The sequence below is a fragment of the Nicotiana tabacum genome, chromosome 1, assembly GCF_000715075.1.
Source record: "Nicotiana tabacum cultivar K326 chromosome 1, ASM71507v2, whole genome shotgun sequence".
Lineage (NCBI taxonomy): Eukaryota > Viridiplantae > Streptophyta > Magnoliopsida > Solanales > Solanaceae > Nicotiana > Nicotiana tabacum.
In genome coordinates, this window is record NC_134080.1 from 126,693,436 (window position 1) to 126,765,524 (window position 72,089).

Below are 72,089 nucleotides of genomic sequence, written 5' to 3' on the forward strand. Positions count from 1 at the left end.
ACTCTTACATGCTTGCGAAGCATTGCTTAAATAATGTTTACATGACCATAACCAAGGGATGCTGCGTTGGTCATGGGTTGAATGAGATTGCTTCATTCTTAAGTCGTAACTAAATGTTTGGAGCTTAAGTCCTGAAATAGAGAAACTTTTAGTAGGAAGTCCGTTTCTTTTAACGAATCATACACAGTGGAATCTTAACTAGTTAGACAAGTGAATTTTGCACCTAATGACTTTTAGAAAAGAAAAAATGAAATACCGTACCATAACTAGTTTGGGCAAAAAAATCTAGAAACAAGATTGAACTGATTGAAGCTTCTGAAAGTAAACTAATAGGAGTATTGATAATTTCAATTGGGATATACTTTTGATCGAAGTAATTTTAAGAGAAAAAAGTTATATCAAACACTTTTTTCTTTTGAAAAATAATTGGTCACTGGTCGGAGTGTCCGCATTGGAAAGTTTGAGATTACACCTTTGGTACTTAATTCTATCAACTTTGGAGGTTATTAGTGTATAGGTCCAAATTTGACAACCACGGTAACGGATAAGCAAGACATAGGATGGGGTCGACTACAAAACAGCGACCGACGGTTGTGTGATAAAGGCCGACGATCAAAAGCGGGCAGTTAAGATAAAATAATAACAGTAACTTGAACTTAGAGAGAGACAGGAAGAATATTCCTTCGGATATTCTCTGTGTTGTATTTTTTAGGGTTTTTTGAGGATTGTCCCTTATAAATAGGAAGAGATAATGAACAATGAGAGGATCTGCCCTTTTGAGAACTAAGAAACACATTGTAAAGTCAAGAAAAAGATATACGAAGGAGTTGTCTTATTCACTTTATTCAAGCATATGTTATTCAACCTTCATCCATAAATCTCAAAGATTCCTCATTCATATCAACTGTATACCTCTTCACGTCATCAGAGGGAAGAGACACCCAATCACACAATCATTGGGTGACAGTTCCTTTACGCTATAATCATTGTCGTTTCTTGCATTTATTGCACATTTATGATATTACATTTTTCGTCTATCATAGTATACTGAACGCACTAATTAATGCTTTTAAATTCTTCCCACTATACAAGAATCTCGCTCTATTTGATCTAGAATTTATTAAGCTCAACTGAGATTTACCCCATTAATTTATTATTAATTGGTTTAGCATTTATTTACTCAAATAATTTGGCGTCGTCTGTGGGGAGATTTTAGTTGAAACTATAGTTCTTTCTAGATCATAAAAAAATACATTTCTTCCACGTTTTGCACAAACTAACGATGGCAGGAAAAGGAGATGCGAGACTGAAGGCGATAGCAGGCGTTACCACCAACATTCTGAACTCCATCAACGAAGATGACAGGGGAGATGACGAGAATGCGACACCAAACGGTACTCCTATGCGAAGCATTTCACCTCCCACTCATGAAAGCGTGACGGTTTCATGCGAAAAGGGAACCTCCACATCCACAGCCGAAGAAGCACAACCAGCAATGAAGAAACGACTAGAAGAGTGGTTGACAAGCACTCTAAGCAATATACTCGATAGACCTTCCCAAAGGGAAAGCGGCAACACCGCGCAAGCAGATATCGTAACAACTACTGGCGAGCAACCCCTTCCTCAAACAGGTAACACTTACCCCACTATAGATACAGGTAACGATGTGCTCGCAGCCGTCCTAAAGAAAATGGAAGAAATGAAAATGAAAATAAGGCGCTCCGCGACCAGATGAAAAATCATCAAAAAATGGTCGACAAGATACCAGGTGCCCCAAAGTTACTACCAAAACGAGACGTTGGTCAATTTATCGAGCAACCGTACAGCGAAAAAGCGGCTCCATATGCCATTCCCAAAACCTTCAAAATGCCACTGTACCTGAAGATATACGATGGTACTATAGATCCAGTAGATCATATCGTCCACTACGCTATAGCGGTGAAGGGAAACGATCTCTCGAAGGAGCAAGTAACATCGGTACTACTAAAAACGTTCGGTGAAACCCTAACAGAGGGAGCCCTAACCTGGTATTCACAACTACCAGCGCGGTCAATAACAACGTTCGAGGAAATGGCCGACAAGTTTGTCATTGCCCATGTAGGGGATAAGAAGGCGGAAGCCAGGGTGAATGACATATTCGCTATTAGGCAATCACCTGGCGAGAGAATCATGGACTTCCTCTCCCGATTTAACAGGGTGAGAATGAGCCTACCAAATGTATCAGAAGGGATGGCGGTAGCGGCCTTCCAGAACGAGCTGAGCAGGAACGGGTCGAGAGCAACCAGAAAATTATTAAGCAGGCTCATGAAATACCCTCCCACCACCTGGGAAGAAATCCACAATGCCTATTGTGCCGAGGTGAGAGCCGACGAGGATGATCTTAATGGTCCAATCCAATGGCTAACATTGGTTCAAGCAGAATCGAGAAGGGATCGTCATAATGATGGTCGAAGGGATCAGTCGGGCCCCCGTCTCAACCGAGAAAGACATCAACCCTACGTCAGAACAGCCGTCCTACCACCTCCTCGACATATGGAAGGGCCGCCTAGGCCGTACACTGGGTCTCAGCGAAACGAAAGAGGTATGCCTCCACTCTTATCCGCTCACAATTTTTGTGTTTCCCCTTCAGAAATAGTGTATGCACTAGAGAAGCTCGACACGAATGTGAAACGGCCAAAAAAGATGAAGTCTGACCCAAATATTAGGAAGTCAAACGCCCTCTCTGAATTTCACCAAGAACGAGGTTACAAAACCGAGGATTGCATAGGTCTGCGACAAGAGGTAGTGAGAATGTTAAACCAAGGGCACTTGAAAAAACTGATGAGCGATCGCGGACGAGCCAACTTTGCCCGCAGACGCGAACTACCCCAGGGACCTCCAAAGCCGCCCTCTCCAGCTCGCACTATCCAAATGATCATCGGTGGAGGCGACGAAGCAACGATCAACCATGTGAAGTTCACCACCATGCATAAATTTAAACGGTCGATGACCCACGAACGGTACGACGAGTTTGGAGACAGTATCATCTTCGATAAGTCAGATATCGACGATTTGACTTTCCCTCATTTCGATGCTCTTGTTATTACTTTACGTATCTTAGACACTGATGTAAGAAGAATAATGGTAGATGATGGAAGTGGCGCATGTATTATCCACCCTCGAGTCCTCGCACAAATAAGACTCGAGGACAAGATAATACTGCGTTGCATAACACTAACAGGTTTTAACAATGCAGTTGAGCGAACCTCCGGGGAGATAACGCTACCCGTTTTGGCTGGGGGTGTCACCTTGGAAACAATATTCCATGTCATGAACCAAGACACAACTTACAACGCCATCATAGGGTGGCCCTGGATACACGCCATGAGGGCCATCCCGTCGAGCCTCTACCAGGTAATCAAGTTCCCTACTCCATGGGGAATATTCAGTATTATGGGCGAGCAACGCACCGCCCAAGAATGCTATCACATCGCCCAGGACTGCACGTACACCCAATAGATGAAGGGAGCGGACGCAGAGGCATAATAATTACCACAGTTGGGGACTGGACTCAACCTACAAACAGATGTCATCAAGGACCCTGACATCGTAGAAGTAGTCGAATAAACGGTAGAAGATCTCCATCCCTTCCAACTAAACAACAACGACAGCAGTAAAAAGGCTTACATCGGGCATAAACTCTCAGAACCAGGTAAATTTCTTAAGTTTTTAATTGACAACGCCGATCTGTTTACTTTCTCCCATGCAGATATGTCGGGCATCTCAAAAGACGTGGCCACACACAAGTTGAACGTCGATCCACTTTATCCGCCAGTACGTCAAATAAGAAGGAAATTCAATACTGCAATCAACGAGGCCGTAAGGGACGAAGTGGAAAAGCTCCTCGCCAACGGTTCCATCCGAGAATCAAAATAATCCCAATGGGTCGCTAACGTAGTCATGGTAAAAAAGAAAAACGGAAAATGGCGGATATGCGTTGATTTCACAGACCTAAACAGGGCGTGCCCAAAAGACTCCTTCCCATTGTCGCACATCGACCCGCTCATCGACGCCACAGCATGACACGAGTTGCTAAGCTTCTTGGATGTCTACTCAGGCTACAACTAAATCCTCATGGAGGAAGAGGACCAAGAGAAAAATACCTTCATCACTCATCAAGGAACGTACTGCTATAAAGTCATGCCGTTTGGGTTGAAGAACGCAGGAGCAACGTACCAAAGGTTGGTCACCAAGATGTTCAAAGATCAACTCGGCAAAACAATGGAAGTCTACATCGATGACATGCTGGTTAAATCAAAAAGAAAAGAAGACGACATCGATCACCTGAAGGAATCCTTTGGTATACTAAGGCGGTACGACATGAAACTAAACCCCCAAAAATGCGCCTTCTGCATAACCTCGGGAAAATTTCTCAGTTTCTTGGTATCACAAAGAGGCATCGAGGTCAATCCAGATCAAATCAAAGCCATTGAAGGGATACCTGAGGTGTTGACCAGTAAGAAACAGGTGCAAAAATTGACTGGCCGTATAGACGCTCTGTCAAGATTCGTCTCGCGGTCATCCGACAGATGCCACAAATTCTTCAACGTGTTAAAAAAAGATAACGGGCTCCAATGGAATTTAGAATGTGTCGATGCCTTGAGAGAACTAAAGGAGTACTTGTCCTCGCCCCCACTACTCGCCAAAGCAAAGCCCGACGAGCGCCTCCTAGGTATTTGGCCATCTCAGAAGTCGCGGTAAGTGAGGTGCTGGTCCACGAGAACAAAGGTACACAATCTTCGATTTATTATATTAGCAAAACCCTGGTCGATGCCAAAACGAGGTACCCCCACCTCGAGAAGTTGGCCTTAGCACTGGTTATAGTTTCACGAAAGCTTAGACCCTATTTTTAGTGCCACCCCATATCAGTGGTGACGACCTTCCCTCTGCGGAGCAACCTACATAAACCCGAATTGTTGGGAAGACTGGCCAAGTGGGTCATCGAACTAAGTAAGCATGATATAACATATTAGCGCAAACAACGATAAAATTGCAGGTACTCGCCGACTTCGTCGCCGATTTAAGTGCCAAAATAATGCGCGAGGTTGAGCAGGAAGCTTCACATACCTCCCATGGGAAACCCAACCCCTAGGTTCTTTACACCGACGCCATGTTCAATGCGTCAAGATCGGGATTGGGACTCTTACTCGAGGTCCCAACAGGGGAAGTTATCCGTCAGTCCATACGGTGCCCCGATATGACTAACAATGAGGCCGAGTATGAGGCCGTAATTGCAGGGTTAAAGGTAGCTCTCAAGTATGGAGCACGACGAGTCATCCTCAGATGCAACTCAAAACTCGTTGTCAAACAAGTCATGGGGACTTTCCAAATCAAAGAACAAAGACTACAAAAGTACCAGGCAGAAATTCACAAACTACTGTCGGAATTCGATAAATGTCGACTCGACCAAATACCCCGAGCTCAAAACATCGAGGTAGACGGCCTCGCCAAACTAGAAGCTGCCACCAAAAATATCACTAAAGAAAACGTGGTCACCCTCCTCCACTCGTCAATAGACCAACTCGAGGTACGTTCCATAAATTTGACTTGGGACTGGCGCAACCGCATTATGACATATTTGCAGGAGGGAATAATTTTGCAAGACAAAAAAGAAGCCAAAAAGCTTCGAATGCAGGTGGCTAGGTACAACATCATAAATCACGACCTGTACAAGAGAACATTTGGGGGGCCCTTGGTGAAATGCCTAGGGCCGAGCCAGACAAGGCGCGTGCTCGAAGAAGTACACGAGGGCCACTATGGTGCCCATACAGGCAACTGATCCCTCATTAGATGCATCATTCGGGCAGGATATTACTAGCCCATTATGAAAAAGGAAGCCACAAATTATGTCAAGAGATACGAGAAGTGCCAAAAGTACGCGCCTATGATACATCAAGCGGGCGAACACCTCCACTCTGTCACCTTGCCATGGTCGTTCATCAAATAGGGAATGGACATCGTTGGACCCCTCCCAGCGGGGCGAGGTAAGAGATGTTTCATTTTAATTTTAACTGACTACTTTTCCAAATAGGTGGAAGCAGGTGCGTTCACCCAAATACGCGAACAGAAAGTCATCACATTTATATGGAGGAACGTCATATGTTGTTTCGGCATCCCCAAAGAGATCAGCTGCGATAATGGACCCCAGTTCACTGGGAAGAAGATGACCAAGTTCTTCGAAAAATGGCGCATCAAGCAAATACTCTCCATGCCATATCATCCCGCTGGCAATGATCAAGAGGAATCCTCCAACAAAACCATATTGAATATCTTAAAAAAAGCTTGAGGACGCCAAAGGGCTATGGCCAGAGTTGCTACCAGAGGTATTATGGGCCTACCGCACCATACCAAAAACAAGCATAGGCGAAATGCCATATTCATTAGACAATGAAACTGACGCTATGATACCTGTTGAAGTCGGAGAACCTAGCCTGAGATACTCCAATGAAAGAGGACCAAACAATGATGAGAACAGAAGACAGGACCTCGACGAGGCAGAGGAACGGAGAGATATGGCTTATGTAAGGATGGTAGCCCAAAAACAACAAGCAGAACGGTACTACAACAAGAAGTCCAAAATACGCCACTCAAAGTCGGAGACTATGTTCTCAAGGCCAAAACACAAGCGACCAAAGACCCAAAAGAAGGCAAACTGGGAAACAATTGGGATGGGTCGTACAAAATAACAGTGGCAACAAGCAAAGGGGCATTCCAACTAGAAACAATGGAAGAAAAACTACTACAAAATAACTGGAATGTCGCCCACCTCAAGTACTTCAACTTCTAAAAATGATGCCCCTCAAGCCGTACTCTTTTTCCCTCACCCGGGTTTTGTCCCAAATGGGTTTTTCTTAGGGAGGTTTTTAACGAGGCGACGAGGGGGATGTCTCGAAGTTCAAAGTATAATTCATCGCCCCGCCTGACGATGACCTCTTCAGGCCGAACGATGAAGGGACTAGATACATGGAAACTTCTCCAATATATGTATAAAACAGACATGTATAGTACTCTAGTAAATCAAATAAAGCAGCATTTTGTACTCCATCAAGATACTCTCCAACAAAATAAAGCAACATTTTGTACTCCATCAAGATATTCTCCAACGAAGTGAAATAAAGCCAACATCGCTTCGCTCTCTTACACTTAACATTCGACCTCGCTCGAATTACAACAGGTAACATTTCGACAACTCAAAATAACACCACTACGGCCAAAGGCCATCGCCAAAGGAAGATATTCGACCTCGCTCGAATTACTTAACATTCGACCTCGATCGAATTACTTAACATTCGACCTCGCTCGAATTAATTCACATTTGACCTTGCTTGAATTACTTAACGTTCGACCTCGCTCGAATTACTTAACATTCGACCTCGTTCGAATTACTAGCGTTCGACCTCGCTTTAATCATTTAACATTCGACCTCGCTCGAATTACTTAACATTCGACCTCCCTTGAATTACTTAATATTCTACCTCGCCCGAGTTACCAAGATCTACGATCGACTACGCCAAAACGTTATGCACAAGCGACAGAAAAACCAATGACCCCTCACAACAAATAAAAAACCATTCGAAAGTACATAACGAAAAGATAACCATTTCATTACAACTGTTGTATTACAAAAACTTTTTACAAAGGGCTCGAAAACGCCCTCACAAAAACAATAAAACAAAACAAGATAAATACAACAACCCTATGTCGCATCATCCCCCATGGCATACTCCTCGTTATACCAAGAATTGGAGGCGAGCCTGTCCGCATCATCATCGACATCGTCACCGCCGGGCATATCGGGATCATAACCGCAGGCTTCATGGGTAGCACATGCTTTAACACGAACACCTTCAAGTTCTACCTCGGAAACCTTCCCGTTAGCCTGCAGGGACTTGTAAACATCAAGCTGAGCCTCTGCATGGACCCACATCTCATACAACTCCTGCGGCACGACGGAATCAGCAGAGGTATGAGACGTGGAGGGTTGCAACTGCCGTCACACCTCTTTCACTTTTAAAGCAAAAACTTGTTCGTTTAACACAAACAACTCCGCCTCCAGATCTTGGATCCGTTCCTCCAACCTCACTACCTTGAGCGCCGACGTCTCCATCTCACTACCCCGCTCGGACCTATAAACATGAAAGGCATCTTCCAAAGCCGCTACCTCAAATACGGCAGTCACCCATCTCTTTTCAGCACGAGCTAACTCATCAACCTTAACGCTCAGTTTGCCCCTCAAACCGACGGCCTCCGCCTCTCTTCGAATAAGCTCAGAAGTCAAGGTGGCCACACGTGCCTGAAGGTCGGCATTCTCGACCATCACCCTCTTGCTCACCTCAAACTCATCCTCCTTGGCCTTAAGAGCCGCCTCAAGTTCACTACATCAGCCAATGGCCTTCACCAACTCTTTATCCTACTATTTCAGTTCTTCAACCTTCTGCGCCAACTCTTCCTCCTTCTGCTTGAGCCCCTCACGAAACAGCTAAAAATTGCTATCTTGGGTGAAGACATCGGCCAATGCACGATTTTTGGAGCGGTATTCTTTGTACTTCGAGGCCACCTTCCCAAAAATGGTCGTCCTTCGTTTATCCCTCCGATTGCACTCGATGTCCATGATAAGAGTCTGACATGCGGAGGAAAGAATGTCAGTTTAAGTAGATTACGCGTACAAAATAAATCCAAAAATAAAAAGAAGAGAGAAAATACTTACTCGCAAAGCCATGCCAGAAATATTCCGCGATAGCTCCATGCCACTCATCGCCTGAAGCGCCGCGTTCTCAGAAGCAGTGCACAAAGGTCATAATCCACAGGAATGACTATGTGTCGGTTGGGACTCTCTGTCCTCACTTACACGCACGTATGTCTCCCCGATAAGGCCCGCACATCTTCAGGATCAATGTCTGAGCCTGAACCATCATCCCCCCCAGGCACCGCTCCATCCCCTCCGGCAGCAGACGGCGCACCCCTTCAACAGATCGTACAGGTCCCCCGCCTTTACATGCTTTTTCGGCCCCAAGGGAACTCCCCGCCAAGATGGCATCCAACATAAAAACGGCCCCTGTGCCTAACCTAGGCGAAGACTCCACCCTCGAGGCAACGATTTTTCTATTTTCGACGTCGGTGGCGACAGCCTTCCCAAGCTCCACCCTCCTCCTCTTTCTCGATGGAGATTCATCTCCGTTGGAAGACTCATCAAAGAGGTTGTAGGTAGGTCGAGAAGAAATCTCGTCTTGTACAGCGACATCCCAAGGAGGGTCCCTCATTCGTAAAGTCTGAGTACGACCTCCGCGGACGGACTCAGCTATAGTAAATTGCATCCCCGCCGATGCAACGACCTGGCGAAATGCTGGGACTGGGGCTTTCTTTTTTTAAATCCGTCAGCCTATCACCACAAAAAGGTCATGTCAATAAACGACAACAAACAACTGAAGGTCGAAGCAAAGGTAACACTTACCATACGGGACCTTCGGCCCAAAGCATTTGAGGAAAGCGACCCAATCTCGAATTCCTACCATGTGAGGTAGCACGCGAGCTACCCAATCCTCAATACCGATGACGGGAAAGGGTGCACGTCTCTCAGCTGTACAGAAAAGTCACAGGTGAATTAGAATCAGAGAGAACGAAAGTAGATAGCAAGCGTATATCACCGACACGTACAGTTATGATTCCACTACTCTGGAAATCCAGCGGGGTCTGATGCCAAGTGTTTTGAAGAAAAAATGCGTGTTCCAAAACTTTCGGCTTGCCCTGTCATCTGTTCCCACCACCAATCCCATGGTCCCACGATGTCGCAGATGTATCATAGTACCCCTATGAAAGTTCAGGGAAAATAAATGCAAAAGGTGGTGAATGCTAACCTCACACCCAGCCAACTCCGCATACTTCGTCAGCACCAGAAAGATTTTATACAAGTACGGAGATAGTTGTGCCGGGCAGACTTCGTAAAACCGACAGAACTCCTCCGCCAGCGAAAGAAGAGGGAAGGTATGACCAATCACGAAAGGATACACATAAAAAGCACAATATCCCGGTCTGTGGACCTCCACGATGTCCCTCCCAGTCGGAACCATTTCGACATAAGGAGGAATATTGTACGTAGACCGAAGTTCATTTATGTGAGTTGGCCTGTTTTAGAGATCACCGGAGCGGGAGAAGGGGCAGGCTCCTTGTGGAAATCGTTCCTGGACATAGGGTTTCTAGGGGAGTATCTCTTCTACGGTAGGGAAACTGTCACCCTTCTCAGCCATAATATCCTCGCCACCGAAAGGAGGGGCCACTGACAATAGAGTAGCGTCGGAAACATCATCGTGTGCACGAGAGGTTCGGGGCATCTTGATAATAGAGGGTGTGCTAGTAAAACTTGAAAGGAGGAACGATGACTGAACAGGAAGACGAGAAGCAGAATCACAGTGGGTCGAAGGAGAATAATGTATATACAAGGAAGGAAATGGCGAAAAAAATCTGCAAAAACGAAACCCTCAACTATTTATAGGGCTAAATGGTGCGAGAATCGAAGCGGAAGACCTCCAATGGCGCTAAACCCAAAGTGACAAGCATTTAGACGCTGTCTCAGGAAGATGTGTAACGATGACGCGCGTGGGAGTGATGTCACATCTTGACAACCACATAAATCATGATTCTGCAGGACGTGTCGCTCTCTCAATCTTGGTCAACCCGACATAATTCGATAGCCAAATTCTCCCACAACGGAAACGAACAATGTCCGCTTATCGAGGACGTGCAGGGCTGCCACCTCAACAAACAGAGGGACTAACTGTATAGGTCCAAATTTTGCAACCACGGTAACGGATAAGCAAGACATAGGACGAGGTCGACCACGACACAGCGAGCGATGGTCGTTGTAATAAAGGCCGACGATCAAAAGCGGGCAGCTAAGATAAAGTAATAACGGTAACTTGAACTTAGAGAAAGACAGGAAGAATATTCCTTCGGATATTCTCTGTGTTGTACTTTTTAGGATTTTTTGGGGAATGTCCCTTATATATATGAGGAGATAATGAACAATGAGGGATCTGCCCTTTTGAGAACTAAGAAACACATTGTAAAGTCAAGAAAAAGATATACGAAGGAGTTGTCTTATTCACTTTATTCAAGCATATGTTATTCAACCTTCATCCATAAATCTCAAAGATTCCACATTCATATCAACTGTATACCTCTTCACGTCATCATAGGGAAGAGACACCCAATCAAACGATCATTGGGTGACAGTTCCTTTACGCTATAATCATTGTCGTTTCTTGCATTCATTGCACATTTATGATATTACATTTTTCGTCTATCATAGTATACTGAACGCACTAATTAATGCTTTTAAATTCTTCCCACTATACAAGAATCTCGCTCTATTTGATCTAGAATTTATTAAGTTCAACTGAGATTCACCCCATTAATTTATTATTAATTGGTTTAGCATTTATTTGCTCAAACAATTAGGTAGCTCGATAATTCATGGCAATTGGCAAGTGGGATGATAGCCGTATAACATTCCTATTGTTAGAGCTAAAGGATGTGGTTGGGGTATAACCTTGAAATCCTACATACAACATGTGAGAGTGTTGTTGATATTTCACACTTTGAAGTATAAATTTTCACTATATTACTGTTGTTGGAAGGAAGAGATCCCTTCATCCTTGACCCTATTTTCTGTACCATTGACTCTAAATCAATGGTTTTAGGTGTAGATTCTAAGAATGAAAATATTTGTGGTAAGAAGCATATCCCTTTAATAAGCCTTGTACAACATAAATCTAAATTAGTCAGACCGATGAATTCTCAATGCTATATGATTAAAAAAACACAAGCTTCTTTTTTTCAACATTTAAGGAGCCATTTGGTATTATGATACCTTTTGCCTTTTTCGGTACATTAGAAAAGAAGAAATATCTCTAACTAGACAAGCACATAACCATCGTTATAGCCTGTTTGGCCAAGTTTCTGGGAGGTTAAAAGTACTTTTTTCCATTAAAAAATTACTTTCAAAAAAATTTAAACAAGTTGGACATTACAAAAAAGTACTTTTGACCAACAACAGAAGCAGTTTTTCTGCTTTTGGGAAAAAGCAAAAAATTCTAGCTTCTTCCAAGAAGCAGAAGTAGAAGTAGAAAATTAATTTATTCAAGACAAAATTATCTTTACCATAAATTTATATTTTCCAAATTATCCCTTACTAATTTAAGTTTTTTTTTTCAATTTTGTTTATAATTGTTACCATTTTTTAAAATTAAAGATATCATATACATGATTCATATTGTAACTTTCCAAGTTCTTTATTGACTTTTCTTGTTTTTGATTTTTTCTTTGTGTAATGAATGTCTTGCAACTTTCCAAATTATCTTTTTATTTTTTCACACTAAAGCAAATTATCTACATCCTTCTTTGGATTATCAATTATCTTCCTACAAATAATCGTTTATAATTTCTTCTATTATATGATATTAGTTCCCAAAATTTTAAAATAGTTATCAAATTTAATTTGTGAAAATTACCGACAAATAGGTAATAAATTTACATTGCATCACATAATCTGTGTATTCTATATAATATTAAAAGGAGAAGAAAAAGCATCCATATTAAGCCAAGTGGCAGTCTTACAATAGGCCACTTGGCAATTTAGGACAAAGATAATAAGGTTAGGTAATAATTAGTTTCTTTTTGAATTTAAATTTTAAAATTAAATAAATTATACATTATGTATTGTTAATAATTAGTTACTCTTTTTGAATTTGAATTTAAACATACTTAACCATTTTTTAGCGAAAAAAATTATTTTTATATATTTAAAATTATTTCTATCTTACGCTCAATGCCATCTTTCAAGTTTGACACTTAGAATCATCTAGTTATAACTACCATGACTATACATAAGTTTATCTGACGACATTCTTTTACCGATAAGGAATTCAATAATTATGTTAATGAAGATATTACTGCAAAGATTGAGTGTGACGACCCGACCCGTCGTCACGTGAGTTACTGCCCTGTTTCCCCCATTTTATGCTTCTTAATATTTCGTTATCGGTATTCGGTGTGTTAGAGTTAAATCGGATTGGTTTTTGATAGGAAATGAGACACTTAGTCTCTTTAAGGAAGGCTTGTCTTGGAAACGTCAACCTGATGTTGACTATTAAGTTAGAGGGCTCAGATGTGATTTTCGGTGATTTGGTTAGCTTCGGGGGTTGATATGTGGCTTAGGAGTGTGATCGGAATTGATTTTAGAGGTCTGAAGTGGAATTAGGCTTGAATTGGCGGAGTTAGTATTTTGGCGAATTCCGGTTGGTAGGTGAGATTTTGATACGGGGGTCGGAATGGAATTCCGAGAGTTGCAGTAGCTTCGTTAGGTGATTTTGGATGTGTGTGCAAAATTTCAGATCATTCGGAGGTGTTTTGGTCGGGTTTTTGATCAAATGCGTATTTCGGAAGTTTTTAAGAAATTAGGCTTGAATCCGATGTAATTTGATGGTTTTAGTGTTGTTTGTGGTGTGTTGATGATTGGAGCAAGTTTGAAAAATGTTTTAAGATGTGTTGGTGCTTTTGGTTGAGGTCCCAGGGTCCTCGGGGTGATTTCGGATGGCTAATGGATGATTTTTGGGACTTAGGATGTTGCAGAAATCTGCAGATCAGTGCTGCAGGGTTTTGCTCTATGCGATCGCAGAAGTGGCATTGCGATCGCATAGAAGCATTTTTGAGGGGTTGTTTGGTTGTCCAATGCGAACGCATAGGGAGGCATGCGATCGCACAGTGTAAAGTTAATCCGGGATTTTCGTGGAAATTTGTTCAATGCGATCGCAGGAGCAGGTGTGCGATCGCATAGGGTAAGGTCATTGTTCTATGCGATCGCAGAGGATAGGATGCGATCGCATAGGGTTAATTCTAGAGCTGCAGATTTTTATGCTATGCGATCGCAGAGTATTGGGCCGCGATCGCATAGAAGTTTTTACTGTAGCTGGGCAGAATGTTTTAAGTCATCTTGTTCGCGTTTTTGGGTCTATTTTCACCCATGACTGCCCGTTTTTGGAGATTCTTGGAGGAAATGAGAGAGGGGTTCAAGAGGAATTGACTTGAGGTAAGAATCTTGGTCTCAATACTCGATTATATTGTGCAATTGGCCTAGAAATTCATGGAAATTAAGCCAAAAATTGATGAACTAGGGCTTGAGTTTTTGATATCCCAATTGGGATTTGATGGGTCATTTGAGCTTGGATTTGAGAGTTCTTGGTATGTATGAACTCGTGAGAAGATGAGGAATCCATTGATGTTAAATTTTCTGATTTCCGAGAAGTGGGTCCGGGGCTCGGGTTTTGCTAATTTCGAGATTCTTGATATTTTTCGATTTGTTTTCGATTGGGTATTGTTCCCTTAGCATATTGTGATGTATTCGCTCTGATTAAGGTTAGATTCAACGCGTGTGGAGACCGATTTGAGGGACAAAGGCGTCGCGAGCTAGAGATTTCACCGGTTCGAGGTGAGTAATGAATGTAAATGATGTCCTGAGGGTTTGAAACCCCGGATTTGCACATCGTAGTGCTATATTGAAGTGAGACACGTGCTTGATGATGAGCGCGAGTCGTTTACTATTGGGGATTGTAACTTGGTCCGTCCCGAGTGATGCTTCTATTGCGTATTTGACTAAAGCTTATTTGTTATCATCATTATTTGGACTGATTGTCATATTTGGGCTTCTTGCCAATTCTTTAAACCCTCCGTGAAGTTTATTTACTATTTCCTCACTGTTTGACTTACTACTTGAACTCAGTCGTACCGTTTACCACTGTCTTACAACTCAGCCACTTTTACTTGATTTTTGAAACTAAAGGATATATTAAATGATGTTTTGGGCTGAGAACTATTATTTTACTGTTGCCCGAGGAGCTTATATGATTTTTGGACTGAGTACGGCCAAGGGCCAGATGTAAGGATACTGTGGGATCGGGCTGCGCGCCGCAACAGTGTTATACTAATATTGATATGAGGCTGAGGGCCTAGATTTGATGTCACCATATGGCTTGATATTGCGCTTGGGCCGCAAGGGGCCCCTCCCGGAGTCTGCACACCCCCAGTGAGCGCCGTCGACGATAAATAAATGGAGCGGGTTGCACGCCGCAGCGGGTACTATAGGGTACCGTTCTATGTGTTGATTTCTCTTATATGTCTGTCACTTAACTGCTTATTTGTTGTAGTATTTCTACATTTCGCTTCCATTGGTTTATTACTCTCATATTACTTGTTTTTAAACTGTCGCAGTGTAGATTACTTTGTGTTTTCCGTGATTTCTTATTCTCAATCATTGTTTATGCTTATTACTTACTGGGTCGGAGTACTCACATTACTCCCTGCACCTTGCGTGCAGATCCAGGTGCATCTGAGACTGAGCGAGGATTATTTCAGTTGAGCAGCGCATATCCGGGAGCATCGAGATAGCTGCATGGCGTCCGCAGCCCTGATCTTTCCCTTCTATCCTTGTTATTAATTAGTATTCCCTAGATGGACATGTATTAGGTTGTTAAACTTGTACTAGAGGCTCGAGACTTGTGACACCAGATCTGTATGGGCTATGTAGTGGTATTATCATCTGACTTTTCCGCATATTTAACTCGTTGTCTTAAACTCTTATTGGAGTAATTTAGCAATTTAACTGTGTTAACTGATAATGATTTTCATAAGAAAACAGAAAGGGTTGTTAGTTGGTCAGGCTTGCCTAGCAGTGTGTTGGGCGCCATCACGACCGGGGTTGGGGTCGTGACATTGAGGAAGGAGATGGGCCTTCTAATATTTCTTTATAAATAAAAGGCAAGTCTTCTACTAATATGGAGGCGTTGTGTAATAAAAGTAGAGATGAAATTATTGAGAAATATTATCATGTGTGAGTGACTTACTTATTATTTCATGGTGGATTATTAATATATAGTAATTTGTAGAATAGACTTCTAATTCATACTGAATGATGTATTTTGATTATTCAAATCATTATATAACAATAAGTAATTATACTAGATAATATTATATGCTTTGGTATAGCTATATATGTAAAATTGATTTAAATCTTTAATATATTTGGTTACTTTATGTTTTAAATTTTAATTAAATAAAATAAAAAATAATAAAAATCTCTTACAATAAATATTTAAGTTTATTATTCTCTTTAAAGGAATTATAAGACATTGGTACTAAATCTTTTTTGGTAATTTGACACTCAAAAGTACTTTTTTAGAAAGATTGGCCAAATATAATTTATTTGCCAAATATTGCAAAAAGTACTTCTTAAATGAATTGACCAAACATAAACTATTTTTTTCCTTCAAAATTACTTGGAAAAAAGTACTCCTGAAAAAAAGTACTTTTCAAAATAAACAGATTTTGACAGCTTGGCCAAACGGGTAAACAAAAGTCACGAGAAATCGAATTCCTGCATAAAATAAAATAAAAATACACTACTTGGCATAAAATTTTGCTCATGTTAAACTTGATCATCATCCAATAAAACAATAGTCTTGTTATTCTTGTAGAAAGTTAAATAGAACCTCAGTGCCCTTTGTACGTAAGTAATACGTATCAAAGGTTTAGTTAAAGAAATTACTTCCAACATAAAGAGGTTTAGTTTCCTATAAATTGAAATCAGAAAGCAACATCATGAAGCAAATGGAAAAAAAGCATCCAATACTAAAGAGAGATGCTTAGACCTACGAGCCTATATCAAATCCTAGTGATCCTATAGGAACCAATATGACATAATTTATGTATATTTCCTCTTCCTACTTCCTATTATTTGCAGCTAATACTTTGGAAGCAGCAAAACTTTGTTAATCAAACTTGTGAATGTTGTGTGCATTGTGTCAATAGACAAGTAATGTTAATAGATAGACCACGTCACTTTTCTTACGCGATACAGATGTAGATAAACAATTTTAATTTCTTTTTGGGTCAATGAAAGCCAACTTGATCATATTTCCATGTCCAAGGCAGGGTAAGGTTATCCAAATTCAACATATTATTTGATCTTAGCTTATTTTGAAGTTGAGTAAGCAGGAAGGACAAGTCCATACTACAATAATCTATCTTATTATTCACGATATATAAAATATTTATATGATTATGTTATTTATTTATAAGTACTTTTCTTTTCAGTAAGCCATTAAAGAAATTTGCCAAAATCCAAGGGGGATTTAGCATAATCAGTCCTAAATCCAAAAAAAGGGGCATTATAACACCAAACACAAGGCAACAAAGTGATCACATTTGAATTCGCGCTATTACAACAAAGGCTGCAATAGACCAAAAGAGCAACAAAATATGTATACAATACAGCAGCGTCCCGACCAAGCTTGAATTTGAATCCTCAAATACTGCCATAAATAACGCCATCTGCTCTTCTCTTCCCCTCACCCCACTCCACCCCACCCCTTACCCCACTACCTCACTCCACTAATCCACGAAATTTTTTGCAATTAATTGTGTATAAAATAATGAAAATCCAACTGTTATATTCAAATTACTAGATCTGAAACTTCAGATTTGGATCTACACTGAAAAAATGGGTACGAGTAGTAGTAAGAATACTGCAACTGATTCACCGCTGCCGCCGCCGTCATCGCCGGCGGCTTCATCTTCATCTTCGTCATTTCGGAGATCTCGATCCACTCGGAGTAAAGTTTTTCAGTCCTCCTGTCTCGGATCTCGCGATTCTGACAACGACACACAGGTCTTGCTTTTTGTGTTTTCTTTCTGTGAGTTTCTGCATGCATTGATGTTGTACATTGTGGCTAAATGGTTTTACATTCTGGCTGCTTTTTTACTGTAAAAAAGGGCAGCTGGGTGCACTAAGCTCCCGCCCATAGCGGTCGAGGGAAGAAACACACACGACTCGAACCGAACCCGTGACCTCCTGATCACCGATCACATGGCGGCAACTTTACCAGTTACGCCAAGGCTTCCCTTCATTTTTTTGATGTATGCTTTGTGCATATTATGATACAGAAATCGAGTATAAACTAGTTTAGTGCTAATGTACAACAGATTTGTAGTTTACTAGCATTCTGCATCTAACGGCATGCATAGAGGTTGTTCATTGTGCTTTCTTAGTTATACTTATGGCTCTAGAATTGTTAATGCTCCGAAAAAGAATTGCATTTATATTTTTACGCTGCACAGTTAAACATGGAATTTAGTATAAACTACTAAAATTTTCGTGTAAGTTTCTTTTTAGTGGTTTAGGTTATACAATAGTCTTATGTTAAACGGTTCTTGGCCTTGGTGAGCAGAGTTACCCGGTACTTGTGCTGGTGGTAGGTAGCAAGGTACCCGATGGAACAGTTGACTTGCGCTCAAGCTGGCCAGACACCACCGTCATAAAAATAGAAATCTTATGTCAAATGGTCCTGATTGATAAAAATAGTTAGGGAATGAGTGGAGGTAGGGGTGTGGGATGGGTGGGTGCAAATGATTGTTACATAGATGACGAGGAATGTGTGCATGCTGAATCATGCAGGATTTGATGTCTTTTAATATGAATACCTATGCAATATCTTTTTTTGATTCATAAACTTGTATTCAGGCTTCGGAACATCAAACCAAAAGAAACGGGGTTACTGGTCCTTGTTTGAGTGAGTCTAAATCAGGAGGAAGAAAGACCGAATGGTATGGAAAGGTTAAAGTTAAGAAGCATGATGAAACATGTGTAGACTCCAGTATTGAGCTTGACTGGGGTGAATCGAGCTTATCTGATACTGTGGCTAGGAGAGGTGACGCTTCTTCTCGAGCTTCCTCATCTAGATCATCGAATCTTTCTGGTCGTTTCCTCCCCCGCTTCAGTTTTCGTCCTGGAAACATGAGCTTCCGGCTGAGCAGAGCAAATAGTTTAGGGTCAGCAAGGTCCCTTTTTGCATCTTCACAGAGGTTTGCTATTTCAACCGATGAGGCTGAGCTTCCACGCTCAAGTTCGCCAGGTAGATTCACCGATAGAAATGAAAGGCCACAGAGTTGTGACTTCTTTCCTAGTTGTTTCAGCAATCAGTCTCCTAGCCGATGTTCTGAGGATGTTACTTCTAATCACTTGGCATTCACTCCTTCAACTGCTAACTTTCCTGATAATTTTATGGATGAGGCACATATGGCGTCCAGAAGAGGTTTGTCCGGTGACAGAAATGATACTAGAGTAGAGTGTAGTGTTAATTTATTTTCTCCAAGAAATCATAATTATACTGATGGTTTCGAGACAAGAGTTTCTGACAGAAGAAGTGCTGCTCGTGAGCCTACTGAAAGGAATATCAGTATTAGTAGAACCCTGAGTGTTGGTAGACTTCGTGATAGGGTTGTTCGAAGATCATCATTTCCTGATGTTTGTTCCTTTCAACGGGAAACGGAAACCAGACATGCTAGTGACAATAGTCTGAGACAGAATTTAGGTGGTGAATTAAGTTTGACAGCATCCGAAAGGAATGACTTAAATCTATCAAATACTTCTGGCCTTTCATCATCTGGTACCTCTACCTCCTTGTATGGGAGCCAATATTATGCAGTTGAGAGCCCAAGAGGAAGAGAAGCAAGATATAGTGATATGCTGGAGCATAGGTCAAATTGGCTAGAGCGGCGAAGAAGAATAAGATCTCAGGTATGTGAATATCTGCCTAACTTCATTGTGCTTACATTTGGTTTATATTGCATCCCCATATAAGTGAGAGGGTAAAAGTCTATTTTTCTTCATACATGAATGCAGCACTTCTAATCGTGTGTCTCGTGTTTGGTGTAACTCGTTGGCCACTTATGAAATGGCTACTTCCAAATAATGCTTAAAAATATGTAGCCTGGAAACAGAACTGTAATCTGAATGAGCTTGAACAGCATATTATATGTAGGGTTCCTCTAATCATGTATAGTTTTGAGCCAGGACAAGATCCTCTTGACACGAACATATTATTCACTTTTTAGGTCTATGCTCTTCAACGACTGGGAAGGCGCTTTGAGAACCACTCTGGCCATGAGAGGTCTTGTGTCTTATCTGGTCAGCATCGAACGGGTCACTGTACATGTCGTATTGGTACACGAAGAGCTAACTTAGATAGTGACAGTAGTGCCAGGGCAAGCATTTCAAGAATTGTTATGTTGGCAGAAGCTTTATTTGAGGTACTGTTACCAATCCATTTTACTTTACAGACACTTACCTTTTAATCATCAGTACGAGTTGAACTTGGGTACTCATTTTAGGTTCTGGATGAGATTCATCAGCAATCGGTTGTGCTATCATCGCAGCCTTTTGTATCCTCAATTGGGTCTGTTCCAGCACCCAATGAAGTTGTTGAGTCCCTACCTGTCAAATCATACAACAAATTCCATAGGAGTTCGAATGACGAAGTTGCACAGTGAGTATTACATTTTACTCTTTGCCTGTATCTGCTTGCACCAGTTACAGTTTTGTGCTTAGGTTTTTGAAACTCTAATTCTTTCGGAGAAAGTTATTCATATATTAATATAGCACTTCCTAGAAGTAAAAGATGCATTTCCAAAAGGTTATGCCAAAATTTAGTGGAGAAATAGCTAGAAGAGTCACGAAGATTGAAAGAAAAGCCACTGAAAAAGAGTAGAACTTCCTACCAGGATGAATAATCAGTAGTCCTTTGGAAAAGGAAAAATATGACCAATGAAAATAGGCTCACTGGTCTGGCAACTCTTGCTTAACCCTCTCTCTTTCCTTCTAAACTCTTGCTTAACCCTCTTTCTTTCCTTCTAAACTACATTCAGCAGACCCCGATATGAGATCTTCTCTTCCTCTGAACGGAGGTGAATCGATGTTTCTGAAGGTTTGCTATAGAACAATGATTGAAGAATGTTGAGGAATGTTCTGAAAAATAAGTTGAAGTATCTCTTTATTTTCTGATTTTTCAATATGTGGAAGTAGTTTTCAGCTCTCAGTGTAAAGCTTGAATTATGCGATGCATTTCGACAAACCACTAGCCAGGTCACTTGGCATTAGTTGTAGTGTCGGATTATTTAGAACCATTTAACAAGGAGATCTCTGGTTCAGCTGGGATTTCTGCCATTGTAATCTTTGTTTTCTTCGTTTTTTCTCTTCTGAATTGAGAGTTTGCTTTGTCTGAAACGCAAGCACGGACATATGCGTGAATAGTGTTCTGGCATGCTATTCCAAATTATATACTCCCTCCGTTTCAGAAAGAATGAACCTATTTCCTTTTTAGTCCCTTCCAAAAGAATGGCCCCTTTCTAAATTTGAAAATAATATAACTTTAAACTTCCCGTTTTACTCTTAATGAGATGATTTATAGCGACACAAATATCTATGGATTGTTTTAGATCACAAGTTTCAAAAGTCTTTTATTCTTTCTTAAACTCTGTACCTAGTCAAATAGGTTCATTCTTTTTTGAACCAAGGGCGCAAGTCATGTTATGGTATCTCTAACACTGGAACATGCGTCTTTGTATATTTGATGTTGCCAACACAGACCCCGAGCGAATGCAGTGATTCTTGACAAAAAGAAACAAGAAAAAATTTAAGATGCTGGGAAACCTCTTAACTCCAAAGCATTTGCAACGAAGCACAAACAATCTTGAGGGTCTTCTTTACTAATCTTTTGCTGTCACTTCTTCTTTCTTTAATTTTTCCTATTCTAAATAGAAGTCATAAAGAGTTCTAGGTGGACGTAGTGGTTTTCTTTCATGCTTGATTTGCTGTTATCACTCTTCATGCAGGTCTTATGTTAGCATAGGATTTATGTTTAGACCTTGAAATAATCTGTTTGGTTACTAACACCATGGTGTAAGTTAACCAATCATAACTTGTTATGTCTGGAAATAAATAAAGTATGATTGCATGCTTTATATTAAAGCTCCTTTACTGGTTCTGTGTATTATCGAAGTCAAAATTCAGAATACATAAATATTTCCTTTTCTTTTGTTCATTCTTAGTCAAAATTTAATTTGTTATGCGGTCTTTTTAACTTGAATATTGCGGCCGTCTTTCTTATGTGAACTATTTGGCTTACTTTGACAGATGTTACATTTGTCTGGTTGAGTACGAGGAGGGAGATATTTTACGAACACTGCCTTGCCATCATGAATTTCACAGGACTTGTGTTGACAAATGGCTCAAAGAAATTCACAGGTATATTTTTCTCTTTTGCTTTGTGCTGGTATATTTCGAAGTCAATTACAGAAGCTCCTCAACTATATGTATCTTCCAATTTTCCTCGAGATGAGAGTTATGGAACTTCAATTTAGCCTTAAAATATAGGTTAAAGTTGTTTCCTCGTATCATGAGACTCACTTAGAGATGAACAAGAATACTTGCATATGATCTAATGAGATGGAATCTCTTTAAGACTTATTTCTTGTTAGTACCCTTCTGCCTCAGTTTTTCCATTGCCTTTGCAACCATACTCATAAGCAGAAGCAGCATGGAAATTAGGGTTAGCATCCAAGGGTGTGTACTGGTGGTTCGATGAAGTGGTTACTTTGGAGAGAAAGGTTCATCCGAGATAAGCTGGCCCAAACACCACCAATTTTTGTTTATTTTATTAAAAACATCAGAATTTATTAGAGACATTCTTAAGGTTTCTCTTGAAACACTCACTCATTTAGGTTGATATTATGTTTCCAATCAAGATGTTCTTTAAAGAAGTTCGTTAAACCCAATAGCAACCTAAGAAGGGGTAGATATTGGTAATTGTACACACCCAGTAAAATCTCTAAGTAAGATATTCCCAATTAAAAGAAACTGTGTAAGACAGGATAAATGCAACCAAAACATATCCAAATTCTTAGACCTACACCAGAGTCCAATTTGAAGATAATGATAAAATATCTTCAATGTGTCAATGTTTCCACTTTAGTGATAGAATCTTCAAATCATGCAATATAACAATTTAGGACATATTGTAACAACAACAACGACAACAACATGCTCGGTGAATTCCCACAAGTGGGGTCTGGGGAGGGTGAGATGTATGTAACCTTACCTCTACCCCGGAAGGGCAGAGAGACTGTTTTCGATAGACCCTCGGCTATAGAAAGGATGAAAAGAAGTAATGGCAACAAGTAGTAAAAGCAACATATAAAACAAAATCAAAGCAAAGGCAGCAACTAAATGGTAGGTAATAATAGCAATCTAAGAGTAGAAAGATATCAAACTAGCACTAATGCTACAGAATAGAGGAAGACAAAGGGAAACGCTCGCCTACCTACTAACCTTCAACCCTATACTCTCCTATCAAGGGTCATGTCCTCAGTAAGTTCCAGGTGCGCCATATCCCGCTTAATTACCTCTCCCCAAGACTCCTTAGGCCTACCTCTACCCCTCCTTATACCCACCAAGGCTAATCTCTCACACCTCCTAATTGGGGTTTCTGTGCTTCTCCGCTTAACATGCCGGAACTATCTCAACCTCGCCTCCCGCATCTTATCTTCCGCAGGGGCCACTCCCACCTTATTCTGAATAACTTCATTCCTAATCTTATCTAACATGGTATGCCCGCACGTCTATCTCAACATCCTCATTTCAGCTACTTTCATCTTTTGGACATGAGAGTTCTTGACCGGACAATGTTCTGCCCCATACAACATAGTCAGTCTAATTACTGCTTTGTAGAACTTACCTTTAAGTTTCAGTGGCACATTCTCAGGACATATTGTAACGATCTGTCAAATATGTAGAGTATATACAGTGTTTCAAAACAAGGTAATTAACAAGAACTATAATATTAAGAGAATAGTAGTATTTAAGAAAATTAGAGAAAGTAAAATATATTCGCATAAGTGGATGTCCACTTTTATCCGCTAAACTAGTAGATTATTCCTTCATCCCATCATTGTCATTCGTGACACTCGACATTACTGGAAAGAGTTATTTATCATGAGTCCTTGATGCTGAAATTTACCTAGGAGCTAAAGATCCTTGTAGTACTATTATACAAGGTAACGAAGCAATCACGATAAAGTGAAGGCTAAGATTTTCCTTCATTACCTCTACCCCTCCTTTAACTGTGAAAAATTCATTTGAATAGTAGAATAATTTAAAGGAATGGTATGACCTTTGCCTTTCTAACTCCACAAGGTAAGGGTAAGGTCTGCGTACGCTCTACCCTCCCCAAACCCCACTTGTGGGATTTCACTGGGTATCTTGTTGTTGTTGGTATAACCATCTAAAAGTGATAGTATTACTAAAAGCTTGTCGTGAGTTCTATCATTTTCAAATTAGTTTTCAATTATAATTATGTGGAGATAACATCACAGATGATGTCTCGTTGGAGAAAACCTTTTATATTGTTCATGCTTCAAATGCACTGCTATATATCTATGTCGTAAAAAGGGTTTTAAGAAATACTATAAGTTAATCACATGCCTACTTGTAGCTGTGAAGAATAATACTCAGTAATGAAAAATCATTAAACTCGTTCCGCTGGATCTGCTCCATCCTTTGAAGTGAATGTAGAGAAGAGACAAGATAATTATTGTGGTTGTGGCTATAGACGTGGATGTGGATCTGCTTTGAGGATCAGAACTAAAAAGTTGATCAAGTATTGCTACATTTACTTCTGGGAATGAAGCTAATTCAGTGGGACAACCTTCATGATATTCATCAATAGAGTATTATTCTACTTAGGCACAAGTAGGCATGTGATTAACTCAAAGTGTTCCTTAAAATCATTTTGACAATTTCGATATTGTAACATTGCATTAGAAGCATGAAAAATAGAAAGTTCTTCCAAAAAGTCCTTATTTATGATATTATCTCCACATAATTTTAATTGAAAAATTATTTTGGAAACAATAGAATTATACTTACGGTTGTAAATTCCTGCCGCAAAGTGCATCTACCCATAACGAGCTTTTAGTAATACTATCGATTTCGAGTGATTATTATCGTTTCTTCAAATTATTCTATAATTCAAGTGGATCTATCATGGTTAAAAAAAAGTGGACATCCACTTGTGTGTATGTGTTTACACACCAGAGAACTAGTAATCTTTATTATTCAGTTTTATCCCTTCATGAAGATGAAGATGGTAGAAAATCACAACACTCATTTTATGTTGATTTGATACTTCATTATTTTAAAACCTTAAATGGGGCATAATTGTCATTTTCATAATAAGTTTTCAATTATAATAATTGTGAAGATGATATCACAGATGATGTCTCGGTGGAGAAAACCTTTTCTATTTTTCATCATTTGTGGTATCATCGTCATATAATTTAAACTGAAAGCTTATTTTGGTAACATTATTATTATACTTACTTTACCCTTCATGGATATGATGACGAGGAAAATCACAACCTACACTTTTCCTAGGTAGATACTTCATTACTTTGGATAATAGTATTCCAAAGACCTTGAGCATCAAGATGAATTTCAACGTCAAGGATTTATGGTAAATAATTTTTATAGTAATATCGAGTAGGATCCATGGTAAATAATTCTTTCGAGTAATGTCGAGTGCCACAAATGACAATGAAGGAATAAATCCGCTAGTTTAGTGGATAAAATTGACATAAACTGATGTGGATATATTTACAACAAAAGAACCATTGTCTCCAATAAAAAAAAAAAAGTGGACCCTTATGTATATGTATTTACAGCACAGAGAACTACTAATCTTTATTATTCAGGCGATTGAAATGAATGAACAACTTGTGTAAGAGGTATTGAAGTCCTGATAAAACATAATCTTCAGTATTCAAGCGATTGAATCATTGAACAACTGGTTTAAGATTGTAGAAGTGACAATCAGATGTTAAGAGCGAATAAAAGCTTTTTAAAGGGACCTTCTCTTACATTAGTTGACCCTGAAGTCTTCTTTGCTTTTTGGAGATTTAAAATGTCCCTCTTATAAGTCTTTCAGACATCGATAAAAGGGTTAATAAGCTAAGCAATGTCTAGAGGGAATAATGACATTTTTCGTCATCTAGTGAGATCTGGTTTTGGTATGAGGACTGTATCAATCAGGATTAAATAAATGACATCCATCTTGGTCACTACTCGAAGAAAACTAAAAAAGAACAAATTGAAGAATCAATGGTACTGTTATGAAAAGTGAGTAAGCGTGTCTATGAGGGAATAGATGAGGTGGGGCATAAGTGGTTACAGAATTGGTGAAAAGAATTAGATTAGGATAATATTACTCAGCCAAAGAAAATTAGATTAGGACAGGGTGTAGTTCCTGAAGTCCCTCCAGAGTGTCATTGTACCCTGTTATGCGTGGTAACTAGATTTTGATTAAGAGCTCAAAGAAATAAGATTGATTATAATTTTGTTTTGCGATAATTATCCTTTTCTTTGACGAAAAATATCTTCCACTAAATGAAAACTAAAGTTAGAACTTTCGTTAGTACTTCTAGAGTTCAATTATGTTGCATAACCGTAGTTCATTTTGATGTAGAGTGTGCCCATTATGTCGAGGTGATATCTGCCAATCCGACTCATTCCAAGGAAACGTTTGATATTGCTTGCCTGGATATCGTCTCTTGTATTACTGATCTCCTTGATAGTGTTGCAAGAAGAAGAGTTGGCGCGAGGAGTACCTTCACATATCTCTGACTTTCTCCGATACACTTCAGTATGGTTTGAGAGTGTGTCCTGTTTCAATGCAGTTGTCCATCTCTTATTGTTGTAAAATATTCATTTGCGATAGAAACTTATACTTTCTCAGCAAAGATGGATCAACTACTGTATGATCTGAGGAGAGATTTCAAATGGGTGCTTTGAAGAAACAAGCTGCAGATCGATTTACCGCTGTGAGAAGACTTGTATTTTTCAATCAATATGATGGTGGTTTCTATGAGAAACCAAATCCATGATATTCGCCAGAAGTATCTTTTTGATTATTAGTCTGTCTTTCTTTTCATTGATAAATAGATAATGGAAGCCACGAAGGTCAATTGCTCCATTAAGAACAGTCATTTAAAAAAAAACAATTATTCAATTGAATAGGAGGAAAAAGTGGGAAGGGAGACGATGAGAGTTGAACCCAAATCTATTGTGAAAGATTTTCACCCATATTACTATACTATAAGTCTTGTTATTATAGATAGTTTTAGTTACCAGTAAGGAAGAAGGACGAAGTAGAGATTGTTATTTTGAAATAAGAATTTAAAGTTTGAATATTGAGTGAGATTGAGAATTATTCTATTGAAATGAGAAACCGTGATAAGATTAAGAAAAGGAAAAGAAAAAAAATACTGTGACGAATAGCATTTTTGTGACAAACCCCCGGTCCAGCTCCAGCACATGACAATCATATTAATTAAGAAGTATCTCTTGGGGGATGTCTACTCTCTGTTGAAAGTCTACAATTAACAAGACCTAATTAATGTTAGAAATTAAGTATAAAAGACAGAGGAGTAAAATTTATTTAGGGACCAAGGGAGTTCTTAAATATTGCAGAATCTGTCAAATTTCGTTGTTGCCTATGAGTATTATTGGCCTTGAACTAGAAAGTGTGAGGGTGTATAACTCTCTAAAGAAAGTGATTTGCAACCAAGTCTTGACATCTACCTTTCTCTCTTCCTATCTCCCAACTTTTCCTATCATAATGTAGTGATTTCGATGATAAAACAATTATACATTAATCGGAAAAGGGTCAAAACTGCCCCTAGACTATTGGAGTTGGTACAATAATGCCCTCCATCCACCTATTTTAAAAAAATTGCCCTCACCGTTATCTTTTCGGCTCAAGAACGCCCTTACGACTAACAACCATGTTAGATAAAAAAAATTTAATTAATTTTCACGTGTCATAACGGAAAAAAGGTCAAAACTGTCCTTAGACTATTGGAGTTCGTACAATAATACCCCCCATCTCAAAAAATCTCTCCCCCCCCCCCCTCTCTTGCGTGTGTGCGTTTATATTCTTCTTGTTCTTCTCATCCTTTTTTTGACCTTGCACTCTATTTGAATAATCACTACAAACAGCATTAAAATTTTATTTTCAGACAACCAAAATTTCGAGTCACCAATAGTTTACGTCATACAAATTTCACCGGAATATATGAACACTAACAGAGTGTCAATGGTAATGATCATTGAGAATTTGCAATATTTTTTGTTGTATATTTCCGGACAACTCCACATCCAATTTTGATCATGGGCTCTTACTACACTTTATTGGTTCATACAATAAGCTCAATCAAGTATTTATTACAGTCACATTCACCAATAAGTCGTATTCTCTCATATTCTCAGGCATATGATCTCAAATATTTCTCTTGATTTAACCGTCTCTTTAAAATTAGCTTTGTTGATATAACCTGAAGAGCATCCTCGTACAATAGCTTAATATATGGACATGATCGGATGTTCAGACTATGATGAGCCAATGAAGAAGAAAAAGGTTGAGGTCCGAGCAGAGATCAAATAAAACATTGGTATAATCAAAATTGGATGCGGAGTTGTCAGGAAATATACAACAAAAAATATTGCAAATGATCAATACCATTGACACTCTGTTAGTGTTCATATATTCAGGTGAAAGTTGTATGACGTAAAGTATTGGTGATTAATAATTCCGGTTGTCTGAAAATAAAACTTTAATGATGTTTGTAGTGATTATTCAAATAGAGTGCAAGGTCAAAAAAAGGATGAGAAGAACAAGAAGAATATGAACGCACACACGCTAGAGGGGGGAGGGTGGAGGGGGTGGGGGAGAGATTTTTTGAGATGAGGGGTATTATTGTACCAACTCCAATAGTCTAGGGGCAGTTTTGACCTTTTTTTCGTTATGACACGTGGAAATTAATTAAATTTTTTTTATCTAACATGGCCGTTAGTCATAAGGGCATTCTTGAGCCGAAAAGATAACGGTGAGGGCAATATTTTCAAAATAGGTGGACGGGGGGCATTATTGTACCAACTCCAATAGTCTAGGAGCAGTTTTGACCCTTTTCCGTACATTAATTAAAGATAACTTTTAAACCTTACTCTAGGAAACCCAAATAAACTGGGAAAAGAACTTCAGTTTTCAAAGAGCAAAGGTAATCCTGCATATTTTGGTAAGTTGTTGTACAGTATGTTTATATTTAGGTAAGTTGTTGTATAGTATGTTTATCTTTTGGTAAGTTGTTGTATAGTATGTTAGTAATATTTTGGTAAGTTGTTTTATAGTATGTTTGTCTATTGAAATTGTTTGTAATCCCATATAGTTATAAAACATCTTGCCCTTTATATAATAGTGTAATACATGTGGAACTCATCAAGCAAGCATTTCATTAAAATCTTATCTAGCTATACAGTGAGGGAAGATGGAAATGAAAGTTGAAATTACTCACAAAGGTACAATCAGACCATCTACTCCAACACCTCTAAGCCAAATAGATTACAAGCTTTCCCTTATAGATCAATTAACCCCAGGTCCTTATGTTCCTATTGTCCTCTTCTATGACTCAACCACCAAATTCTCCCATGATCACCTCAAAAAGTCCCTCTCAAAAACCTTGAATTATATGTACCCTCTAGCTGGAAGAATAAAGGATGATTTCACAATCGAATGCAACGATAAAGGAGTGGTTTTTCTTGAAGCAAATGTAAGCAACATTACCTTGTCCAACATTGTCAATGACCCAAAAATTGGAACTCTGTCTCAACTGCTTCCATGCCATCCTCATACAAGATCTAAAGAACCAAGTGATCAAGTTTTGCTAGCAATTCAAGTGACAAAGTTCCTTGTGGAGGAATTTCCATTGGTGTTTGTGTTTGGCATCTAATTGCTGATGCATCTACACTTGTCACTCTTGTCAAAACTTGGGCAAAAATGAATCAACAAAATGGTCAAGAGAGTAATGCCATTGGCAATGGCTACATCGTCGATGTTACTGGGATCTTTCCTCCAAGAGATCTTAGTAATAATCCCTTGTTAACCATGGTTCCAATCCCAGAAGAGTTGCCTTTCAAAGTATCAATGAAGAGATTCATATTTGATAACTCAAAGCTAGCTGCATTAATACAGAGTTGCGAACGTTGTCCGACTTGTTTTGAGGCTTTGTCAGCTTTCCTATGGTCGGCAATTATATCAACATGGAAAGACAAAAAAAGTGAAATCAAAGTTTGCATACTAATGACATCAATCAATCTAAGGAAGAGAATGATACCTAATTTACCAACAAACAGCATGGGGAATCTTATTTATCCAACAATGGCCAAATGGGAAGTTGAAGAAGGAGTCATTGATTACAAAAGTTGGTGGAAAGAGTTCAAGAGTCAATAAGGATGGTGGAAGATAGTTATATAAGAAAGATCCATGAGAAAAATGGATACATAGATTACATGAACTCAATACTTGAGTTGTGTATAACTAGAGGAAATGAAGTAGGAATTGCTGGTTGTATTAGTTGGTGTAAGCTTCCATTTCATGAAGCTGATTTTGGATGGGGTAAACCTATTTGGATAACTAATCCTATAAAGTTTCCATGTGGTTTCAATCTTTTAGATAGTGCTGATGGCAAGGGAATTGAAGTATGGATGGGGTTGCCAGAAGAGGAGATGCTGTTGCTGGAGAAGAATAAAGATTCTTATCATATGTTTCTTTAAGTCAAGATGTTTGAATTCATATTAGAATTTGCTTAAGGTTTGGATGGTCGTATTAGATTTAAGACAACTGTCCAGAAAAGAAGAACTAATAAATTTATTTGCTTTTTATTTTGGAATATTTGCTCTCTATGATTTTTATTTGTTTGGAATCAATCCCTAAACACTTTAATAACAATTTATGTCAATCATTTGGCTATTTTAGTACTACTCAATATTTAATTTACAGATAAAAATAAAATTTTAAAAGTTATTAAAATAAAAAAGTGAAAACTGAGGTGAATATATTTGTTGTAAAGGAACAACAAATAAAAGCAGACAAGACCTAGCTATACTACTCCCTCCTGGACGATTGTTTATGTCTTCGATTTGCTTTAAACATGATTATCAAGGAAAACGTTGAGAAGAGTGCAATTTATTTGGAAGGAAGTTGGTCCCAAAGTTGAGATAGAGTTGAAATTTTAAACCAAGTAACATTTCAAATATTAAGAATAATACTAGAAAGAAACCGTCTACGTCTAGTAAAGTTTCGGCCCCTATGGTAATACTGTAGTAATATTTTTAGGGTCATTTATCTCTCCAAATAAGACGATCATTGTTTAGAATCAAACATGTCAAAATCTAGAGATATTATTCAGTTCGAACAATCGATGTAAAAGAATTAAACCTTTTAGTTCCCAAGACCCTTTCAAACATGTCAAAGTTTAATTGCAAGCAAGGAGATCCACAACATCTAAATCTGTCATCCCACCAATGTTTTAAAGGCAAAGTTTGTCTTTTCAGACAAAGCAACCTCTAGACAACGTCAGAGGTTAATATACTTGGAAGTCCAAAACATTCCCAGCAATAACACCGAATGCAGAAAACAAAGCTCTTTAGTAATACCTCAAAGGCCAGTTTTCTTTTCTCTCTAACTGTGTCATCAAATTACTAATGCGAGAATTTCTGATTCTTGACTGTAAATATTCAAAGGCACCCTACACAACTGCTTTCAAATTAAATTTTATTTGAAAGCTCCTCTTAATCAGAAGGTTTGCCACAAAATCTGGCTCTCTGAAACCTCACCCTAACATTTCGTAATTCACCCAAAGTTTTGAAAGAAAACTGTAGAATCACATTCAAGGCACCCAAGCACAAAAACTTCAAAACTAAATAGGGCTAATAAATTCAACATAGATGAGCTCCCTGGGGAGAAACCAAAAATATTGTTGTATATTCTAACAATTCTAAGCAGTCTCAAATGAAGGCAGAAAATCTGACGCTGTTTTTTACTCCAATACACGGAAATGGTCTAAAAAGATGAGATGAAATAACTCCTAACAAAGCAAAATTGCCAAGTGCCTTAGTTCATCCTCCTAATAAGTTCATTGATATAGTTCTCGCGATTACCAGCATCACCTCCTTCAACATAGTGATTCCTTTTCTTCTTGAGTCCACCCAAAGGTGCCTTAAGCTGGAATGGCCATAGGAAGTTGTTGGCCTCCTTGAAATGGGGTCCTACGGTCAAGATCTCATGGACTAGGTCTTCCATGCAGATAATTCCATGTTTACCCAACACCTGTCCTCAGGTATACAAGCACAAATAGATGTTACCAAAACACGAAAAGACGTCCAATTATAAAAACGTGAAGCGCTTTCAGAAACTGACCTGCTCAATGACAGAGTTGTCAGTTAAAGCAATTCTCTGCTTGTCAACTTTCCCGAAACCTCTCTTGTAGATCAATTCTCTAACACTTTTCAGGTTAGGATAACTGAAATAGGAAAAACAATGCACATAAATAACAGATACATCAGCCAAAAAGCTGCAGGAAGAGGCAAAGCTCTCAAGTTATAGCCTACCCATAGGTAACATAAGGTTCAACCCTGTGAAGCATGTTCACGGTAGCTTTGTTGACTTTCAAAAAGACACCGTTAAAGATCTGCCATCAACATGAGAATAGGAGAATTACAAAATTAGAATGATGGAAAAGTAACAATAAGAATGCTAATACATTAAACTCAAGATATCAAATAAAATCTAAATGGATCTGCCTCACCAAAATCAAGATAAAAAGAAAGTGCAAAGTCATTCTCAAGGACAATGAAAGTCATGAAGTGCAACAAAAAAAATCTGAATGAGTCACAAAATTGTTTGGATGAAGATCAAACAGTTCGAGCAACTACAGCAACAAAACCTATGTGTACTGTTCCAAGTGAAATCTTATTTGCGGTAACTTTCATGTTAAACAAAGATTCTGTTCTAGATTTTTGAAAAAGTTAAGTCATGACACAATAATAAAGAAGAGCATTTCTGCGGTATATTTCAAGTAAAAAAAGAGAAACTAACAAATGAAATCAAAGTAATATAGGTCAAAAGTTAATCTAGTTTTAACTTATTGCTCTTAAACTACCTAGAGTGTTCTAATAGTAACTCAATATCCTAGCACTTCTCTAGCAATACCATCAAACAAGTAGTTAGTTACCTGTCTCAACCGTAGAAGCTGCAAAATCTTTTTGGTCTGTGGGGCCATAGCGTTAATCCTATAAAAATTGAATATAATGAGTACCACTATGATACCAATGTTCTCAAAGAGCATCAGTAAGAGCTCTTACCCACGGATCCTAATGATGAACAACAGCTTTGCCTCAGGGTCAACATAGAAACCACCCTTCAATCTAGCCTCGCGCTTCAAACGAATCAACTCCTTATCCTATAAACAGCAATTTACAGCCAGTTACTAGGCTGGACACTGAAAACAAGAACATGGACCAAGGTTAATTGATCTAGAACAACCTGCTGCTCATACTCCTTAGCATACTGCTTAGCCCTGTTGTAGATCAATTTCCGGTTCTCGGCACTCTTCTTCTTTGCAGCTTCGAGCTCTTGCATTTTTGCAAGGGCCCATTCCTGACTCCTTTTTTGCTTCTTCAGCACTGACTCTGGAACTGGAACAGCTCCCTTAACTTCCTCGCCCATCTCTGTCATATAACAATGTCAAATGACATGATTCATCAAAGCACTGAAACTATGTTCATATCGAGAAGAATCATCAAATTGGATAACACCCAAGAACAACAACAACGCCTCAGTCCTAAACAAGTTAGGGTCAGCCTAACTGTCCATGTGGATAGCAACCCGCAAGCACAAAAAAAAAACTAGATAACCAAACGGATTAAATAGACTAGTATATATGCCCCCATGGCCGATCTTGCGACCACATATCATACATTTCGTTTGTTTTTAATTGCCCCTATATTTCACTGTTCCCTATCTCACCTAGCAATCCCAGTGCATTATAGGTTCTCTAAAAAAAATCTCTCTATCTTTTAAGAAACTAGTGCTCAGCTTAAACCCAACAAAAGAAACCAAATTCACACACCAATGATATTTTAATTATTAACACTGTAGTAGAACGAGTAAAGTAATTAAACATCACATAATTAGCACAAGTATATAACTTGCTTAAGCTGAATCATGAACACTTAATATTGAGATAAAACAATCATTCACCAGTAATTTGCCATCTTTTTCACAATTCGCACGAACAAAAGAGATCACACACACACGCACACAAAAAAAAAACATATAGATTTTCAACAAAAAATAAAACCACAGAAAAGCTAGCTATATAAATTGAAAGTAACACTTGAAAAAAAAAGAGGTAAAAGCAAGAGCAGGAAAAATGCAAATGAAATCTGAAAATGGTACATAGAAGCAATGTATTTCTGTACCTTGAAATTGTAGAAGTAAGAAGAGAGTAGGACTCTTTGATGAGGGAAACTGAGCTTTTTTGTGCTCACGGCGGGTGAAATGGCGACTCGGTGTGTGTTAGGGTTTTTGTAAAGTTTAGTGACCTATGCTGATGTGGATCTGGGCTGGTTAGCTGAAACGGCTACAGGCCTTGACGCTAGTTGACGTTTGAGCCCAAACTTTAAAAGCCCATTGAAAAAGGTATTAGAATTACAAAGTAAAAGGTTGAGTTAATAAGAAATTATTTTCCCAAGGAAAAAAGAGATATTTAACTTACATATTTCTCTTTTCTTTAAACGAGTGTCTTCTCAAAAATCTCTTTTTTGGGATGATACCTAGGAAAATTATGCAGTATAACCGCTCCCAAAAATAATAATGGATAAAATGTATATTTTTTGATATTAATATATAATAAACATATAATGTACATAGATTTTATTATTTATATAATAGATCTAATTATTTTGGCCGACCGGTCAAATGTGTAACTTGGACTAATTATTTTATATTTCAAGATTGAAGTAATTTTATTAATTGGGCACCATATAAAAACTTTTAAGTAATTAAACGTTATTCAACTAGACAAAATAATAAGCATTATCTTTTCTCACTGCAGTTTGCCACAGAGTTAACGTCGGTCGACATATTCAGTTTTAGCTTTATAGCTTTATATAATAAACTATTCCTTCAATAAATAAATCTATGTTAAAAATTATATAACATTTAAGATTTTAGTTAACATTTAAAATTTTGAATTCACCATAATTTTTATGGGATATGATTTAAGGATCAATGTTTGCACTAAACCTTTTTAGATATACGAGTCTAGTTTATCTACTGTGTAGATACTACTATTTAAAAAATCGTAATATACGATATTGACTAACTTTTACCCTTCATAAGTGTTGTCATGATGGATAAAATTATAATTACAACTAATAATATATTTTAATAGAAGTAATATTAGAATATTAAGTACTTATGTAAGGTAGAGCTTCTTTCTTTATTGATTTAGCTTTAGGATCGACAATCATCATTTTCATGATTTTACATTTTTTTTCTTAACATTTATTATAAATTCAAACACTATTTGTAAAATGAGTTATTTATGTGAATATTTTATATAAAAAAATGTATTCCTTGAGACGAGGTACACGCGCTATGTGCGTCGTAGTTTAAGACTAGTTTTTAGTTTTTAATTATTAACTAAGATGATGTGCAAAACATATGGTATTTAACTATGGTTAAGTGTTAATAGTTGAAAAATATTAGCAGAATACATTGGTAAGATTTTGTTGGTTAACACAAAAGCATAAGGTTAATTAGTATAATCTTCTTTTAGCTAATATTTTATCGAAATAATTAGCAAAGAAAGAATACGTATTTGTTCCTCTTGAATTACAAAGGAGTCCTCACAATAGCCGATCTGGTCCCAATGAGAATATATTTTTGCTTTATCCTTGCCAATTAATCATGTTTTTAATTCGCATTCCAGCATAAAGCACCGTTGTTACTAAGAGAGAGCAACCTCCTTTCCTTTTTCTCTTTTGCAATTCACATATTCTAACATTAAGTTATACCTGACATACTACCTTCACATAAACTCTTATAAATCATAGTTAATTAATACACATACTCACCTCACCTTTTATTTATGATTTAATTGTGATAAATTAATATGATTTTTTAGAAACATCCGAGTGTAAGTTTTCACCTTCAATTTCTATATTTGATTAGCACCTTAAATTTTATCAATTAATACATCAAAACCAAACCGTTAATATTCATGACTATTTATTTTTAAGTTGCTATTATAGAGTGAATTGTTTCTTTTCTTTTTCTCATACCTTTTATTATTAGCAACAATTAATTCCGCCACAATAATATAAGATTTTCAGTATACTTTTACGTTCGTGAACACTAAAAAATAATTATTTTTTTATTTTATTTTTTTACTCTAATTTTTTGATTGTCAGAACTTAAAGATAAAAAACTTCCATATATACAGTTGAATAATAATATATAAGATTAAATATTTATACAAAAAGAATATGATAAAGAATGTGAAACTATAATATATAATAATGTGAAACTAGGTAACTCTACACACCAAAGGACATACAGACTGACATGTTATCCGAACACGGAGTGAACCTAAGCTACATGCAAGCATGGAGAGCAAAGGAAAAGGCTTTACAGTTTTTGAGAGGGAATCCGGCTGACTCCTACAGCAAATTACTCAAATATTTTTATATTCTTAAGGAGACTTATCCTGGTTCGGTTGTTAAATTGAAAAAGACAACAGATGAATGTTTCTTATACGCATTTGTTGCTCTTTGTACATCAATAAGTGGTTGGCAACATTGTAGGCCAGTAGTAATGGTTGATGGGACATTCTTAAAGTCAGCTTACATGGGGATTATGCTGACAGCAAGCACCATGGATGCAGCAGGTAAAAAGTGTAAAAATTTTGTAAAAATTTTGTAGGCAGTCTATAAAATGTAGATATATTGTAGTAATTTGTAGTTATTTTGTAGCTATTACAGGTAATGTAGATAAAATGAATATATTATGAATATATATTGTAGTTGTTATGTATTTATATTTTTATATAAATTTTTAAAGCTGCCAATTAATATTTTATGAATTAATAATGTAGGAACAATATTGCCCTTGGTATATGTTGTGGTTGATTCTGAAAACGACGCATCTTGGAAGTGGTTCTTTGAGCAATTCAAGTAGGCATATGGTGAAAGACCTTCAATGCGTGTTGTTTCAGATAGGAATGAAAGTATAATGAAGGCAACATCAATTGTCTATCCGGGCATCCCACAATACTCTTGCATGTGACATATTTGGACAAATATAAGGTCAAAATTCAAGAAGGGTCATCTACAATTGCATGAATTGTACTTTGCTACAGCACGGTCATACACTCTGGATGAATTTAATGAAAGGATGTTGAAGATTGAAGAGGTAGACCCACGTGTGAAATCTTACCTATATGATATTGGTTATCATAGATGGTCAAGAGTACATGCAACAGTGAATAGAACGTGGACAATGACATTAAATATTGCAGAGTCATTGAACGCAGTAACAAAAGATGCAAAAGAGCTGTCGATATTTGACCTTTTAGAGTATATGCGGACACTGCTAGAACGTTGGACCAATGAAAAGTTATTGAAGGCGAAGGGTACTTTCACATTTCTTGGGGCCAAATTCAACAAAGAATTAGATGACAACAGAACATTATCTCAGAAGCTTAGGGCAAGATCTGTTTATTTGGTGCAGAAAAAATGAATCACTTAATATGCAGTATTTTCAGATTGTATATAAATTGTAGTCAAATTGTAGATAATTGTAGATTGTATATAAGGTGTAGAATATTTGTAAATGATTTGTATATAAGTTGTAGATAATAAATTTTTATGATTGAGATAATATTTTTTCTGTTTGTTCTGCAATTATAGGTGAGGGCTTCAACAGATCATATATATATTGTGTTAGATGGTGTGGAGCGGTACATTGTGTGTCTAGAAAACAAGAAATGTAGTTGTGGCCAATTCCAACTTGAAGAACTTCCATGTGCGCATGCTTTGGCAGCATTAAGGCACAGGAATGAAACATATGAAAACTATTGCTCTCCGTATTACACAAGGGAGAGCCTTCTGCGTACGTATGAAATGCCAGTAAATCCTCTTCCTGATGAAAGCAAATGAAATGTGCCACAACATATTTTGGATGAGGTAGTAAAACCACTGACGGGAGATAAAAGACAGCCAGGGAGACCTCAAAAGGAAAGATATAAAACCTATGATGAAATAAAGTCAAAGAAGTACAAGGTGTCATGTGGAAATTGTGGAGGTGAAGGGCATAACAAAAGATCTTGCAAGAATGCGCCCAAGAAAAAATGAATATCATGTAGTTAGAATAGTTATTCAAAATAACTGTTAGTGAGTTAAAGTTAGCAGATTTTTTGTGTAATAGTTTAAGTTTTTAAATATCATTATGAAGTAGACTAAAATTTGTTTATGTTTGTTTAATATGCTACATTTGTTTTTAAAGATCATGCATCTAAATTTGTCTTTGATAGAGTGTAATTAAATTTAAATAGTTATTATCTACAATACAACTGATATTAAAAAAAATAACTTTAATGTAAAGTGTTTCCAGATTGTAGGTAAAATATAAGTTAACTGTATTTAAATTGTAGTCTTAGTAATAATTTGTAGATGATTTGTAGATAAATTGTGGGTAATATATTTCTATGATTGGAGTAATTATTTATTCTGTTTGTTGTGTAATTTAACTTCATCTGACAGTTATATACAGGTATTACCTAGAACTTGAAGGTATTTCATAAAAATTATGAACATATACAACTACAAAATTATATACAATTACTACATTGAGTGTTGCCAAAATGTAGATATTGTGGAGATTATTTGTAGGCAAATTGTATTCTAAGATGAAAGATAAAATTACAAAACAAAAAGGTATGCTGCAATAAAAAAAATTGTTCATAAAGTAGTGTATTCTCCTTCAACTACAAATTGGCATCAACTAAACTAGGAAAACAGGACATTATTTCTTCTTTCTCTGGACTTTAGTCTTCTCATTCAATGCAAGAGCACCCTTCCTCCTTGATAGCCTGCCTGTAACCTCACCTTCACTGATTGACCCATCTTATTGCTTCTTTGTAGCATAGTCCCATAGGAGAGCTCCATAGAGTCTACGGTGTTGGTCGATATCCGAAAGGTTTTCTGAAGGGATTGACAAATCTCCAATGCAAACATACTCCGTAAAAGCAGCCACAAATACACCACAATCGCTGCATAGGACAAAAAATTTTAATTATTTAACAAATGATTATAAAAAAAATAATTAAACATCCAGAAAGAGAGAATGATTTTTTTACAGTGATCCTTTCTTTTGCTGTGGAATCTCTGCAACCATCCACTGTATGTTGAGAGGGTCTGTAACTGGTTTCTCAATGTATGCCTTTGTGGTTTTGAAGTCAATGTTTTTACGCTTCCCGTAGAAACCAGTGCAAGACAAATACAGAGGGATAATGATTGAAAACTTATCAACACATGATTCAACAACATTATGATGGTGTGAAGACACCATGGAATCATACACATAAAGTTGCATGTCCACTATGTCGAAAACGATCAACAACCAATGGAAATTCTCTACAATGTTCACGGGCATGATGACATAGTCAACTTCATCCCAGGCAACATTAGCAAGGAGTCTATACCTAAGAATATATTCTGCAACATCATCATCGGGTTTAATAACCGAATATTTTTTTTCTGGCGGAGAACTTATGAACTTGTCATAGATTTGTACAATCTTTGACTTGAACAAGCAATCAGTTGTTGTAAACCTAGTGTTGTTGGGGTTGGGGCCATATTTGCCTCTTTTTCTCAGGTAATACATAATAACATCAATGTGCTGTAAAATAAAATGAAATCTACTGTTAGCTACAATGTAACTATAATTATCAACAAAGCAGCTACACCTTAAAATACAAAGTTAGAATTCAAATAATCTAACAAAAGACCTCAATAATATCTACATGCAAACTAAAGTTAATATTATAAGTCTTCAACTGGATCTACAATTTTACTACAAATTAACTACAACCATAAAATATAGATATACCAATTCTGTCCAAATTAATAAATATACAATTTTTACATACAATTCATCATCAAATATGATACATAAGGTTCAACCTAAATACAATCACACTATAATAAATAAGAGCAGCATTTATAAGAAATGTCTACATTATATCTACAATTTATAATAAAGGGCATGGTCACATATATTTCATATCTACAATATAACTACAAAACAGAAGTGAAAATATATCTTGTGAATTTATTCTTTGATACTTACCGAGTCATTGAGGACTCCCCCCGGATGAGCAAGGGAATAAAACCAGTCCTTCTTATCCACCTTTTCAACTCCAAGGTCTAACCAAGGATTGATTTGGTTATCCTTTATGGAAAATAGAGCCTTCTTCCTGTAACAACAAATAAATGCCCAATCAAAAAAATTCACAGAATGAATTACATTTTTTAACTTTAAAATGCTGAAATGAAAGTGTCAAATTAAGCATTCATACCTCTTAGATACTTTGTCAGTACGATAGTATAACCACTTGTTGAACTTATCTAACATATCAGAATCTACATTTTCACCTATAAGAGTTGTGAATGGGTGTTTGAGGTAGAAAATTTAGGTCCAATAGAGCTGCTGCCTCCAGAATTATATAGCGGTATGAAAGGTGATCGTGCATGTTTCCCCGGTTGCCTGGTTCTCCCCGGATGAATAGGGGTTTCTTCATCTGGTATGAGCTCGCCATACTTAACCAATTGTGTTAAGTTGTCTGGCAACTCAAAGTCATCCAATGTCACACGCTTCTTATCAATGCCTGAACCTTTAGAAACAACTTCATCCACATGATGTACATCTTCACCTTCATTTAGCTGTTTCTCAATGACTTGTTCTGTCTGAGCTGCTACAGTCACTCCGTGAATTGGGAACTGTGCATTGATATCTTCAATATCTGTTACAAAAAACAATACTTACTTAACAGGGAATGTAAAATTGTATAAAGAACAATTATTTATTCTGAATGACAGTATGATATTATACCTGCTTGTTCTACCTCAGTTGCTTCTTTAAATTCTCCATATAAGTCAACATGTACTGGAACATGTTCTGGACAAACTGCAACTTCAATTTATAAAAATAAAATAGGTAAAAAATACTAGATAATGCTGCCTTGAAAGTTGCAAATACATGTAGGAAGTTGTAGATAAATTGTGAATAATAAAACTCAGTTCTATAAAGTTTTATAATAAGTGTATATATTTGTATGTATTTTGTAGATACCTGTTTTGCTTGTGCTTGCATGCATTTGATCACCAAGATTGAACGGAAATTGTTGGTGGTTCACTCCTTGTTTTTGGTCATTGTTTTTGGTTGAACTACCAGCAAACTAAAGATTTTATGTTAGTTTGATTATATTTTTTAAAATGTTATAATTTGTTTTGGCATATAAATATATATCAACTCTTATATTTGCCTCATCCACGTCATATCTCCTGTTTATCAAATTCAAAACCATCTTTATAGAATCATCTATAAACACTCGAAGGTCATGGAGTTCCTTAAATACATCCTTCCTAAAATCCTCTAACTTTCCATCAACCTAAAAGTTAAAAATATAGATAGTTGGTAATTTTATTCAAATAAATTACAATTTAGTGTAATTATGTACGAGGCAGTATTGTTTATACAATTGCCTCCAAATTGATACAGTTATACTACAATTTAACAACAATGTTATCTAATGTAGATAAATTGTAGCAAATATGTAAATATATTGTAGTTAATAATTTTACCTGTTTAATTCCCTTTTCTAGCTTCCTAAGCTTCATAGCCACAGATTCCTTGTCCTCTTGACAGTCTGTATGTTTGGGTTCCAATGTTGGAGAATCAGCATTTGGAACCTCTGATGATTGTGCACCTTGTTCATCTTCATACTCAATCTTGTTTGGCAGAGTAAGCACTCCAATCTCTTCTCCAGATTCAGTCATGTTTGTGAACTGAATCATGAAAAAAAACAGTTAGTTCCACTAAGACAAAAAAATGTAGTCTAAATGTAGATATTATGAAGGTAAATGTAGGAAGATACAAAAAAGAAAAAAAAAATATCTTAATCCATTCAGGCTTGATCATCTTCTCTTCAAAGGCAGTTAACCAAATCTGCCCCTTAGTAGCTGACCATCTTAATATGCGAAGTATTGAGTCAGAACACCTCGTAGCAAGCTCCATGCTGACGGTCGAGCAACACTCATAAAGCCACACTTGCAAGGCTAATGAGCATCCCCGTATGAGATAAGAATGTACACGGGGATTTAGACGATGCCTAACAGATTCCATAACCTGATTGAACGATTTAATACCCCATGGGTATGACTCAAAATTACCAGACTCTACCAAATAGAACCTAAAATGGTCTATAAAAGACACATGATCTTTGTCAGAAGGGCAAACAAAAAATTCCAAAAGATAAAGAATGCACAACTTGACTGCATCCTCATCGTTTACCCAAGATCTATTTGTTACTATGTTTTTCAAATACCACTTTTCTACTCTTTTTTTGTTAGGAAAATAGCTATTCATTAACTTGCTAATATAACTAGAAGTATATCCATAATCTGCAAACTTATTCACATAATTTAAACCGGTAATTAAACCAAACTCTCTCAAGGCAAAATTCAATTTTCCCCCTTCAAGTGGACTGAAAAAAATGATTCATTAGACTTAGACAGTTCATACTTCATCAGAAGATGAATAGCTTGATTTTGCATGCAAATGGAGAGGAAAGACAGTAAGTAACCAAAACAAGTGTTTTTAAAAAGCTTTAAAGCATTTGGAGACAATAACTCTTTTATCTGGCTAGGAATGCTAGGATCACACAAAGTGTGGAATCTAAGCACACCATAATCCACATTATGTGGGGCAAAATAATATCCATTCTGCACAAAATGATAAATTATTTCACATTAGTAAACTGCATAGAAATTAAGCATTAATATAAATAATATCTACATATAACTACATAATCACTACACTTATTGCTAAAAAAAATCAGGGAGAAAAAATACATACAAATCTGCTTCAAAAAAATACAGCCAAACCACACATATAACTACAAAAACATACAAGACATCTACACATATAAACATTATCTACAAAAATGCAGGAAGCAAAAAGTAGCTACAACTCTGTTTCAAAATTTAAAAGCTAAGGACAATATAACTACAACACGACTACAAAATAACTACAATTATATCCGTGTTTTAAACCACAACTACAAAAAATCTAGAAAATTAAGACAACTAATCTACAATTTACCAAAACACTTAAAACAGAGATTTTTACATCCAAAACAAAACTAAAAAAATGGAAACGAAAATACTAAATGTTTACCTTCACCAAATTTTTTTTTGAACCAATTTTGGGAGCTCTTTGGACTGTTTCTTCATTTTTTGTTTTGTGGAAGCAGGAGGCAACTTGGGTTTTTTAACTGTTGGAATTTTAGGGACATCTTCAACAAAGTCGTCATCTACACATACCTCTTTCCCCTTTCTTTTGAGTTATTTGCCGCATGGTGTAGCACTTCCTCCAACATCTACATCGTGCATTTTCTTTGTTCACATTTCGGTCGGATTTGTCTAGGAGATGAACTGTGAGTAGTAGGTTCCATTGCATGTGTAGATTTTACTTGTTTTTGTGGTGATTTTGGTGTTAAAACACCCAAATCGAAGAGGGGATATCACCTACTGTAGATTTTTTATGTATTTTTTTTTGGGAGATTTGATGTTCTTCATGGTTTAATTTCAATATTTGGTGAAATTAAATTGAGAAAAATGAAAGAACGTGGGTAGCTTTTGTTCTGTATAGAAGAAAACTGAAGAAAACGTGGGGGAGTGAAGGGTAAAGGTAAAACGTGTGTGTGTGTGTGTATGTGTGTGTGTGGGGGGGGGGGGTTAGGGTAAAGGTAAAACGTGGGGAGGGGGGTTGAGCTGAAAGGAAAGAGAAACGTGGGAATATACGTCCTATAATTATGCCTAAATTAAATGCCCCATCAATTATATCCCTATTTTAAATTATGGCATATAAATGATAATTTAGTATACTAAATGTAATTATCTCTAACCTTAAACATGGAGGGTAATAAGGTTTGATATGTGGCACAGGAAGATAAAAATTTCTTTTGTAAAGTTTAGTGACCTATGCTGATGTGGATCTGGGCTGGTTAGCTGAAACGGCTACAGGCCTTGACGTTAGTTGACGTTTGAGCCCAAACTTTAAAAGCCCATTGAAAAAGGTATTAGGTTGAGTTAATAAGAAATTATTTTCCCAAGGAAAAAAGAGATATTTAACTTACATATTTCTCTTTTCTTTAAACGAGTGTCTTCTCAAAAATCTCTTTTTTGGGATGATACCTAGGAAAATTATGCAGTATAACCGCTCCCAAAAATAATAATGGATAAAATGTATATTTTTTGATATTAATATATAATAAACATATAATGTACATAGATTTTATTATTTATATAATAGATCTAATTATTTTGGCCGACCGGTCAAATGTGTAACTTGGACTAATTATTTTATATTTCAAGATTGAAGTAATTTTATTAGTTAGGCACCATATAAAAACTTTTAAGTAATTAAACGTTATTCAACTAGACAAAATAATAAGCATTATCTTTTCTCACTGCAATTTGCCACAGAGTTAACGTCGGTCGACATATTCAGTTTTAGCTTTATAGCTTTATATAATAAACTATTCCTTCAATAAATAAATCTATGTTAAAAATTATATAACATTTAAGATTTTAGTTAACATTTAAAATTTTGAATTCACCATAATTTTTATGGGATATGATTTAAGGATCAATGTTTGCACTAAACCTTTTTAGATATATGAGTCTAGTTTATCTACTGTGTAGATACTACTACTTAAAAAATCGTAATATACGATATTGACTAACTTTTACCCTTCGTAAGTGTTGTCATGATGGATAAAATTATAATTACAACTAATAATATATTTTAATAGAAGTAATATTAGAATATTAAGTACTTATGTAAGGTAGAGCTTCTTTCTTTATTGATTTAGCTTTAGAATCGACAATCATCATTTTCATGATTTTACATTTTTTTCTTAACATTTATTATAAATTCAAACACTATTTGTAAAATAAGTTATTTATGTGAATATTTTATATAAAAAAAGTGTATTCCTTGAGACGAGGTACACACGCTATGTGCGTCGTAGTTTAAGACTAGTTTTTAGTTTTTAATTATTAACTAAGATGATGTGCAAAACATATGGTATTTAACTATGGTTAAGTGTTAATAGTTGAAAAATATTAGCAGAATACATTGGTAAGATTTTGTTGGTTAACACAAAAGCATAAGGTTAATTAGTATAATCTTCTTTTAGCTAATATTTTATCGAAATAATTAGCAAAGAAAGAATACGTATTTGTTCCTCTTGAATTACAAAGGAGTCCTCACAATAGCCGATCTGGTCCCAATGAGAATATATTTTTGCTTTATCCTTGCCAATTAATCATGTTTTTAATTCGCATTCCAGCATAAAGCACCGTTGTTACTAAGAGAGAGCAACCTCCTTTCCTTTTTCTCTTTTGCAATTCACATATTCTAACATTAAGTTATACCTGACATACTACCTTCACATAAACTCTTATAAATCATAGTTAATTAATACACATACTCACCTCACCTTTTATTTATGATTTAATTGTGATAAATTAATATGATTTTTTAGAAACATCCGAGTGTAAGTTTTCACCTTCAATTTCTATATTTGATTAGCACCTTAAATTTTATCAATTAATACATCAAAACCAAACCGTTAATATTCATGACTATTTATTTTTAAGTTGCTATTATCGAGTGAATTGTTTCTTTTCTTTTTCTCATACCTTTTATTATTAGCAACAAATTAATTCCGCCACAATAATATAAGATTTTCAGTATACTTTTACGTTCGTGAACACTAAAAAATAATTCTTTTATTATTTTATTTTTTTACTCTAATTTTTCGATTGTCAGAACTTAAAGATAAAAAAACCTCATATATACAGTTGAATAATAATATATAAGATTAAATATTTATACAAAAAGAATATGATAAATCTTAGGGGACATTTAGCATTTGATTTTGAGAAATTGATTTTACTTTTGATTTGTGGAGAATAACTGATTAATGCATGGATAGTTGGATTTAGTATTTGAAACTCTTTAATGGGCAGCATTTAAAAACATGTTGCTGGTTAGCTAAGCCAAGCCACAAAGAATACAGATATAGAGTAGTTACGACACTTAATCAGAATGTTGATTAGATATTAACAATAAATATAGTGTGAAAGAATTATAAAAGATAATCGATCTCATTCATCCAAGATTTATGTATCAATAATAACTTAACTAATTAACCTGCAAAGCTTTCTCCATTATATTGTGAATTTATTGTTTGTATTATGTTCGGGTCCATATAAGAAGAGGCAAATTCTCATATGTCAACTCATCCTTGCATACAGTGAGTACGTACATTAATAATATTTCTAACAAGTTAAAATGGAGAGCTACTTGCTACTAATTGTATTGATTTTGACGGCTATTATCCGAAGAATTAACTGTAAAGTTTACCATTTTATGGAGTACGTACTACAATGGCCATCAACATTCTACGAGATGCAACTACTATCAAGAAAAACTCCTTGCAAATCTGGTATTCCGAAAAAATTCTTCATCCATGGTCTTTGGTCATGCAACATGAGAGCAAGAAGCTTGACATGTCCATGTCTCTCACCTAATCTCCAAGATCAGAAAACAGAGAATGTAGTAAGTGCTTGAAATTAGGACGATTTCTTTTTCTTTTTTCTCCTTTTTTGTTCATTTATTTTTGCTCAAATCACATTATTATTATTATTATTATTATTATTATTACCGTAATTTAATTTCACACTCAATTTTAGTACCGGTTAATTCATGTTAATTAGAAATTAGCCATATATTTGTAATATATTACCTTGGATATCGTTGTAAAAAATTTGTTTACTAATATAAAGATTTGAATATTTTAATTTAAAACTTTAAAATATTCTACTATTAAAAAGAAGACAATCTTTCTCTTTTGGTTAAGATTTCACATTTTTTCTTTTTAATCTATAGACTTCATTGTTATGGCCGGCCAGACCCACTTGCTTTAGGCCCCAAGAATTTAAGGGCCCCAAAGTTATTATTTCTCTATGTATAGTACATACTTTATATAATCATTTCTTATTGTTGATGAAATTTATTTCTTTTGTTTTCATATTAGTGTTAATAACTTAATTTTTTTCTCTAATTAATATAACCAAAATAGTTTTCAATCAATCTTATTTTACGTTTTTACTGACTCATTTTTCTCTATTCATTAGTTAGTCACGTAATTATATCTATTAATCTACTCGTACCAATTTATATGAAGGTGTTTGACTGGACATGGAGTTTATGAAATAAAGGAGAGCTTTTGAAACTTGTGATCTAAAACAAAATATAGAAACTTGTGTGGCTAGAAATCATCTCATCAAGTAAAAAAAAAAAATTTAAAGTTGAATTATTACCAAATATAGAAAGGACTGACAAAAAAAAGGGTGTTACATAAGTTAGGGACGGAGGAAGTATGTTTTCTAGGTTCTCTCTTGTGACAAGTTCTCATTTTTTTCATTTCAGATACTCACTTATCTAATTTTCCAAATAATAATGCTCATTATATAGGCCTCTTGTTAAGGCTTTGCTTTAGGCCTCGAATGCTATTGAGATGACCCTGATTATTATCTAAGCGAAAAAATGATAAAATATATTATTAAGAAGTTTTGGGACCTCAAAATTAGGGGGCTAATTAAAGGCTTTACTAGACTGGTAAGTTACCACATTCTCTACCTTTTGCTTCACTTGGCCAAAGACCATGGATGAAGGAACTGTTTCTTAACACCAAAGATTTCAGTGACATCTCACAAAATGTAGGGAACCTTGCAGTTAGTATATATTGAGAACTACTTGGTGTTTATTTTACATTCTGCATAAAAAAATATGTTGTCAAGGAGACAAGGACCCATACATTTTGTGAGATGTCATTGACATCAGGAAATACTGCAAAGCTGGTATTAAAGAACGATTCTTCATTCATGGCTTGTGGCTATGTGATGCAAAAGTAAAAGCCTGACATGTTGATGTCTGCACCTAAATATGAAAACTAAATAGTAAAGAATGTGCGAATGCTGTTATTTTTTGTACGTGCTATATATTGTTATTCTTCAAGAATTTGCCTCAAGTAACTCTAGCTAAATTACAAACTCTAGCTAAACTATCTCATACAGGTCCATCTAGGTTTCTAAAATTACAATAAGGCATTCAAGAACTTCTGCAACATAAGATTCCTTCTTCTGTTAAGCTCGATAAATATGATCAATATTCACTAATTTTTAGAAATATTCATATATATTTCAGAAAACTTTATTTTATAATTCTAATATATTATTAAATAAATATTTATGTTAATATTTAATCATGATATGGGAACACACATAACAGCATACACTAAAACTAGTACTCATTCAGAAGGAAAAGGTAGAACAAATAGAATTGGACAATAATACCTCTCCTAAACCAAGAAGAATACTAAATGAGGAATTTAATGATGAAAAAAATAATAATTCGAATAATAAGGTACTCCATCAGATGGTAGTAATTAAAGCAAATAATTAGTGATGTCTAAAAGAAGAATCGGTAACTCACTCCATCTAAACCTCTGCCTACTAGCAAAAAAAAGACGTATAGATCGATCTATCCTTCTCTCTCTTTCTCTGTCTCTCTCTGTACCCGAAAGGCCGAAACTACTATGGCCACTAGCGGTAATGGTGATCGTCCTTTCCATGAGAATTTAGCGGTGGATATTCTACTCAGGTTGCCAGTGGAGTTCTTGTTGCGATTCAAATGCGTCTGCAAGAACTGGTACGAGATAATGTTACGATCTGGATTTCCCACCATCGGAATCGTGATGACGCCTAATTTTTAGAATGCTAGGTAAGCCAACATATAAGGGTCTAACATGCTAATCACTATTCAAAATAGTAAATAACAACAGTTTAAACCAAACCAAAGTAAGAAGTGCTGAAATTTATAATAAACTAAACACTATTACACGACTACCCAAAATCTGGTGTCACAATCCACGAACTTCTAAGAGTCACTACAAATACTGGTTTTAAAGAAAATACAGTTGTTCTCGGAATTAAAAAAATAGGGAATCTACGATAACTAGAAGGGGACTCCAGGGTCTGCGAACGCCGGTAGATCTACCTTGGGTCTCCTGTGGATTGAAGGCAGCAACCCAACTCTAATCAGCAAGGTACGGTACCGAAATCTGCACAGAAAGTGCAGAGTGCAGTATCAGTACAACCGACCCCATGTACTGGTAAGTGCCGAGCCTAATCTCGACGAAGTAGTGACGAGGCTATGACAAGACACGTATGTAAACCACCTGTACAAGTATATACCAATACGAAGTAAAAATAATACAACAAATAACAATTTATGACGGGAATGGGGAGAAACATGTTGGGGGAAATATCAAATTCTGTAACAGTACAGTAAAGAAACATAGTAAATAACATGCTTTGCACCAACTAAAGTAATAACATAGCAGACAAGTGCACAACATCACCTTTCGTGCTTTTACTCTCGTCCTTACCATAAAATCAATAACAGAAACGACTCGACATCACCATTTGTGCATTAACTCCCTCATAACATGGAACGACATCACCCTTCGTGCATTATCAATATCAGAATATGATACGGCATCACCCTTCGTGCATTATCACTCACAGAATTATGGCACGACATCACTCTTTGTGCATTATCACTTACTCACAATACATTGCACGGCATCACCATTCGTGCTTTACACTCTTCCTCACCCAAACAAACAGAACAAACAACCCAGCAAGGGAATCATCAATAACCAACTCATTTCAACATTTAACTTCAAAATATAAATCCCAACTTGAGTCAATACTCAACCAATATCCAATACCAGGGAAAACATGATAAGATTTGTTTAATATGAAGAGTAACCAGTTTAAGCATGAACAGTACGAATAAAGAATACAATAGTCATAAGTATAAGACTCACTCGCATGCTTTGACCCGACAACAACGTATAGATACTCGTAACCTCACCTATACGTCGTACTCAACAACTAAACACATAGCAAATAAGTCAACAATACCTAATCCCTCAAGCTAAGGTTAGCCACAACACTTACCTCAATTCCACGGCCGAACTCAAGCCTCAATTATCGTTTTTCCTCTAGATTCCACCTCCAATCCACTCCTATCTAATCATAATTAACTTAATAATATCAATTATCGCTAAAAAGAAATCAATTCCAATGCACAATTACAAGTTTCCAAATATTTTTTTCCAAAAAATCAAAAACCGATCCAGGACCCGCTTGGTCAAAACTCGAGGTTCAGACCAAAATCCATTCACTCCTTCACCCCCGAGCCCAAATATGTAATTAGTTTCGAAATCCGACCCCAAATCGAGGTTTAAATTCCAATTATACAAAAAGCCTTAATACCCAAACCCTCAATTTCTACCATGAAAACCCTAGATTTTAGGTTGAAAATTGATGAAATGCAATGGGTAATTAGAAGAAAGTAGTTTTGAATCATTTACCAACACTTTGGGGAAGAATTTGTCTCTTGAAAATTTTCTCTAATCCTTCTTGTTTTTGTAAATATGAGATAATGGTCAATTCCCATTTTTGATTTTGTTTTTAAAACACTGGACAGGTCTTGTTCGCGTTCGCGAGAGACCTGTCGCGTTCGCGATGCACTGCGGCCAAAATGGCTTTCGCGTTCGCGATGGTCTGTCCCCCCTGACCGTCTTCGCGAAGAACAGCTCAAAGATTCCCCAACCCATCTCCATTTTACTCTACGCTTTCGCGTGAAGCCGGTCGCGTTCGCGAAGAGCAGAGTGCTCCCGGTTCGCGACCATGGCTTTGCGTTCACGATGAACAATCCCTTCCCCAGCCCAGGTTGTACTTCGCGTTATCAGCATACCAGAAGCAACAAACACAACAGATTTTCTAAGTGTAAATCACCCTGTAGTCTATCTGAAACTTACTCGAGCCCTCGGGGCTCCAAACCAAATATACACACAAGTCTAAAAATAACATACGGACTTGATCGCGCGATCAAATCGCCAAAATAACACCTAGAACTACGAATTTAGCATCAAATTGGATGAATTTTTTTCAAGAAAGTTCAAAAGTTCTATTTCATCAACCAAAGGTCAGAATCACGTCAAATCAGTCCTGATTCTCATCAAATTACACAAATAAGATATAAATATTATAACGGACCTGTACCGAACTTCGAAACCATAATACGGACCCTGTATCAACAAAATCAATTATTAAACAAATTCTTAAAACCTTTATATTTCCAGTTTAACAATTTTCATCAAAAATTCATTTCTCGGGCTAGGGACCTCGAAATTCGATTCCGGGCATACGCCCAGGTCCCATATTTTACTATGGACCCTCCGGGATCGTCAAAATACAGGTCCGGGTTTGTTTACTCAAAATATTAACTGAAATCAACTAAAATCAACTTTTAAAGGCAAAACTTAATATTTTCTCAAAATTCATATAAAGGCTTTCCAGAAACGCGTTCGGACTGCGCACGCAAGTCGAGAAGAAAGAAAATGAGGTTTTTGAAGACCTCAGAACCCCGAATTAGGCTCTAAAGCACAAGATGACCTTTCGGGTCATCACAGATAATTAAGAGCCATAGCTTTATCAGAGAACACATGAATTGGAACAACAAGAGCAAATCCCCTCAAATCCTGATTTATGATCATAGTGGCCCAGATGATTCCTCTCCAATCACTTTTATTTCGATTTTAGATGCTGATGTACTTGAAAATCCACCCGATTATCTCCAGGGCTTCAGAGGTATGACATACCTTTTAGATTCTGTGGATGGCTTATTTTTGTTGGAACGAGAAATTGATGGCAGCATATTCAACATCTCCTTGTCATTGTGGAATCCCGCCCTTCCATAAAGCAAGTAAAGCAACCCTTTAGGCCCCTTATTTATGTGGGCCTCATTTTTTGTTACGCCTAATTGGCTATGTATAAGTTTAAAAAAAGGTTCTGTGAAGTGACAAAGTTTGATTTCTTTCTTTAACAAGTATAGAGAAGAAGGATTTGCAACTGCTATGGTTTCTGCCAAGAAAATTACACTTGAAAGGAATATCTAACCCAAATTTCGTAAGAAATGTGTGATATATAGGAAGTAACAATTTGATGAGAATGTTGATAAAAAAATCTCAAAATCTTTCGAAGAGTCATTTGGAGTTGATTACTTTATACATAGTAGACAAAGCTATTTTTTCACTTCAAAATAGATTTGAACAATTCGAAGCATATGAAACTATTTTTGATTTTCTATTTAGCGGTAAAAATTAAGATCACTACATGATGGGAATTTGAGAAAATAATGCCTTAATCTTGAGTGTTCCTTAAAGCATAATAATCAATTCGATATTGATGGTTTAGATTTATTTTCAGAATTAAAAGTATTAAGAAAAATAGTGCAATTAGAAGATAGCGGTTTAATTGATACACTCGGTCAAATAAAAAGATTTGATTCTTTTTCCAATGCCAATATTGCTTATGGAATAATGTTAATAACTCTTGATACCGTCGCTTCAGCGGAAAGAAGTTTTCAAAATTAAAATTGATAAAATCATACCTAAGATCATCAATGTCTCAAGAAAAGTTAAATAGATTAGGTATATACAATTAAGAAAGACTTATTAGGAGTTATTGATTATAAGAAAATTATTGATAACTTCGTATCTAAGAAACGCTAGAAAAATAGACTTCAAATAAATAAATAATTTGTTTTTTAAGAAGTTAAGGCCCCTCAAGAAGTTTGGCTTTAGGCCACAAAACTTGTTGGGCCGCCCCTGTCATTGTGGAATCCTGCCACCAGGGAGGTGAGGCCCCTTCCTGCAGCCAACTTCGAGGTTCAACCATCTTTCAGACTAATCAATTGTCAGTTTGGGTTCGGATTAGACCCCATGACTAATGACTACAAGGTTGTTTGGTTTCGGTCCTTCTGTGATGACATCAGATATCATACTATCACTCGACAATATGCAACAGTCTATTCTTGTTCTAGGGATTCGTGGAGAATCCTTGAACCTGCAAATCTCATACATGAACCGCTAGTACTGCTTATTTAAATGGAACTTATTATTGGCTGCTATATGGCGGGCGTTGTACTTCTGATGATTGTAGTGGTTTTTCATTTGGCTTTGGCAATGAGGTGTTTGTAGAGATCGGAAGGCCAGATGTTGGGCGCGCTTTCAATCATTGCAATGTGCAACTGGTATTGCTTGATGACTTCATTGCCCTCATGACCGTTATTGAAGGATTTATTTATGATATATATGAGTAATGATCCAACCAGGTGTTTGGAACAAATAATTTACCTTTCAATGCACTTCAAATATAAGGTCTTGGTATTCTAGCGCTCTCATTTTTGTAAATAAACGTTCCTGCCTATTCTCCTATGATGTTAGGACTCAGACGGCGATGAATATCATATTTCGTCATCCATGCCTAAGGAGAGTTATTTGAAAAACCACTGTGAGCACGTGATTTTTGCCCTACGAGAACTACTCCCAAAAAATTCAAAATAAAATAGTTTTGTGTTGTTTGTGATTTATTTGTATTTTTGTCCGTGCGTGTTTATTTCTACTTTAATTAAGAAAGATACAAAAATAGGTGTTGCATATGCATTTAGGATTTAATTTTACAATTAGGAATTAATGAAAATCACAAAAATGTGTATTTTTTGCATTTTTAGCATTTAATGTCCGATTATGTGATTGTGTTTTAATTAGTGCTTGATTTTAGATTTTACTTATTATTAAGAGTCAATTAGTATTTTTTAGCTAATTTTGGTTTTTGATTTAATCTAGGATTTTGTTTGTAAAATAGGAATTAAAAAGAAAAATAAAAGAAAAGGAAGAAATGAAGAATAAAGAATAAATTCGGAACTGGGCTAACTTTTTAAAATCAAAATCATGCCAAAACAGATGCCCAGACCGGTCCAAATCTCACAGACGTTCGAACGACTTCGTTTTAACGGAAATCAATCACATCCGTTGATCCTGCATGATCCAACGGCTCAAAAGCCGTCTCCCTTACCCATTCCCTGGCCCGACCCGTTACCTGGTTCAAACCGACCCCCTACTTAAACCAAACGACGCCGTATTGGTTAATCTCCTTGATCCTAGCCGTTGATCTTAATTGATCTAACGACCGGGATTAAATTCCCCACATGGTATATATTCCTAAATCCTACCCCGCCTCCTAGAACAAACCCCCCTCGCCCCATCGGCTCTCTCAGACCTCTCAGAGACGACCCCTCAAAACCCTAGAGCCGCCACCCCGCCCCTTCGCCGTAAACCCGGCGACATCAGCTCCGATGGCCATGAAAATAACACCCATTGACCACCATCCCCTCCCCTCCACAAATCCATACTCGACTTGCTTCGAATCATCCCTGAGATTCTCGAATCTTCAATCGAAGAATCATCCTAAAACCTCACCTCCTCCGATGACAACCAAATTCACACCCCTGAACCTTCTAACCACCCTCAACACAAATCCCTACCCCTTTAACCTCGAATCATCCCGGTTCGTTTTGAATATTCAGTCGAAGATTCGAGTAAAACCCTAAAACTACCCAACCAGCCCCAAGTTCACACTCTAGCTCCACCTGACCTCTTTCGTTCCCAAATAACCCCTACCGTGGCTCGAATCTTACTAGAACTGGTCGGATTTTAAATCGATTGAAGACCCCTAGGAGGATCAAACCTGGAGCCGGTCCGAGTGAAGGGGAAATTTGAGGTTCCTAATCGACTTTAATCGAGTGTTTTCAGTCGAGAACACTCGATTGAGGTCCGTTTGGACCTCAAAAATTCGAGTCGAAGTGAAAGGGGAACTGTTTGGAGTTTCAGCCTGTAATTTTGAGGTATTTGTCTTCTTTTTCTTTTCCATTTTTGTTGTTTATCCATTTGAGCCTCGTTGTATTTCATCATCCTTTTAATTTATTTCTCTCCTCTTTCGGACCTTTTTTTTCGGTCCAGTTTTCTTCTGATTGATTAACATACGTTATAAATAGTTTCGTCGATTAATCCGTTCATGTTTGTAGTTTAGTAGTTCTCGTCAATTTGTTTTGGTTTGGTAATTGGTGTTGACTCGTTAATTTTAGTCACTTGTTGAAGTTAGTCAGTTTGTCGATTTGTTTTTAAACATTTCCGATTTTCGCAATCGTTAAAATTAAGTTTGTCCGGTCGCTAAAATTAAGGATAAGTTCATCACAATGTTTGAATCGCTTAGTCATTCGTCACATTGTTTTGAATTTCTTGGTCAGTTGAACTGCTTCGTCACAACTGTTGTTTTGGTTGTCACCTGAACCTACTGTGTCATGCCCTGTAAGGGTGTTCTGAGTTATTAAAAGCCTTGGCCTTTATTTTTTTGCTATTTGATTCAAGCCTAAGCAATTGATGAATCGAATCCTACTGTTTAGGGTCTAAAATGAATCTGACATTGGTTTGAATTCAGTGTTGGTATGATAATGTCAACTAGATAGTAGTGAGTCATAAGGTTGCATTCAGAATTTAGGAGAATTGGTTATAGCTGCAATTTCAGGGACTCTAGGAGGGTATTTTGGGATTTAAAAGATTTGAGAATGGCCTAAATTTAGTGGTCTGACAGTAGGGTACTAAAGTATCAATAAACTAATGAATTGTTTAGTAATAGTGGGGAACAAGGCTTAATGGCATGGGAAGTTGATTAAATAAGTTAAGTCACCCATAACCTTGGATTAAAAAAGAGAAAAACATGTAGTAGTGGCTGTCAGGGAATATCATGGGCAGAAACACTCTCTTAATTAGCTGAATGCTCCTAAGAGTTAAAGGGTTAAGAAAGTTTGGCTATAAAGGAGAGGAGCTGGACACAATTTAAAAAAAAAGAACATTCTGGAAATCTTAAGGGTGTTGAACATTCTGAAAAACTGGAAGAGAGTTTTAAAAGTTAGTCTAGTTCAACTAGTGCTATCCCATTGAAACTAAAAAGAGCTTCAACTTTAACTGTGGAGTTGTATTTTCGAGTTTTTCTTGATTACTGAATTCTAGGGGTGTTGCTGCTTGTGTTTTGATTGATATTTGGTTGCTATCAAGCTGTTTTGGGGTCAGTTACTGGGTGTTTGTGTTGCTGTTGGTATTGCTGGGAATTTTAACTGGTTTCCTGAGTCGCTGCTGGTTATCTTTTGTTGCATTGCTGTTGCAACTGATGTTTGCTACTGCTGCTGCTGACCTTCCTCTCTTCTTCTTCCCCATTGTATTCCTTCCAGGTACACATTTGTACACTCTTGGCTTGAAGCGAAATGATGTGTTGACCAGGCTTTGTTTTTGTTGAATTCCTCCTGTTTAGATTTGTTCTCGAATAGAGTTTTTAGATTTGTTCTCGAATAGAGTTTTCCTTTCTTTGTCTAAATATGTAGTTGACTGATTAATGAGTCATAAAGTTGCATATGTATAATGTTTAGTTTTCTGTAATAAGACTGGTTCGTGTAAATGTACCTAATTGGACTGTATCTAGACCATGTGAGCTACCGTTTTTCCAAGTTTTTTTTGGATTCAAATGAATTGAAGGTATCATCATATAGGTTCAAAGATAACGAAATGGTTACTTGAATAATGTTAGCCTAACGTCAATTTTCAAATACTGAGGTATTTTCGACAGTTGTAAAAAGAGTTCAAAAATGGCTTGGTATTACATTTGGTTCTTCTAATAACCCATTCATCTAATAATGTTAGTTTAAATTAATCAAAGAATAGTTAGTTTGTTTTGATATTACTGTGTGTCAATCTCGTGTTCAATTCATAATCTCAACTTTAGTATTATTAACTAATAGAACAAGGAACGATACAATCTCCCTTTGAGCAAGCTCGGTTGCAATTTTCCGTTTGCATTTGTCTTAATCTAATAACTAATAAGAGGCACGAGCTTATAAACATGTAACTAATTAGGACTTCTTCTCTTTTATTTTAGAGATGAACTTAATAGAAAAATGTAGTCACTTTAGGATTGTCCTTTTAAAATAAACGAAATGAGCCTCGCCTAGTAAAACGCATAGATTGCGGGGCCCTCACAAATGTATGTATTAATTACTTAGAACTCGGGATCGACCGCTTAGCGAACTTCACGGCCTTTTTCCCAAAATAACCACGTGTTAATCTCTTTAGGCGCGTACTTTAAATAACATTACCTTCTCAAATTCGAGTGCGCACATTTATGTGACCCAAATCCAAATCTCAATGGAGTCGAAATGTGTCGACAACCACGGGTATATTGATGTGACGTGGTTTGAGATACGTCTTCACAACGTTGCAATTCTCTGTTAAAATAATAATGATAATAATAAAAACGGTAAAGAGTTAAAACTTGCATATAAGCTCATAATTGTTAAAGTCAGATAAATAAGTCGAATGTGATAGTTGAGCGACCGTGCTAGAACCACGGAACTCGGGAATGCCTAACACCTTCTCCTGGGTTAACAGAATTCCTTGTCTGGATTTCTGGTTCGCGGACTGTAATACAGAGTTAATCATTTCCTCGATTCGGGATTCAACCGGTGACTTGGGACACCATAAATCTCCCAAGTGGTGACTCCGAATTAAATAATAAATCCCATTTCGATTGTCCTTTAATTGGAAAAACTCCCTTTACGCCCCTTTGCGGGGTGTAGGTAAAAAGGAGGTGTGACTGCTCTGGCGACTCTGCTGGGGATGAAACCCAGAATCTCTGGTTCAGGTTTCAAGAATTCGAGCCTGGAATAATTGTTATTATTTGGCTTCATTTATTATTTGATCTTATTACATGTTTTGGCCTAAATGTGCAAAATGTTGCTTTTATCGCTTTGATATTATCTGAAATGTATATAAACTGCTACGAAACCCTTCTCTTCTTACCTCCGGGGATGTGCTTACTGGTTGAGACTCCCTATTCTGTTAGTGTCATACCCTAAAATAAGAAAGAGGCCGGACAAGTTACAAAGCCGGACGATCTCGTGGGTCCCCGGTACGTAGCCCACTCCTCGACTCGAGTTGTCCGCTCGGGTACACAGTCTAGAACAAATACTCAGGTTACGAACCTAGAATAACTCAGCTTCATGCCGAATCCCTAGTAGGAACGTTTGTTTGCATCATGTGCATTTGACTTTGGAGGCTCAACACAGGGGTTGGGTCTGTCTAGGGCAGGTGTACCAAAACGACAAAAGACCATCCTGATGCATCCAACTTGCTACCTATGCATTTGTTTGCTTCAGACTTGCATGCTGACCGGCTTTTGAATACTTTGAGGAAAGAGAGATAGATGTAGTTAATCTCCTGTTTTGAAAAAAATCAATGTCCAAATAGCGTCGAAACCCTGTCGAATTTTTGAGAAAATGAAAAAAAAGGGTTTTGTTTATGAAAAATGGTTTTATTTGCCATTGAAAAGAGTCTTGTTTTCAAAAGAAGTTTGTTTTATCTACCCGAACTACGCCGGTTTGATTCTCACAGGGTGCGGGATACGTAGGCAACCCTCATCGGGTCCAACCTCCCCTTTACAAAAATGTCAAAATTTTAATTTTCGTCATAAATAAGTCGGGTGACGCCGTTTATGTCAAAATAGCCGAATGTTCCCAAAAGGGAAGCCGGAAGGCTGACTTTGCATAAACGGCCACTTGTAGTCATTTTTTGGATTTTTGACCGGTTGACTCACCCAGCCTCAAAATCTTCGTTCCCGAAGTGCTGAAAGGCCGTGTTCGGAACCAGATCTTTCTTTTAATCTGTGAAAAATTAAAAATAGCCAATTGGTTGAGTCAAATAAATTTTATTTTTTGCTTAATCACCTTAATAAATGTGCAGGATGAGCACGATGCAAAATGAACCTTTTTTCAATAATAACTAAAATCCCTTTCAAGTTGCGGCTATGGTGGGATGATTTAGGTGGTGAAGGGCAAGATCAGGTCAAGAAATATCTAAAAGGTCTTACGGGTTTATTGGAAATCCAGCCTCGGGGGGATATCATAAGAGCTTTGGTCACTTACTGGGACCCGGCGCACAATGTCTTCCACTTCTCCGATTTTGAACTCACCCCGACTTTGGAGGAAATAGTCGGGTACATCGGAAATGCTGAAGTTCCGTTGAGGCAAAAATACCTGGTTGCTCCAAGAGCTGTCACTGTGCATCGTTTCTTAGATTCATTAAAGATACCCAGGACGGTCCATAACCCAGATTTGGCCGCAGTTTTTTGTAATCCGCACTTCATATACGACAGATACGGTCATGTCGGAGGATTCAACAACCCGGGTAACAAGTTATGCAGCAAAAGTAACCGTCAGAAATGGGACGAGCATAGACGAGTGGCTTTTATGATAACCTTTTTGGGCCTTTTGGTATTTCCAAGGAAAGACGGAAACATTGATCTGAAAATAGCCGGGGTCGTCAGTACCTTGCTCACTCAAGATGAAAGCACTCTTGTGCCTATGATAGTATCTGATATCTTCCGAGCTCTCACAGCCTGCAAAGCCAGAGGAAACTTTTTCGAGGGGTGTAACTTGTTGCTACAAATATGGATGACTGAGCATCTCTGCCACCGTTCCCAGCTCTTGAGTTATGGTTCCTCGAAGAAAACTTGCATAGAAGAATTCTACACAAGAATCAAGGGGGTCAGTCTACCCGAGGGAGTTACGGCGTGGACATCATTCTTTCGGACCCTCACCGCCAACCAAATACAGTGGACACTAGGATGGTTGCCCGTTGACGAGGTCATCCATATGCCGACATCTAGGACCCACTTTCTATTGACGGGGCTCAAGAGCATTCAGCCTTACGCGCCATATAGTATTTTGAGACAACTCGGGAGATGCCAAACAGTGCCACAGGAGGAAGATCTTAGTGCTCAAGTAATTGAGATTAGCCATGACGGACAGTTCCCTGAAGCAAGAGTCCGTCAGATCTGGAGTGAATACCAATATTTAAAAGTAGATACTTGCGTGCAGGATCAGGCCAAAGGCGAAGTGGCGCCAGGATACCTTGCTTGGTACATGAGAGAACTTGAGCACGAAAGGCCGGCTAAAGACCCCATCTCCAGGAATTTGTCAAGGCGTCGCAAGAACAATGGGATTGGTTGGCTAAAGAGCACGAGTACAGGGTTACAATAGGCAAGTTGGAGAAACAAGTTATAGATTTGAAATTTGAGAAAGATTTGCATATCGCTGCAGATAAGGGAGAAAAGAGAAAACTAGCTCAAGAAAACGAGGTCCTCAAAGCTCAAATCCAGGAAATGAAAATAGCTACCAGAAACCCGAAGAGAAGCTGGGCTGATGAAAGGCTCATAAACGGTCTAAAGAAGAAAGTCCTCGGTATCAAGAAGACCTGGAAAAATCTAAAGCTGGTCTAGCGAGAATCCAGGTGAAATGGATAAAGAAGGCAGAAGAGCGAGCACGGTCTATGCAACAAATGAAGAGGGACTACGAAAGGAACATCGCTATATTGAGAGAAACAATATCCATTCTCAAAGAGCGGATCTTCAGACAAGCCCGAGATGCTAGAGCAGATAGGAAGTGCTACTATGATCTAATGGCCCGAATGGAGAATCAGATGAATGAGTTTCAGGATCAACTCCTTTACAACGCTCAAATACTGGGGACACGGAATCAACAAATAGAGCGATTGCTTATGGAAAGGGACAAAATCAAGGGAAGAATCAACGATATCGGGCACTACATCACCATAAAGTGCCTAGCTTGTGAGGATATATCCCGTACCACCTTCTTTGCTTCAATAATGATTTATGTCCACCAGATCATGGAAGATTTGAAAGATCTGCAAAGGGGCCTTGCACCAAAGCCCGCGGCGAGGCCGAATGACGCCCCGCGGGCGCCAAAATTCAAAACTCTAAAACATTCATAGTTTGAGTCTGTATTTTCCTTGTCTTTAGAGTCTGTTGTCTATCGGAGTTTGTATTTCCCTTTTTGGCATAAAGTCTGTAGTCTGTATCAAGTCTATCAATTTCCTTTCAAAAATGTTTTGCCTTGTAATATAACGTTTTGCTAGTAAAGGTTGAAAAATCCAAAAATGGTGTCTTTATTTTCCGCACTTGTGGCAGAACTACGCGCGGTCTGATTCATGCGGGGACATGATACGTAGGCAATCCACATAATATTCGACCACCACTAAAAAGAAAAAGAGAAAAGGAAAAGTGAATAAAAGAAAGGAAAAGAAAGAAATAAAAAGAGAGATAAAGAAAGTTTCAGAAACACTTAAACGAGGCACAAACAAAGTAAGCCGGAATGACGGATGCGGTCGAAGCAAAGACATGTTAGAAATGGTTAAACTGCCTAGGAACATTGCATCCACCAACGTGAAATTGCAATATGTGTTAAACTCTAACGCTAACAAGTTTGTTGTTTCTCCAGAGATTTCGAACCAGTTAGTTTGTTAGAACGTTCTGGCAGATTACCATTACCAAACAAGATCCAAAGGGCCCATACTAAAAAGCATGACTAGTTCAGACCAAAGTGTCGAGGATGAAAGGACGGAGAATCAAATGCTGAAGGAGGAAATGGATAAGATGAGACAGGAGATGAAAGAAATGCAGCTGGCCTTAGCTAGGGTACAAAAAGTGCCTGACCCTCCCGTTACTCCCACTCTCCCACCAGGACACACGCCGGAATACGCTCCCCCCTAGCCCTTCGACAAGCTTCCCCAGTCACCAATACTGAAATGCCTATGATCCCCAAGCTTCACAACCCAATCAGAACCCTCCTCTACCAAATGTTCCTATTTTCGTGGCACCCCTTCCAGCCACACTGCAAAGATCATCCAGCGAGCCGTTGTTTCAGGCTCACGATAACCAATATTACCCCCCTAAACCAACCTTCAAAGCACCCGAGCCTCATACTTATAATACTTACTTTGAAATCTCGGTAGAGACTGAAAAGCCGGCTAAGAGCCCAGAGTAAGACGAAGTGATTCGAAAGTTTAAAAGCCTGGAACAGTCTTTTAGGAATATCCATGGGTTAGGCAACCAAGTCAGTGTGGCCTACAAAGATCTGTGCCCATTCCCTGACATTCAATTGCCGGCAGGGTTCAAGATGCCAAAGTTTGATCTATATGAGGGGCACGGTAATCCAATGTCACATCTGCGAGGTTTTTGTAGTAAGATGAGAGGGGCCGGGGGAAAAGACGAGCTGTTGATAGCTCATTTTGGTCAAAGTCTAAGCGGGTCTGCACTGGAATGGTACACAAGACAGGATCCTAGCAGGTGGTACACCTGGGACGATCTGGCACAAGCCTTTGCAGGCCACTTCCAGTACAACCTTGAGATCGTCCCTGACCGTCTCACATTGCTGAAACTTGAGAAAAAGCCCGGGGAAAGCTTCCGAGAATTTGGGTTCCGCTGGAGAGAGCAGGCGGCAAGAGTTGATCCTCCGATGAGAGAGGGGGAAATGGTGGACTACTTTCTGCAGACTCTGGAGCCAACTTACTTCGGTCACCTGGTGACGTCAGTTGGCAAATCTTTCAACGAAGTAGTAAAAATGGGCGATATGATTGAAGAGGGACTTAAGTCCAACAAAATCCTGAGCTATTCGGCGATTAAAGCAACCACTCAGGCCATCCAGAGCGGCACGGGAGGTGCGCTCGGAAAGAAGAAAAGGGAAGATGTCGCAACAGTCGAGGCAGGTACTTGGTCCAGATCCAGAGGTCCCCCTCACTACCAACCTAGACCCCATCACTCAAATTACCCACACATTTCATACGGCCCTCCACAGCCCTACTACCTACCACAAGAGCCACATTTCTCTGTCCATCACGCCCAAACTTATACCCAGCCTCCGGCTCGCCCGCAATGGCGTGCGCTGGCTCCCCAGAATACATATCCACCTCCACAAAACACATATCCACCTCCACAAAACACATATCCACCACCAAGGGCCTACAGGAATCCTTCGGGACCAGGTTTCCGTGGGAATCAGACTTTCAGGAATGAAAGGGTGCAGAGGCAGAGAACATTCACTCCGCTGGGAGAAACCTATACTACTCTGTTCCACAAATTGAGGCAGTTAGGCCTATTGAGTCCTGTGGAGCCCAAATTGCCAAATCCCCTTCCCAAAAATCTGGACCACTCGGTAAGCTGTGAATATTGTTCGGGGGCTCCCGGGCATGATACTGAGAAGTGTTGGAAGTTGAAGACTGTCGTACAAGATCTTATTGACACAAATAGGATCGAGGTCCAGGAGCCAGAGGCACCTAACATCAATCAAAACCCGTTGCCGGCACACCATGAAGCCCACATGATCGAACTAGTGCACGAAGGAGGGAAGCTCAAGAAGCCCTCACAAACGGTAATGATGATCCGTGCCAGTCCGAAAGAAAAGTCAATAAGTGGAAAAGCGGTAGTACAGTCGAAAAGGTAGAAGGCAAGCCCGTGGTGGTGATGGGGAAGAGTTCGTCTGATGTTGCCAAGAATCCAGAGCCGGTCAAAGTAACGGTGCAAGGGATATCAAGCAAGCCAGTAGCCATGAAGGGGGCATGCATAGGACCAGTTGTTATCAGGCCAGTAATGCAGTTGCCGATAATCAGCGAGAAAGCTATGCCATGGAGCTACAGTCAAGTAATAGTAATACATAAGGGGAAGGAAGTTGTGGAGGAAATATGTGAGGCACAGGGGTTAACTCGTTCGGGAAGGTGTTTTGCTCCCGCAGAGTTAAGAAGGGCCAATCCAGTAGCGACAAAGAATCCAGTTACCGAGGAAGAGGCGGAAGAATTTTTTAAAAAAAATGAAGGCGCAAGATTACTCCATTGTGGAGCAGTTGAGGAAGACCCCAGCACAGATCTCATTATTATCGTTGTTGATCCATTCAGACGAGCACCGCCGGGTATTGATGAAAATTTTGAACGAAGCCCATGTTCCGGATAAGATGTCTGTGAACCATCTGGAGAAAATAGCAAACAAGATTTTCGAGGTCAACAGGGTCACTTTTTCAGACGACGAGTTGCCCGTGGATGGTACAGAACATAATAGAGCCCTTTATTTGACCGTGAAGTGCGAAGACTCGGTAGTCACTCGAGTACTGATTGATAATGGGTCTAGTGCCAATATCTGTCCTTTGACCATATTGAACAAACTGAAGGTCGATGGTGACAGGATTCACAAGAACAACATCTATGTTCGAGGATTTGATGGTGGTGGTACAGACACAGTGGGTGACATCATACTTGAATTAACAATTGGTCCAGTCGAGTTCACCATGGAGTTTCAAGTGTTAGACATGGCAGTGTCATATAATCTTTTGTTGGGGCGACCCTGGATCCATGCCGCCAAAGCAGTGCCTTCTACATTACATCAGATGGTCAAATTCGAGTGGGATAGGCAAGAGATCGTAGTACATGGGGAATACAATGCAAGCGCCATAAGTGATGCCATCGTACCCTTCATAGAGACTGATGATGATAAGGGACCGTGGGTTTACCAGGTTTTCGATACGGTTTTAGTGGACAAAGTTCCCGAAGGTGAAAGCATACCACTTCCCAAAATAGCAGCTGCAACTGTCATGGTAGCCTCGGAGATGTTGAAGAACGGGTTTGTGCTAGGCAAAGGTTTAGGGGTTGATCTTTAGGGTATTGTTCAACCAGTTTCTTTGCCCAAAAATCTGGATACCTTTGGGTTGGGCTTCAAGCCTACAACGACGGATGTGAGATGGGCCCGCAAGTTGAAGAAAAGAGTCGTGGTCCTTCCCAAGCCAATCCCACGCCTATCCAGATCATTTGTCAGAGAAGCTATCAGAAAGTTGTCGGTCCTGAAAGTTCTCGGACCACTGATTGGGCCAGATGGAGATTTGAATGAGGGCTTTGAAAGGCTGTTCGCCGATGTCAACATGATAGAAGCTGGAGAAGGGTCCAGTAGGTTAGATCTACAGTTTGTGGGGCCTAGGGCAAATATCAACAATTGGATGGCTACTCCCCTTCCTACCCGGAGGGAGTCTTGGTAGTGGACTCTGATTTTTCTTTCTTGTTTTTTTTTGGATTATTCCAGGGTTGTAATCTAGTTTTGTTTTGTATTCAGCAAAGTGTGAAACTCTGTTATCCCGTATTTTAATAAAGTGCAAGCTTTTCTCTTCTTATTTTGTTTTAATTTTGTTTTTTTCTTTTCTCTTTCTGAACAGTTCTCTTTATATTGGTTCTAATGACATGACATGCACAACGGATCTTCAACCTAGTCTAAAAAATCAATTTGATTCCGAACTAATTGTACGAGAGGTCGATTATGATGATGAATCGGAATACGATGAGGATGAAGCCTTCGAAGAGATAAATAGAGAGTTAAGCCAATTTGAAGAGAAATCCAAGCCCAACTTAAATGACACAGAAGCCATTAATTTAGGGGATGCAGATGATATCAGGGAAACTAAAATAAGCATCCACATTGCACCAAATATCAGGGAAGAACTAATCAAAGCACTTATTGAGTTCAAAGACGTTTTGCATTGTCGTATGATGACATGCTGGGGTTAAGCACGGATTTAGTGGTTCACAAATTGCCCATTAACCCGACATGCCCTCCCGTCAAGCAGAAATTGAGGAAGTTCAAAACAGACATAAGTGTGAAGATTAAAGAGGAAGTAACCAAGCAGCTGCAAGCAAAGGTTATTCGGGTCACTCGATATCCTGATTGGTTGGCTAATGTGGTGCTAGTGCCGAAAAAAGATGGGAAGATCAGGGTGTGTGTTGATTACCGTAATTTGAATAGGGCAAGCCCCAAGGACAACTTTCCATTACCCAACATCCATATCTTGATCGATAATTGTGCCGGACGTGAGATCAGGTCTTTTGTGGATTGCTATGCTGGGTATCATCAGATTCTGATGGATGAAGAAGATGCGGAAAAGACGGCTTTCATTACGCCGTGGGGGACTTATTGCTACCGGGTAATGCCATTTGGTTTGAAGAATGCTGGGGCAACGTACATGAGAGCAATGACTACTGTGTTTCATGACATGATACACAAAGAGATTGAGGTATACGTGGACGATGTGATCATAAAATCCAAGCATCAGGAAGACCACGTAGCAGACCTAAGGAAGTTTTTCCTAAGACTTCAAAGGTAAGATATTAAACTCAACCCGGCCAAATGTGCATTTGGTGTTCCATCTGGAAAGTTGTTGGGATTTATCGTCAGTCGGCGATGCATTGAGTTGGACCCGTCAAAGATCAAATCCATCCAAGATTTGCCACCGCCGAAGAACAAGACAGAAGTAATGAGTCTGTTGGGAAGGTTGAATTATATCAGCAGGTTTATTGCTCAACTCACAGCAACTTGTGAACCCATTTTTCGGCTACTGAAGAAAGATGTTGCGGTAGAATGGACGGCAGAATGTCAGGAAGCATTTGACCAAATCAAAGGATATTTATCAAATCCACCTGTGTTGGTTCCACCTAAGCCGGGAAGACTGTTAATTCTTTATCTAACGGTCCTGGAGAATTCGTTTGGTTGCATACTGGGGCAACACGACATTACAAGAAGGAAGGAGCAAGCCATCTATTATCTCAACAAGAAGTTTACAGGCTATGAGGTTAAGTACACTCAACTCGAGAAGACATGTTGCGCCCTAACTTGGGTGGCCCAGAAATTGAAGCATTATCTGTCATCATATACTACTTATCTCATTTCACGCTTGGATCTACTGAAGTATATTTTCCAGAAGCCTATTCCCACAGGGAGATTGGCGAAATGGCAGATATTACTCACAGAATTCGACATCGTCTATGTGACGAGGATGACCATGAAGGCCCAAGCATTGGCTGATCACTTGGCTAAGAATCCTATTGATGAAGAATACGAGCCCTTGAGGACGTATTTTCCTGATGAAGAAGTGATGTATATAGATGAGTTGGAAATAACCAAGGAACCAGGATGGAAGCTTTTTTTTGATGGAGCCGTAAATGCGAAGGGAGTTGGAATTGGAGCGGTACTTATTTCTGAAACAAGACATCATTATCCTGTTATGGCTCAACTGCGTTTCTATTGTACCAACAACATGGCTGAGTATGATGCATGCATTTTGGGTCTACGGCTAGCTGCAGACATGGATGTCCAGGACGTCTTGGTCTTGGGAGACTCGGACCTCTTGGTGCATCAGATTCAGGGTGAATGGGAAACAAGGGATTTGAAGCTCATACCATATCGACAATGTTTGCACGATCTGAGCAAGCGATTTCGATCAGTGGAGTTCAGACACAGCCCAAGAGTTCACAATGAGATTGCCGATGCTTTGGCCACCTTAGCATCAATGTTGCACCACCCAGACAAAATTCATGTTGACCCGTTGCATATTCAGGTTCGTGATCAACATGCTTATTGCAACATGTTAGCGGAAGAACTGGATGACGAACCATGGTTCTATGATGTTAAGGAATACCTCAGGATGGGGATATACCCGGAGCAGGCCACCGGAGATCAAAAGAGAGCCATTCGGCGACTGACAAATGGATTTTTCCTCAGTGGAGGAGTGTTGTACAAAAGAACACCAGATTTGGGATTGCTGAGATGTATAGATGCTAGTCAAGCCACGACAGTTATGACAGAGGTACATGCTAGAGTTTGTGGGCCACATATGAGCGGATATGTATTGGCAAAGAAGATTCTTCGAGCAGGGTACTATTGGCTCACTATGGAGCGTGATTGTATCAGTTTCGTGCGGAAATGCCATCAGTGTCAGATACACGGAGATCTAATTCATTCTCCGCTGACAGAATTGCATATAATGTCAGCACCATGGCCATTTGTTGCCTGGGGCATGGATGTCATTGGACCTATTGAGCCGGCAGCTACCAACGGTCATAGGTTCATTCTGGTGACCATCGATTATTTCACTAAGTGGGTTGAAGCTAAAACTTTCAAGTCGGTAACCAAGAAGGCAGTGGTAGATTTTGTTCATTCCCATATCATTTGTAGATTTGGGATCCCAAAAGTGATCATCACGGACAATGGTGCTAATATTAACAGCGGTTTGATGAAAGAAGTATGTCAACAGTTCAAGATTACACACCGTAATTCCACACCATATCGTCCCAAGGCGAATGGAGCGGTCGAGGCGGCCAACAAGAACATAAAGAAGATACTGAGGAAGATGGTAGAAAGGTCCAGACAATGGCATGAGAAGTTACCATTGGCATTGTTGGGTTATCGCATTACTGTTCGTACTTCAGTAGGTGCAACTCCTTATTTGTTGGTATACGGAACTGAAGTAGTGATACCGGCAGAAGTTGAAATTCCATCCTTTCGGATTGTCGCTGAGGCTGAGATTGATGATGACGAGTGGGTCAAAACCCGTTGGGAGCAGTTGAACTTGATTGATGAAAAGATATTGGCAGCTATGTGTCATGGCCAATTATATCAAAAGAGAATGGCAAGAGCATACAACAAAAAGGTGCGTCCCCGGAAGTTTGAAGTGGGCCAGCAAGTGCTGAAACGCATCCTCCCACATCAGGCTAAGGCAAAGGGCAAGTTCGCCCCGAATTGGCAAGGGCCATTCATTGTAACCAGAGTGTTGTCCAATGACGCTTTATGTTAACAAATATCGAAGGGAAATGCGTCGACATGGCTATCAATTCTGACGCAGTTAAGAGATATTATGTATGATTTCTTTTAATTGTAATTGTTGTTTGTTTGCATTTGGCATGGTATCGGAGAATGAAATGACGGAGGCAATTTGTTCTTCCATCCAAACACTTCAACCTTTGCTTCCCCTTTTGAGCCTTATTTATTCTTTCATACCCCTCTTTTGGAATCAGTAATGAAAATGAAAGAAAAAGAGAAGAGAAAAATAATGATAATAAAGACAAAAGAAAAGTCACAAGAAAAACAAAGGAATTAGGAACTACGTTTGACCTGATTCCTCAAAAAGGATACGTAGGCACCTCATGGCTCGGTCATAGTGTAACAAAAATAAAAATCCCCAAGCAAGAAACTGGGGTAGAAGTTGTGTTTGTAATTTTGGGAAGGAAGTTTGATTCCAAGAGTTGTAATGTTTTACCCATCAAAATTATTTTGAACCTTTTGATACCCATTTTCTTTTAGCCATACACAAAAACCCATATTGATGTCCAAAAAAGACCTCCCGGTCAGTATCCGAGAAGTGCCAAGTCATGCAAATGGAAGTCGGGAATAACACTCTGATCCCCAGCAGAGAAGAGGATCATAAGCTGGAAATGAATTGATAGCCGAAAGAATCCCCAGCAGAGAGAGTCATATCGGTAACACTCCAATCCCCAACTGAAAAAATAAAATAAAATGAGAGAGTCTTATCGGTGAAAACCTTCACAGGCACCATAAGGCGACGGAAGTTGAGAGAAATAAAATGAGAGAGTCTTATCGGTGTAAACCTTCACAGGCACCATAAGGCGATGGGAGTTGAGGGAAATGAGAGAGTCTTATTAGTGAAAACCCCTCGAAGGGCACTATGAGGAGACAAGGGGTCAAAAGAGGCAAACAAGATAAGATTGACGGAAAGGATCCGTCGAGGCATCAAGCAGTGCAAAAATGTTGAGTCGACAAAAGAATTGGGCGCTTACATATCCCCAACAAAGTAAGGCCATCAGAAAGATTGATTGATATAAATAGACTGGGTTGGTTAATCCAAAATGCACGACGTGATCATTGGGATTGGTTGTACCATTTAGATAAGTTCTTTTCCTTTTTTTTTCTTTTTTTTGTCTTCTCCCAACATTTTTCAGAAAACTATTCTTCTCTTATTTTCTTGAATTCATCATTTTTTATTTTTAAAGACTTTATCTCCCCAGCAGTTTGTTTTTGAAAAGGATTTTCAGAGCTTATTACCAGTTGCCAAGATGGTGCAAAAACACAATGTGGATAGGACGGGCCAAAGATAATGCAATGGAATGAGAAAGACGTTCGTTGCAAGACCAAATGATGGATTGGTCTAGGATTTCGGGGAGAGTATGGAGAAAAGTGGGAAGCAACAATTGGTGAATAAAGAATCGCCAAGAAACAAGAGCATCCCTGGCAGATTATCGACCAAGTTCCAAGAGGGTCGGACAACACGGAGCAGGGAAAGAAGAGGGGGAAAACCATCCCCAGCAGGAATATGATCGCCAGTAGGAATATCATCCCCAACAAATAATCTCATCCCCAGCAAGCTTTGGTAATGTAATGGAACACAAAGCCGGGAAAGGAGAAAGAGAAAACCATCCCCAGCAGGAGTGGCATGACCATTCACCACGTTTTAAACTAACAAATTTTTTTCTTTGATTTGAAGCAGGGACAGGAAATGTTATAGATGATGAAAAGACATCATGATACAAGAAAGATTGTCAAACTGGGGCAGAAAATTTTCTTTCATTTTGAAAATTTTCTGGAAGTCCGGTACCCACTTAGGGAAGAAGCAAGATAACACAAGTTTGGGGAAAAATGGTATCCCCAGCAGTTTTCGGAAGAAGGCCAAACAAGTTTTAAAGGAAGCAATTTCGGAAGGAAGATAACACAAGTCTTAAGGGAAGTAGTTCCAGTGGAAGGAAAGCACCAGCTTTAAGGGAAGTAGTCTTTGAAGGAGGAAAATAACATATTTTCGAATAAAACACCAGTGTTATCCCCAATAGTTTTCAGAGGAATGAAACACCGGTTTTGAGGGAAGCAATTCTGAAAGAAGATAATTTCAAGTTAGAAGGAAAATGGTTCAGGAGGCAGGAAGGAGCAACATCAATAAAACGCATTTCTTAGAAGTCATTGAAGGCAGGAGCCCGCCTGGAGAATGGAGGTGCTATATCTTTAAGAAGTAGTTGAAGTCAGGAGCCCGCCTAGAGAATGGAGGTATTATGTTTTGGGAAGTAGTGAAGTCAGGAGCCCGCCTGGAGAATGGAGGTATTACATTTTGAGTTGTAGCTGAAGTCAGGAGCTCACCTGGAGAATGGAGGTTGTTGTCATTTAAAGTTGAAGTTGAAGTCAGGAGCCCGCCTGGAGAATGGAGGTTGTTGTCATTTCAAGTTGAAGTTGAAGTCAGGAACCCGCTTGGAGAATGGAGGTGTTATATTTTTGAGTTGTAGTCGAAGTCAGGAGCCCGCCTGAAAAATGGAGGTGTTATATTTTTTAAGTTGTAGTCGAAGTCAGGAGCCCGCCTGGAGAATGGAGGTGTTATGTTTTTAAGAAGTTGTTGAAGTCAGGAGCCCGCCTGGAGAATGGAGGTGTTATGTTTTTAAGAAATTGTTGAGGTCAGGAACCCGCCTGGAGAATGGAGGTGTTATATTTTTGAGTTGTAGTCGAAGTCAGGAGCCCGCCTGAAAAATGGAGGTGTTATATTTTTTGAGTTGTAGTCGAAGTCAGGAGCCCGCCTGGAGAATAGAGGTGTTATATTTTTAGGAAGTTGTTAAAGTCAGGAGCCCGCCTGGAGAATGGAGGTGTTATATTTTTAAGAAGTTGTTGAAGTCAGGAGCCCGCCTGGAGAATGAAGGTGTTATGTTTTTAAGAAATTGTTGAGGTCAGGAGCCCGCCCGGAGAATGAAAGTGTTATATTCTGGAGAAATAGTTGTTGTTGAAGTCAGGAGCCCGCCTAGAGAATGGAGGCCGCATTATCTTTAAATTGTTGTTGAAGTCAGGAGCCCGCCTGGAGAATAGAGGCCGTATTATCTTTTAAAGTCAAGTTGGAGTCAGGAGCCCGCCTGTAGAACAGAGGAGTACATTTCAAAACGAAGTCAGGAGTCCGCCTGTAGAACAGAGGAATAAATTTCAAGTTTGAAGTCAGGAGCCCGCCTGTAGCACAGAGGACTACACTCAATTTCAAGTCAAGAGTCAGTAAAGCGGAGGGTTACAACAAAATATCCCCAACATAAATTCCGCTGCAGAAATCAGAAGGAAGGCTACAAGAGCAAGTTTGAAGATAGATAAGATGTTGTAATCCCTAGTTTAGTCTAGCTTCTTGTCTTCTTTTAGCACGGTGTAATAA

General features: G+C 38.1%; 5 protein-coding genes across 7 annotated transcripts; 4 read left to right on the top strand and 1 right to left on the bottom strand.

The window, feature by feature from the left end:
- Positions 1-1,749: 1,749 nt before the first annotated feature.
- On the top strand, positions 1,750-3,915 carry LOC107789242 (uncharacterized). Its single transcript, XM_016611016.2, has 3 exons — positions 1,750-2,581; positions 2,630-3,145; positions 3,749-3,915. The coding sequence occupies exons 1-3, from the start codon at positions 1,750-1,752 to the stop codon at positions 3,913-3,915; spliced, it is 1,515 nt and encodes a 504-aa protein (XP_016466502.2).
- A 13,366-nt stretch (positions 3,916-17,281) lies between these two features.
- Positions 17,282-27,144, top strand: LOC107789244 (uncharacterized). Of its 3 annotated transcripts, none has more exons than XM_016611019.2 (6): positions 17,282-17,755; positions 18,608-19,663; positions 19,981-20,175; positions 20,278-20,411; positions 22,058-22,168; positions 26,442-27,144. In XM_016611019.2, exons 1-6 carry the CDS (start codon positions 17,588-17,590, stop codon positions 26,500-26,502), a joined length of 1,725 nt encoding a protein of 574 aa, XP_016466505.1. In that variant the 5' UTR covers positions 17,282-17,587; the 3' UTR covers positions 26,503-27,144. The 3 variants fall into 3 exon arrangements, with proteins under 3 accessions (XP_016466505.1, XP_016466504.1, XP_075109472.1); XM_016611018.2 differs by having other exon boundaries at positions 17,284-17,755; positions 20,257-20,411; XM_075253371.1 differs by lacking the exon at positions 17,282-17,755 and adding an exon at positions 17,844-17,971 and having other exon boundaries at positions 20,257-20,411.
- A 2,154-nt stretch (positions 27,145-29,298) lies between these two features.
- Positions 29,299-29,760, top strand: LOC142163916 (limonoid 21-O-acetyltransferse-like). The gene has a single exon (XM_075221070.1). The coding sequence runs from the start codon at positions 29,299-29,301 to the stop codon at positions 29,758-29,760; it is 462 nt and encodes a 153-aa protein (XP_075077171.1).
- Positions 29,761-31,721: 1,961 nt separating this feature from the next.
- Positions 31,722-34,429, bottom strand: LOC107789245 (large ribosomal subunit protein uL30y). Its single transcript, XM_016611020.2, has 7 exons — positions 34,292-34,429; positions 33,354-33,538; positions 33,173-33,270; positions 33,043-33,100; positions 32,420-32,499; positions 32,229-32,331; positions 31,722-32,138 (listed from the first exon to the last, which is right to left on the bottom strand). Exons 2-7 carry the CDS (start codon positions 33,534-33,536, stop codon positions 31,923-31,925), a joined length of 738 nt encoding a protein of 245 aa, XP_016466506.1. The 5' UTR covers positions 33,537-33,538; positions 34,292-34,429; the 3' UTR covers positions 31,722-31,922.
- Positions 34,430-36,473: 2,044 nt separating this feature from the next.
- Positions 36,474-38,032, top strand: LOC142163918 (uncharacterized). Its single transcript, XM_075221072.1, has 3 exons — positions 36,474-36,762; positions 37,234-37,598; positions 37,784-38,032. Exons 1-3 carry the CDS (start codon positions 36,474-36,476, stop codon positions 38,030-38,032), a joined length of 903 nt encoding a protein of 300 aa, XP_075077173.1.
- The last annotated feature ends 34,057 nt before the right edge of the window (positions 38,033-72,089 follow it).

Coding starts and splice junctions, on each gene's coding strand:
- LOC107789242 (XM_016611016.2), top strand. CDS start 1,750: ATGGTCGACAAGATACCAGGTGCCCCAAAGTTACTACCAAAACGAGAC. Junction 2,582..2,629: donor GTCTCAGCGAAACGAAAGAG/GTATGCCTCCAC, acceptor TTTCCCCTTCAG/AAATAGTGTATGCACTAGAG. Junction 3,146..3,748: donor AGATGATGGAAGTGGCGCAT/GTATTATCCACC, acceptor TCTCCCATGCAG/ATATGTCGGGCATCTCAAAA.
- LOC107789244 (XM_016611018.2), top strand. CDS start 17,588: ATGGGTACGAGTAGTAGTAAGAATACTGCAACTGATTCACCGCTGCCG. Junction 17,756..18,607: donor ATTCTGACAACGACACACAG/GTCTTGCTTTTT, acceptor ACTTGTATTCAG/GCTTCGGAACATCAAACCAA. Junction 19,664..19,980: donor GAAGAAGAATAAGATCTCAG/GTATGTGAATAT, acceptor TTCACTTTTTAG/GTCTATGCTCTTCAACGACT.
- LOC107789245 (XM_016611020.2), bottom strand. CDS start 33,536: ATGGGCGAGGAAGTTAAGGGAGCTGTTCCAGTTCCAGAGTCAGTGCTG. Junction 32,500..33,042: donor AGCTTCTACGGTTGAGACAG/GTAACTAACTAC, acceptor TGTTGATGGCAG/ATCTTTAACGGTGTCTTTTT. Junction 32,139..32,228: donor ACAACTCTGTCATTGAGCAG/GTCAGTTTCTGA, acceptor ACCTGAGGACAG/GTGTTGGGTAAACATGGAAT.
- LOC142163918 (XM_075221072.1), top strand. CDS start 36,474: ATGCAAGCATGGAGAGCAAAGGAAAAGGCTTTACAGTTTTTGAGAGGG. Junction 36,763..37,233: donor AAGCACCATGGATGCAGCAG/GTAAAAAGTGTA, acceptor ACTTTGCTACAG/CACGGTCATACACTCTGGAT. Junction 37,599..37,783: donor GGGCAAGATCTGTTTATTTG/GTGCAGAAAAAA, acceptor CTGCAATTATAG/GTGAGGGCTTCAACAGATCA.
- LOC142163916 (XM_075221070.1), top strand. CDS start 29,299: ATGGAAATGAAAGTTGAAATTACTCACAAAGGTACAATCAGACCATCT.